Source organism: Glycine soja, chromosome 14 (assembly GCF_004193775.1).
Source record: "Glycine soja cultivar W05 chromosome 14, ASM419377v2, whole genome shotgun sequence".
In the NCBI taxonomy this organism is placed as follows: Eukaryota; Viridiplantae; Streptophyta; class Magnoliopsida; order Fabales; family Fabaceae; genus Glycine; species Glycine soja.
Genome location: NC_041015.1, coordinates 45,490,985 through 45,541,983, shown reverse-complemented (window position 1 = coordinate 45,541,983; position 50,999 = coordinate 45,490,985). Strand labels below are relative to the sequence as shown.

Genomic DNA, 50,999 nt, shown 5'->3' with positions numbered 1-50,999 from the left:
GATTCCTTGAAGAAAGCCATGACTGAGGCCTCTATTTTGGCCCTTCTAGATTTTGCCTTACCATTCATTTTGGAAACAGATGCTTCGGGTGTCACTATGGGGGCTATCCTTATGCAATCCAATCACCCCATAGCCCTTTTCAGCAAGAACTTCTGCCCCACGCTTAGTTTGCACTTCCACTTACATTCACGAACTACATGTTATCACAACTACTGTGAAGAAATGGTAGCAATATTTATTGGGCCACTTTTTCGTTATTCTCACAAACCATAAGAGCCTCAAGGACCTCATGACGTCAATAATATAGACCCCTGAGCAGTAAGTTTATCTTTCGAAACTTTTGGAATACGACTATTAGATCCAATATCGTGTCAGACGACATACTGTGGTTGTTGATGCCCTTTCCCTCCTGGACAGCCGATGTCTGATACTTTATGTACCTCAATTTGCCTTCCAAGACGAGCTTCGACGTAGCCTATCTTCTAGTGAGGCATTCCAAACTTTAGTTCACAACATTAACGAACACCCTGTGGAATTTTGTGATTATCGCATTCACCAAGGATTGGTTATTTTCAAGGGTCGTATCTGAATTGATCCTACCATACCCTTTCAAACCATTTTGTTACAGGAATTTCATCAAACACCTATCGGAGGCCATATGGGTGTTACCAAGACCCTTGCTCATTTGCAGGAGAACTTCTTTTGGAAGGGTATGCACGAGGATGTCAAAAACTTTATAGCCCAATGCATCAATTTCCAATCTACAAAGTATGAAACCAAACGACAAACTAGTCTACTCCAACCATCACCAGTTCCCACTACTATTTGGGAGACCTTTCCCTCGACTTCATCACAGATCTTCCTTCATCCAATGGAAATTCAGTTATTCTTGTTGTTGTTGACCATTTTTCTAAGGCAACTCATTTTGGCGGTCTTTCGAGCCACCTCACGACTTTCAAGGTTGCTCAGTTATTCCTTGCACTGGTCTGCAAACACCATAGGTTACCCCGTAGCCTGGTCTCTAACCACAACCTTATCTTTGTTAGCAAATTTTGGTGTGAACTCTTCAAGCTTAGCAGCACCCAACTTCGCATGAGCACCGCCTATCACCCCGAAATCGATAGACAGACGGAGTTCCTCAACAATATGTTGGAACAATACCTCCATGCCTTTGTGCATTCCAACCCGTCGAGATGGGGAAAATTCCTCACGTTACAGAATGGTCTTATAACACCGCTGTTCATTCTGCCACAGGAATGTCACCTTATCAAACGGTTTATGGTAAACCTTGTCCATCCATTCCCCATTATTTGCTTGGGTCCTCTACTATTGAGGCTATTGACCAATTGCTTTCAGAGTGACAAGCTATGTTGCAAGCTCTCCATAAGAAGCTTTTCAAAGCTCAAACTGCTGTGAAGGTGCAAGCTGACAAAAAACGCATGGAAGTGTCCTATAGTATTGGTGATTGGGTTTATATTCGTTTTTTCCCCTACCATCAAACGTCAGTTTCCAGGATGACATATACCAAACTCACGAAATGATTTTATGGCCCATATCAAATGATTGAATGTATTGGGGTTGTGGCTTACAAACTAGTTTTGCCCCCTCACTCCAAAATTCATCCAATTTTCCATTGTGCTTTACTCAAATTGCATAGAGTTACCCCGCCGGTTCAGCCTGAAGCTCTGCCACCCACATTCCATGATCATTATCCCTTGATTCACCCACTTATTGTTCTATAATCTAAACGAGACTAGGATTCTACTCCTTCCGTTCATTGGGTTTTGGTTCAGTGGTTAGTCCTTTCCCCTAAAGATGCAACTTGGGAACGCTGGGATGATCTCTCTCAAACATTTCACCTTGAGGACAAGGTGATTCTCCTAGGAGATGGCAATGTTAGTGATACTATGACTACAAACAACAACACAACGAGCCTAAGGGAGGAAGAGACCTATGTCAGCAGGCCTAAGAGAACCATCACCAACCCATGTGTTTTAGAGAATGGGAATAAAAGTTTGTTAGTAGATTCTATAGGAATACAAGTTTGTTTGTGGATTCCAAGTTTGTTAGTATAGACCATGTTATGTCATGGTCGTTAGCTTATCCTTTCCTAATATTCCTTCATTGTACTGACAGAGAACCAATATACACACATTGGATACTCTTGCTATATATAGTGAATGAATGAATAAAATGGAAAGCAGAATTTCAGTACCTTTACTCTAGGAGGTCCCTTGTCCTCGAATTCAAGGAAATCTTACAGTAACCCTATCAGAATCTTTCCTTCAAGCATTTGAAAGCTTTTAAGATTGACCTCCAAGTAAAGGAGCTCCCTGATTTAAGCTCAACTTGGAAAAAATTGTTGTTACTCAAGTATTTATTAGATAACATACAGACCCATAACCTCTCAGGGTCATTCATTAGTGCCCAAGCATGCTTGCCAAGCAAAGAAATATTTTGATGCCTTGCTTTCCTTATTCCCAAGCCACCCTTATGCTTTGGCTTTTTTACTGTCCCATAGTGCACCCAATGAGTAGCATTTGAGCCCTACACAAAACCTATAACCTTGGTATCAATTGCTCCCCACGTGCCCTTAGGGATTAACATGTTCTGCATGGTATAAGATGGAATAGAGCTAATGACAGTTTGTGCAAGGGTGACCTTACCAGCTCTACTAATTAACTTTCTTTTCCATCTCGCCAGCTTGGAATTAATACGATCCAAAATAAAATTAAAATCACTTTTCTCCACCCTGCTAGTCAAAATAGGAAAAGCAAGATACTTGCCAAGATTAAAAGTGTGGGGGAAATCCCAAAATAGAGTTTTATATAACTTTCTAAGATAATATATATTAAAACTTTTAATCTTTATACTAGAAAAGGACATTTTTAAATTAAGGTGTAAAAAAGCCCACGAGCTATCCCCGAAGCTTCTGATTAAACTCGTTTAACCAACAATTTAAAGGAGCTAAAAAGTTTATATCTTAAAATCTTGAGGGCTACGAATTGAGCAGATGGTCCACAAGCTCAAGCCCAAATAATCGCCTCAAGTAACAAGAAAAGAAAATATAGGTAAAACTTTTAACCTTTACTTATGGATATCTTAAAATTGTAGGTAAAATAAGCTTTTAGTGATAAAATACATCCGATCACTAAAAATAATCTATGGCTACAAGGTAATTTTCATGTAGTAATGTTAACATATATTAAATTATATTATTGATTTAACATTTTATTTTGAACTCTTTAACTTAATGTTTAACTTCTATGGATATTGGTTTCTATTTTTTAATAAATTTACCAAATTATTTCCACTCTTCTTTTATTTTGAGTTACATAAAATTTCTGTTATTTTCAAAATCTACATAAAAATTCTTCCATTTTTTAATAGAAAAAGATAGATTATGCATTAATAATGTAAATGTTATCCAATCACATATTACTATGTATAGTAAATTTATTAACTGTTACACTAACTTTTTAAAAATCATATTAGGGATGATTTTTTATTGATTCACAATGTTAAAGTTTTTATACTAATAATGCATGATCATTAAACTCTTTATAGTTTATAATACATTATATGTTAGTCTAATTTTTATGTTGCACCTTACAAAATTATTAGTCAATAATAAACTATTGTTTTTATATTTAATTAACAAAAGTACTCTTATGAATTGACTAATCATTTAGAACTCTATTTTTAAAACTTACAAAAATCCCTAACAAATATATTTTATTCAAATATCCTTTATTATAGTAAAATTTCAAAATTATTAAATACTTAGAATATAACAATATTAAAATCATGATAATTTTTGTGCATGCTTATCATTGCACTCAAGTTTTATACAACAATTATCTACTTTTCCTCATTTATTACTTAGTTTTGTCTCAATTAGTTATAATTTAATCCTTGCTTAACATCATAGTCATTTTGAATAAGTCTTTAGCATTTACTATTTTTGTGTGTTTTTGACAGAGTTCCCAGATCTCAGAGAAAAGGTTTGAAAGTTATCATTGAAGGAAGACTCGCTCAACGAGTTGTGCTCGCCCAGTGAAAAAGCTCATATGTGACAACTCACGAATGGATGGAAAGAGCAATGTCATTAGGAAAACTAACCTAACCTAGTGAGTACAGCTCCAGCAAACAGATCCCATTGACTTGAAGAATTTGGCATTGGAAATTGGGATTTTTGAATAAGTCCCCCAACGAGCCAAGTCTATTGAGTGGTGACTTATGGAATTCTCGAAGGAGTCACCCAACAAGCAATGCTTTATGTGAAGTGAGAAGACAAAGGCTATGGGTCCAATATAAAAGGAACATTCTCTTGGGATCACCAAAGCATCATTTTAAGGCATTATAAGGGCGAAAAACACCGCTTCATTGCCATTTCTTCCATTTTCTCCATTTTCATCTTCTCTCTCTTGCAAACCTTCATTTTGTAAGCCTCTCATGTCAACGAGAGGTTAATTTTCCCATTGTTGGGGGCTTAGGCACGTAACACTTTTTAATGTAATTATGTCTACTATATATTTGATGTTAATTTTAGCGTTATTACTTTTTTCCTTTATTAATGTCTTATTTATGGTTTGATCACTTGTATGCATGTTTATATAATGTGAACGAAATTGGAAAATGCTTTTGACACTAAGAATTGAAAGGGATTTCTAATGAACTCATGTTTAAGGATAAAATGGTATTTATTAGCTCTATTTTTAATCCTTTTATTGATCCAAATCACTTGACTTGACTTTCTAAGGAATTATGAGTTGAGTTAAGTTATTTGGGCCCTTTCATTAGAGGAATCTTGGTTAGGATACATTTGCAAATTAGAGTAACACTTATTTTAGCATTGAATGGTGAAAAAAATATTGATATTGCATCTAGAGTGATTTAGGAAGGCACCCAACTCTTACAAAGAATTCTTCACAAAACCCACATTAGCCAACAAATTGTTCGATAATTGGTCTAAGAGAGCTTTTGTTCTATTGTCACTTGTTTATTACTTTAGTTTAAATTCTTGAGCTATCTCTTATAACTTGAATTATACTTTGCCTAGAAAATTTGGTTTTGCACAAACTTTTTAGTACAAACTTAGTCCATATGTATGATACTCAAACTTTTCATTTAATAATACTTATACGATTTGGTATACTTGTCAATAAGTTAACAATTAACATCATAGGAACACTAAATAATAAATAATAAAATAAATTTTAGTTGTATATCTTCAAAGTAAAAAAATGCTAAACATCTCATCGCATGATCTATTACATACTAAAAAGATACATATAAACTAATTTATTAAAATCAACTTTCAATTAATTAAATGTTAAAACAATTAAATATAACATTTTTAAGAGATGGATCTAAGTATAAATGTCTCAACAATTATAATTATTAGGAAAAGATTTGTTAACATCATGTGTAAGTCTAAACACTTACCCCAAACATTATTTGTTGATAAAATTTAATTTAATGGCTAAAATAATTTGTCTTTACATACTTGATATTTGAAGTTTTGAACTATTTTTTTTTCTTTTTCTAGACTAATAAATGACAATCCTATGCATTTAAAATCTTTTATATGTCCTAGGTCAAAAGCTTTGAGGTAGGGCATAACACTTGTTCCAACACTTAGATCAAAGCATCAACATATAAAATTAGTGATTCATTAATGGGTTGATTGTTGCCATCAAACCTTAGGGTTGAATGATCTTAAACTTAACATAACCAATGAAAGGTAGATTTATAGAATCAGTAGTCTACCTTAGTTGGTCGAATAGAGTATTTAAATTATTTTAAATCTCTCAAATTTATCTTCTATTTCTATAAATAAAAAAGGTAGATTTATAGAAACAATATTTTTTTTTATCTAACATCATATGTATTTTTCAAAAGAGACAAACTTATTCAAACTAAAAAAATCATAATATGAGATTAACTCTCTTAATAAGATTCAAATCAAATTTTCAGATAGCTAATTATCCATTAGCCTTTTATAAGTTTGTATTTGGTACATAAAATAATTAAATGATTTTTTTAAAAAAAATAACTTCTCTGAGAAGACTTATCTACAAATTATTTTTATTTATTTATTTGGAGTATGATATTTTCAAGAATTATTGTAAATATATATTTACTTTATTTTCTATTTATCTCTACTTTGTTTTTTTTTGCTCTCTATTTTCCTTATAAAATCACTTATCGTGTTTCTTTTTCTTTACTTTTTTCTTTCCTATCACTCAAATTCCTCTAAATTCGAGTGGACTATTAGAATTTTCCATTTTTCAAAGATTCGGAAAAGTCCAAAAAAGATGGATCTACTCCTACAAGTCTAGGTAGATCTACTTTCAGTTTATCTCTACAGGGCTATGAGTCAAACCATTGATAGAAGGAAAGCCTCATGTTTGACCTTCTAACTTTTGTAACGCAGAGAGGTCCTTTTTCTAATGGGCTCCATTCTGTTAAATTCTCTTGCCATAGTATAATGGTTATTGATTTCAATGAAATGATAAATTTTTACGAGAAACATTGGAGTCAGATTAGGACCAGAACAGAAGATCCTCCTGGACTTAACCAACTGTAAACTCCTCGAACAATGCAAAATGACCGACTTTCACTATTTTTCTGCAGCTACAGGCCTACAAATTTGTAGACTCAACAAAAAAAGAAGAAAGTGTTAGGTCCGTCCAAATTTAATGACTCAATTTTTTTTTAATCTCAAATTGTTTTTAGCTACCGCCTACCGGCTATAGTATTTGAACTTAAATTGGATAATAAAGACCATTGGAAATAGTAAAATATTTCTTATCCCATATTTTTTTAATAATGATCGCCCCAAGTTTGAATTTAATTAGGAGCTCATGCATATCACATACTATTCCCAATTTTCCACCACCATTAGGGTTGACCTGGTGGTTTCTTATCACATTTTATTTTAATACAGGAACATTTTTAAGATTCTTAAAAAAAAGTACATTTCTAAGACTTAAATATAGTTCATTAGACTGAAATAATGACTAACGCCCTTGTATTTTAGATAAAATAATAATATACAAACTAATTTAAAATTTAATAACTTAATTTTAACTTATTTAATAATATTTAATATATTAATTAAAGTTTAATGAATAATTATTTTATTAATGATTACAATAAAATTGTATTAGAAATCAAAAAGAGATGTATTGATAACAACTTTTTTATATTAAAGAATACATTATTTTTATCTTATAAATATGCACTCTAAAGATACTCTATTGAAAACACTGATTACTGCCGTATTAACAAGACTTCATAAAGTGAGAGCAGCGAGAAATAAAGAATGGTTTAGTATATATAATTTTCTCTTAATTTGGTTAACAACTACAACTAAAAAAATAATGTGTTAGTAGTGATTAAATTTAATAACAAAAAATTATTTTTCTATTATTAATTAATTCTGAGGTTACTGGATTTTAATGATAATTTTTTGAAAATCATATTTAAGTTTTTTGTTACTAATTTTAAAATGAAAACTTATAAGGAGAATTGTATTGTAATTCAGCAAAGCAAGTACCCACTACCCTACAAAGACACCTTTTAAAAGTAAACTTTGGGCACCACCTATTAGGCGAAAATCATTGAAATCAATGAAGATATGATGTGGGTACGTGGTATTGAACTACAGATTGTGGGGTAATCACGCACCACTTCAGTACAGGGTTTGATTTTGGTGCAGTGCTATATCCACGTTCTACAGGGAGAGTGAAAACTGAAAAAAGCTTTTTTTTTTCTTTGAAGTTTCTAAAAGCTTTTATTCGAAAGAATGAGATGACAAAAATTAATTCCGAACCATATGATCATAGAAACGTTGATGTTATGTCAATGTCGTAAGTTAATTTTAAAATTAATTTAATTTATTAAATAAAAGTAATGTGAATATTTTATATCTAGTGACAACAAATAAGAATATGCTGAGAAAATGAAAACATATATAGGCGAGTAAGGCGACAGTATTAAGAATAGAAAAACGATTGGCATTGTCGTAAGTTTTAAGGTGGGGTCGTTTCAGAAGAAGATTGAGAGAGAGAAAAAAATAATATTACCCTTTTGATCCGTCGATTATGCATTAATAGGTGGGGCTTTAACTTAGAATTCACACAGAACAATACAATAAAGTAATAACGAAATCAATACATGATCTTAGATTTCAAGAGCTAATAATCTAATGGTGAACACGACAATCTAATGTATGATTAGGTATACCGGTATAAGTTTTAAATAATATTTTTTGTTGCTAATTTATAGTAATTTCGTGCTGATATTCTCTTTTTATTAATCTTCTGATCCCAACTATTATGGGTTGCTGAATTAGTGGATTATTAGTTCAGCTTGCAAACTAATTAATTATTTTCACTCTTAAACACTACACAGCGCAAACAGTGGGAAATAAAGCTACTGAAGATTTATTGAATAAATTCAAAACTCAGTGACGAGTTTTTTTTAATGGTAAAAAATAAGAAATATTTAACTTGAGTGCTAAATGTTTATAATAAGAAAGTAATTATTTAATAAATCCATGATGCAAAGATAAAAGTTTATTATTTAGTGACTTAAAAATCATCCAATAATCATTGATGAACATGTTAATAGCTTCTCATAAGTGGAATATATGTTTAACCAAAATTTTCATTTAATTCAATTTTGGTTGAGTATTGATTATATATATATATATATATATATATATATATATATATCATTAGATTATCCTCATCGTAAAATTGAATAAGGTCTAAGAGCTGTAGCTTAAGTGATATTAAATTCCATCAACTACGAATGGCTTGATCTAGCTAGAGATCTAATATCTAGGTTACTTTGTTTTTGTTTTTTCCTTTTCATCAAGGAATTTGTTTGACATTCTTTGTTTAGTTATTCAATAATCTAATTGAAATTCATGTAATTAAATGGATGAATTTAAATAAAAGATAATGACTTTCGGTTGAAATTTTAGACATGTAAGTGCATACAAAATCAAAGTGAAAACTTTGTTATTTGTAATAATCTTATCCAATATTATCAATTGTTTGAATTAATTGATACAAAATTATTTTAGTTTAATTAGTAATTTTAATTTTGAGTTTTGATATATAGTTACACTAAATATTTGGAATGAACATTTTATCATTGTTGTAGTAACTGTTGACTCTATATTTGATTGGTGTCTCTACTTATTGCTTGTAACCGCTTTAACTGTCATGACTGTTATAACGGCTGGGGTTATTGTTATATATAACTTGTTAGCAGCACCAGTAGTGACGAAGGAGTAACTCGAGAGGAACGCCCGCGAAGGACCATCACACGACCCCGATACTTAGAAAGCTACGTATAGAAGATCCTGCATGCATGACGTTAGCTTTCTGTTAGTTAGTTGTAACTGCATGAGCCTAGCAGTTAGAGTAGTTAGTTGTTCGTTAATATCCACTGTAGCATGTATAAAAGTTGATAGCTTGTACGAAATAACGCAAAGAAACCATTTTTCAGTAAAACTAGTTTCCCAGGAGGGACCTTGACCTCGAACCAAGGCTTTTCTTCTTCTTCCTTTCGTTAGTGTCATACCAGCGCATAACAACTGGTCCGACCTGCTACTATGGCAGAACACAGTACACGCTGCACCACCACAGACGACCTTGAAGAGGCCATCGCTGCTCTTTCCGAAAGACATTCTGATTTGGCCAACAAGTTCGAAGCCTGGTGTGAACATCTCTCGCACCTGACCTCTGCCACTCCAGCACCACACCAGCCTCCTTCACCTCCACGGCCACCGGTCAAGCTCGACGTGCCTCAGTTTGACAGCCATGATCCACTAGGGTGGATCTTCAAAATAACATAGTTTTTTTACTACCAGGGAACCCCAGAGGAAGATCGAATCACGGTAGCTTCCTTCTACCTCTACGGACCCGCTCTCAGTTGGTTTCAGTGTATGTTCAGGAATGGATTCATCACTTCTTGGCCAGCTCTCCTCCAAGCAATCGAAGCTCGATTCGCCCCTTCGTTTTACAATGATCCACGAGGAACATTGTTCAAGCTCGTTCAACGTGGGTCTGTGGCAGAATATCTCACCGAATTCGAAAGGTTAGCAAATCGAATCACTGGTCTTTCACCTTCAGTTCTATTAAGTGTTTTTATCTCCGGCCTCAACCCAGAAATACACCGGGAGGTGCAGGCTTTTCAGCCCATATCCTTACCACAAGCTACGACCCTAGCTCGTCTTCAAGAAGACAAGTTACTGGACCACAAGAAATACACTTCCAAAAGTTCATTTGGCCCTCCTCCACCACCAAACCCACCTGCCTCATATCCAAACACTCACCACACACCTTGCCCGAAGACCCCGTTTGTCCAAAGAACCCAGGAAGAAATGGCGTATAGACAAAAAAAGGGTCTATGCTATAATTGTGATGAGAAGTGGAGTTCGTCTCATAGATGCAAGGGTCGAGTTTTATTCCTTGTTGCAGACTCTGATGAATCCTCTTCCTCAAAGCTTACCTTAGCTGAATACCCACATTCTCCAATACCCGAACTCACCTTCATTCCAGACGAACCAAACCCCACCTCTGATCCTGCCTCTCTTCAACCCCACATCAACCTTCATGCATTGGCTGGTGTCCCTGCCTCCGATACTTTTCGCTTGTATGGATTGATCAATAGTGCTCGAGTCACCATACTGGTTGACAGTGGAAGCACTCACAACTTTGTTCAACCTCGTGTTGCAAAATTTCTCAGCTTACCCATGGAGGATACGACAACCCTTAGAGTGATGGTGGGCAATGGCTCAGTGCTGTAGTGCCAGCAACTATGTCCCAATACAAGGGTGCTTATTCACGGACATACCTTCACCGTAACGCTGCGTGTGCTGCCCTTGAGTGGGGCAGATATCGTGTTAGGTGTGGAGTGGCTCCACACCTTAGGACCAGTCATTACTGACTATTCATCCTTCACCATGCAATTCTCCTACATGGGCCAGCCAGTTAAACTTCATGCCGATGTGCAAGCCGACAATACCCCAGCGTCTGCTAACCAGGTTAAGCGCATGATCTCTATTAACTCCACCTCAGGCCTGTTTCATCTTTCTCTCTTGCCCATTACCCAACCCGAACCATCCACAGACCCCCCCTCACCCCATTCCCGCCATTAACAAATTGCTACTCAGATACCACTCCATATTCCACAACCCCTCATCCTTACCCACACTTTTAGAAGACGAAGATTGAAAATCAGGTATTGGAGTTGCTGGATTCCAGCCTTATCCGGCCAAGCCGTAGTCCTTTTTCTTCTCCGGTATTGTTGGTAAAGAAGAAAGATGAGACATGGCGTATGTGTGTTGACTATAGGGCACTCAATTCAATCACGGTAAGAGATCGTTTTCCAATTCCGATCATCGAAGAACTTCTTAATGAGCTAGGGAATGCCTCATGGTTCTCGAAGCTTGACTTGCGGCAAGGCTTCCATCAGATCTTAATGGCGGATGAAGACATCCCAAAGACAGCATTTCGGACACACCACGACCACTACGAGTACCGGGTCATGCCGTTCGGACTCTGCAATGCGCCGTCAACGTTCCAAGCATCCATGAATGAGATGCTCCGCCCCTTCCTGCGCAAATTCGCAGCAGTTATTTTTTACGATATCTTGATCTATAGTGCCACACTCCAGGATCACGTTCATCACTTGGATTCTATTTTTAGCTCTCTTTCGAAGGCCAGATACTACCTCAAGCGTTCGAAGTGCCTGATTGGGCAATGCCAGCTCGATTATTTGGGTCATGTCGTCTCCGATAGGGGTGTGCGACCTGATCCCTCCAAAATCCAAGCCATTGTCGACTGGGCCACACCACGATCCCCAAAGGATCTTCGAGCCTTTCTGGGTCTCACGGGTTTTTATAGGAAGTTTGTGAAAGGGTATGTCGCCATCGCAGTGCCTCTGACCAAGTTACTCTACAAAAATGCCTTTCACTGGGTATCAGAGTCTCAATCTGCCTTCGAGAACCTGAAAACAACCATGATTGCCGCGTCGGTGCTGGCTCTTCTCGATTTCACGATTCCTTTCGCCCTAGAAACAGATGCGTCCAGCACAGCTATAGGCGTCGTCCTTCATCAACAGGGACACCATATAGCATATTTTAGTAAACCCTTCTGCCCTCGTCTTCAACAGGCTTTTGCGTATGTTAGGGAGTTGCACGCCATTGTCGTCGCGGTTCGCAAATGGCGACAATATCTCCTTGGGCATAAATTCACGATATTCACTAATCATCGTAGTCTTCACGAGCTCATGTCTCAGATAATACAGACCCCGGAGCAACAATTCTATCTGGAAAAGCTGCTAGGGTATGATTACGATATCCAGTATAAGACTAGAGCTTCGAACACAGTCGCAGATTCCCTCTCGCATAGGGATGCCTTATCTCCAGGCCAATATTTTGTGCTTTCGGTTCCTCATTTTGATTTTATGACTCAGTTGAAGGGAACATTATTAGCTAGCTCAGAATTTCATAAGCAACGAGAAGCCATACTTTCCCACCCAGAAGCCTACCCTGATTTCTCTATCTCCGACGACCTTATCATCTTCAAGGGTGCAATCTGACTCGACTCGCAGGATCCATTCATTTCGGCTTTGTTGCATGAATACCATGCGGCTCCTCTGGGCGGCCACTTTGGAGTGAAGAAGACATTACATCGCCTCCGCACTAACTTCCAATGGATTAACATGCTTAAGGATATCAAAGCCTTGTTCGCAGGTGTAATGTGTGCCATCAAATGAAACACGTGACGCGCAAAAATGTTGGGTTGCTTCAACCCATTCCGATACCTACTGGAGTCTGGGAAGATCTTTCCTTGGATTTTGTCACTCATCTTCCAAGCTCCCATGGGTTCATTGTTGTTCTCGTTGTGGTTGATAGATTCTCCAAGGGGGTTCATCTTGGCACCCTACCCACTCAATTCATAGCGTTCAGGGTGGCCAATCTATTCATGGATACTGTGTGCAAGCTCCACGGGTTTTCCCGAAGCATCATCTCGGACCGGGATACAATCTTCCTCAGCTCGTTTTGGAAGGAGTTATTCAAGATGAGTGGTACAACTCTACGAATGAGCATTGCCTACCATCCACAAATGGATGGTCAGACAGAGGTCCTAAATCGCACGCTTGAGACGTATCTCCGGTCCTTCGTTCATCATCAGCCCGCAGAATGGTCATATAATACCTCGCAACATTCGAATACCGGGCTCACCCCTTATGAAGTAACCTATGGCAAACCTCCTCCTTCCGTTCCCAGCTATCTCTGTGGCTCCTCCCGCTATGAGGCAATTGATACCATACTTAACACAAGGGAAGAAACTTACGCAACCCTCAGACATAAACTCCTCAAGGCACAAGACACCACGAAACATTTCGCGGATAAGATGCGTCGCGATGTTCAATATGAAGTTGGCCAACTGGTATATGTTAAACTTCGTCCCCATCGACAACTTTCACTCCGTTCCCAACCATCCAACAAGCTTGCTAAGCGTTACTTCGGACCTTTTCGTGTATTGGAACGCGTTGGCAGCGTCGCATATCGCCTACAACTGCCTGAAGGGTCCAAGATTCACCCAATATTTCACTGTTCATTATTACGACCTCACCATGGTCCCAGTGATTTGCAAGCAACCCCCCTTCCACCAGAAGCGCTTCATAATAACCTTATATTGGAGCCCTTAGCCATCCTGGACTCACGCGTGGATAGTTCAACTCAACCGCCCACGAAGCTCATATTGGTGCAATAGGTCAATCTGGCTCCGGAAGATTCTACCTGGGAAAATTGGGACGATGTCCGTAGATCCCATCACCTTGAGGACAAGGTGATTTTCCTAGGGGAGGATATTGTTAGCAGCACCAGTAGTGACGAAGGAGTAACTCGAGAGGAACGCCCGCGAAGGACCATCACACGACCTTGATACTTAGAAAGCTACGTATAGAAGATCTTGCATGCATGATGTTAGCTTTCTGTTAGTTAGTTGTAACTGCATGAGCCTAGCAGTTAGAGTAGTTAGTTGTTCGTTAATATCCACTGTAGCATGTATAAAAGCTGATAGCTTGTACGAATAACGCAGAGAAACCATTTTTCAGTAAATCTAGTTTCCCAGGAGGGACCTTGACCTCGAACCAAGGCTTTTCTTCTTCTTCCTTTCGTTAGTGTCATACCAGCGTATAACATAACTCCTGGATGTTTGCCATGCATAGAGTGTGTATATAGAGCCAATATTGATTCGGAGAAGAATAAGAACAATATTCATTTTTCTCTGTGCCTTGTGTCTGCTTGTGATTATATCTTTTTCTAGTTTTGATCTTGCTTTGCAGCATAACAGTTCTTGAACCAACAATTGTTTATAATGATCTTAGACAATTGGAGCACACTCATCTAGGAGTAAAACAATTAAATTTCAAGTTTTACATCCACCAACAAAAGCAATATTTATTAATAATTTTTTTAAAGCAAAAAGGCAAAGTATATATGCAAAAAAGCCTCACATAAAAATCTATTGAATTTCACTTTAGACATTAGTTACTATTTATAGAGTTGACAAAATAGATTGGCTCTATGAGACGGTTCGATTCGTCCGTCGGGTGTCAAACTAAATTGAACTAAAAATGTCGATTTAAATAGAATGAGTCTTATTTAAGATGACCTAATAAACCCGTTAAAATCATGATAGATTCAGAAAACATAAATTTAAATTCAACTATACCTACTTTTATCCAATATTTTTTAATTTTTAATAAAAATTTGCATGAATTTAGACTTAAAAAAAGTAAAATGACCAGAATCAATTCTCGATGATGATTGAACTAAAAAAATAAAGTTCATATAAAATATGAACTAACCCAACACAATTTATTTTGCACGATTCGCTCTAACCACCATCCATTTTGTTAACTCTAAGTGTTGGGTTAGATTGTGGAACTTGTTTGAGTACAATTACATCAAGTAAAAGATATGTATGATTTCTAAAAAAAATAATCTTACCCAACTCAAATATAATTATAATTATCCTTTGTAAGAAAAAATATCTCCCAAATTACAAAATAACCAGCAATGACATCTTATCCCATATTTATCTCCGTGAACCCCGTTGACACTCCCCAAATTTCAATTCCTCGTTGAGACCACCACAACAGAAAACAATCATAGTCAGAAAACAGCAACACTTCGCGACCACTAACCCAAGAAAACGAAAATTATTGATTCCATCTCCTGCAACACGTAACACTTCACCCCTCCATCCCTCGCCGACGCGTCACTTTTTTTGTCCACCGACACTGTTAACGCCGCACCACTGTGGTCCCACCCCAACCCCATATCCACTTCTTCTGACCTTAATTTTAACTCTTCTATGCTCTATCTTCTTATCTTCATTCATCAATCAATTTGCCCATTTTTCAATATAATTTATACCTAGCCATGCTACGTTTGTTTAACTAATTTCTACACATTTTAACTAATGTTTCATACTTTTCATAAATTCATATAAAAATCTATACTATTTTCCAAATAAGGCATTTTGCACACTCCAATAGTTGTCATTTTGTGCCTGCTAGTTTCAATGTTCGTCGTCTTACGGTATTCTCACATGAATTTCACGCATTACGTGACAAAAATTCGATTTACATGTAACGTACTTTCTTATATTCTTGCAGAATTAGTAACTATTCGTTATAACAATTAACAATAGTCTTTTTTTCTTCTTCCTTTTGCTTTCGATAATGGATTTTATTCTTCCGTAAGGATTCGAGAAAAATCTTCATAATTTATTACTGTGTAATTAATTAATCACTGTCAATTAGGATAATTAATTATAGCTATCTGTCCCCTGCGTTGTTTTATTTTTGACGTCTAATGAACGTCACTATGTCCTATTTTGAAAAGATGATGGCTACAGATAGAGACTGTATTAGTGCATATGACACACTTCTGAGCATAACATTCACCCGAAAACAAATACAACGAAAGGGCTCAATTATTTTGCACTACAAATTTGTTAGTGCAAATTAGATTGGTGTAGAAATATAAATTACTCGATATATATATAAATTGTGCCCACAATCTTGCTGATGCATTGAATTGAATTATTGAATCAAGACGCAAATCCATCTAACTAATGAGGCCTAAACAAATCAGGCAACACAACACAAAGGACACAAACGATTGGAAAAAAGAAAGCTACGTTAGCCCTTCTGCAAATTGTGATCATCATCATGGTCATGGGTCACTTTCATCCTAAATGCTTCTCAACAAATTACCATACTGATTGTCTGAACATGTATCATGCAAAGGGAAGGGAAAGGTTAGGAGGAGGGGTGGGGTTTTAACTTCGAATTGCTCACCCAATTGGTTAATTTCTTTATCTTTTGTTTCTTCTTCCACGCATTCTTGTCTTCTTTTGGATTCGATCTACTGCAATAGACATGGAGCCCTTGTCCCAATTATACCTACAAATGTGTTAGATTTAGGTTATTTTTTAAAAAACAATATTTATTTTTATTAACTTTTGAAAGAATTATAAAGAAATTATTTTTTAGAATTTATATGGAGTATTAGTTATTAATTAAAATTGAACATATTAAAATTGAAATTTAATATACTAATTAATATATTTAAATTATTAGTATACTAGTTACTGCATTAAATTTAAATTTAACACAGTAATTAAATTTAAAATAGGTTAAATTATTTTTAAAATTATGTATTTTTTTATACTATTTTAAAATATCGTATTTTGTGCCTAATACTGACATCCATATATCAGTTGACAAATTATTTTAGAATTTTGTACTAAAAATAAAATAATAAAAAAATTGAATGAAAAAACTTCTAAGATATTTTTTGTGCATAACATACATGATAGCATTAATATTATTATAATTCAAATAAATATTTTTCTTAATTAAATATTCAACATATTTATTATTTTTAAATTTATTTTTACAATACTCAATTTTTTCAAATAATATTAATTATGAAAATATTTATTAGTATATAATAATATGAATCGAAAACTTTTATTTACAAAACCAGTAACATAAGGTTTTTCTTATCTTTGCATTCTAAATCTCTCCAAAGAACTTTACATATAATTATTTTCTTATACTTATTATACAAAATGTATTGGGTGGTATAGATGTTTAGTACTTAATCATGCCATTGAGGTCATGAGTTAAAACCTCACAATTAACAAGGAATCAAAATCCTATAATTTGAAAAATATGAAAACAATATATCGAGGAAGTAAAAATTGAGACTCACGTCAACACTCTTGTCAGCATTCTCACCATCATCTCACTTAACATAAATACATTCATAAAATATTGTGATCAAAATCGAGAAATTAAAAAATAAGAGTACAAAGTTGCCCAAACATTATGTTAGGGAGACAAAAATGCAATTAAAACAAACTTAATTTTCATTCGAATTTAGAAATACATACATATATATAAGGATTAGAATTATATTTTGATAAACTTATTTTAATTTTTATTTATCATATTTTATGAATTAGTTTAGACTTATATTTCATATATATATATATATATATATATATATATATATATATTATCAAATTAAATTTTTCATATTTTGAGGAATTATTATGTTATTTTTAAAAACAAAAATGAAAAAAAAAACTGATTGAGGCTCATTTAAATTTAATTATATTTAGAACCTAAAATTTTTATTTAGTTCTATTTTAAACTAAAGCAATCATATAATTTTATATATAACCTTTTATCCTGTGTTTGTGTTTGGTTTAGAAAATGAAAATAAAAGAATTTTTTTGAATTAAAATAAAAGTGTGGGTCCTGTTAAAAAAATACAAATTCTTTCTCAATATTATTTTCATTTTTCCTTTCAAACACACTTTTAGAACATAAAATCATAACTAAAGTTATTACTTTATTTCAAAATAGATGGATCTGATAAGAAAAAATTAATCAAGTAACAAATAAAAAATCTCAAATTACCACTTGTTTTTTAAAAAATAGAACCTTTTAAATTAGATCTACATATTTTTCTTAAAATTAATTAATTCAATCTAGTTCACATGACATACTTTTCTTTTAGAGCAGGCGATCTATCTGCGCGTCAATTTTCAAAACATTTGACTAATTAATGTTTAATGAGAAGAAGTGTCAAAGCTCTTTTTCCCTAACCCAATAGCTCAATGAATTTTCACCCAAAAATACAGAGCACCAAATGAAAACGTGTAATGTTCCTAACTCACTACAAAGTAATGTGCGTTTGTGCCAAAGTGCCACAAATATGTACGCGCAAATTATTTAACGAACAACGCCAACGTGACCTCATGCAATGTGAATGTGAATTTGGATCCGAACGTGCATCATTGTTTGATTTATTAAAAAAATATAGATTATTATATAATAGCTTAATACAAATAAAATAATGTGTCCGTCGGTGTCCCTCATTTCAGGCTCAAGTCAAATGATATATTACATTACCATTAACGAAGCAGCAAAGAAAAAATCCTATGACTTTTAGCAGTGTCTCAAGATCCCCTTTGTTTTCCACATCTCCTTCTATTAGAAAAGGAACAAAAATTAAACACAGTTCTTCAAATGTTTTTAATGGTATTCTTTAATCATGATTAAAGTTTCACCCCTAGTAATCTACATTATAAAAATCTACATTAAAAAACAACATAAATTATTAAACTAAAGCTTTAGTTTTAATTAGAAAAATATAAAAGTATTTAAATAGCTATACATCTAAATTTTGTAAAAAATAGTTCCCCACTTTAATTTCCCTTTTTCTTCTATGCACCATTAGCTTGACCCGCTGGCTTTTGCACCTTATAAAAGTGAAGACAGAACAACGTAAGAAAAGGATCATGTGGCATTTTGATCAATATACGTTCCATTCTTTAGGCACATTAGTTGGCAACTTTTTTCTTGTTGGAGATTTAATTGGGTGCCTTCTTGTGAACTTTTCTATCCTATTGATTTGTTCTGTACATGAATCATGATTCATATTCTCTGTGTGCAGAGAATTAAAATACACGGGTAAATAAAAATAAAGCGCGTTCTGGAACTCTGCCAGTGAAGTTAAGCGCGTTCATTTATTAATTTATATATAACAGCTTATTTACTCCTACGACACTTGTTAATTAATTACTATTACTACCATTTCTTTTTTAGTAGAAATAATGGCTAGTACTACTATTTATAGTACCACTCTCTTTACATGCACTTTTAACATCACATTCTCACCAATATAGGATTTCATTTAATGAATTTAATTTCCTTTTGACCGAAGAATTTCATTTAAGTATATTGTTGCTTGCATTAAAAAGCAAGTTTAGGAGTACTGTCATTTATAGTATTAGTATAACTTTTTTTTTTTTTTACAAAAAATAGTTAAAAATAAAATTACTTTAATTGAATGTTTGCTTTTTTATTTATAATTTTCTTAATCACAGATAAAAAAATAATAATTAAAAAGTAGTTGTTAAAGAAATTAAATAGTAATGTTTGGCTCACTGACCAAAAATAATATTGAAAAGGTTTTATATCTAAATGATGTTATTATTTTTATATCTTTTTGTCTATAAATATATATAAGAGGAAGGTTTTATATCTAAATGATGTTATTATTTTTATATCTTTTTGTCTATAAATATATATAAGAGGATAATACATGTGTATTGTATAAGACCCACAAAATCTATATGACATTTTGTGTAGGACTCACAAAATTTATGACATTCTACTTGACATGACACGTGTCAAACTTTCATGTCAGTCCTGTTCGATCCTGACCCTTATCCCCAACACATAGGTTATCTCTAATCTAACTAATATTTAAATATATTAAATTATCTATAGCGTCACATTATCTAATATAATTATCTTCTGCCTTTATCTATGATTAAAATGTTTTATCTTGACCAACACCCTCGCTTGAACAATTATAAATAAAGATTCTATCGAATCACTCTACACGACGACCTAATCACACACAGTAACAACAACAAGTTCATGTCCCTTTCTCATTTGAACTTATTGTAACATATGCTTGTTTTATTTTCTTTATATATATATTCTTACTTGAGTGTCAAATTCTTTTATATTGTAAGTCTTCCTCTTATTAAAGGTACCTTTACAAATTGACATAAGACCCCATTCAACCAGGTCAATCTAATTCCAAGTTTTGGCAAGAACAACACATATTAAATAATATAGTCACTAACTTCATCTATATTTTCTTTTTAACTTCTTAACATCAATTATCATTATTTTTTTTGTCATATGTGACAAGTTTAATAAAATATTCAAGGAATTAAGTAGAAAGAATGGTATAACTGAAAAGATAATAGTTAATATTATTTGGAAGTTTTAAATAAAAATAAATGCAAACGAAATTCCATTTGAGTAGTAAACAAATAAAAGAAAGAATGAAAGAGTCCTTTTTTGCTTATTGAATAAATATTTTTAAAAGGTTCAAATTTATATAAAAAAACTAATTAAATGAAGAGTAAAATTCACACAATTTCATGAATTATAATAATTTTCATTATATATATATATATATATTATTAACATTTTATCCTTTTAAAGGTCTTTAGAATTACTTTTCAAAAAATACTATTAATTTATTATCATATTATAAATACAACATATTCACGATTTTAATTATTGCTTAACTAATTTTCGATCACAAATTTAGCTAATTACGATCACCAAACCAGACGTGTGAATCAATTACAAATTTCAACATGAATCTTAAGTTTTACAACAACGTTAAATATACTCAAAAGAAAATGAGAATTTTTTCATTTATATTTATCCTATTGAGCTTTGAACATGATTACATATTTTGTCATTTAGCTACTTGTGAACTGTGATCCATAAAAGCAGTTACAGTTTTTTACATCTCTTTTTTAACTATGTTTTTTCTATTTACAAGATTGTACTCAAAATCTTACTTGAAAAATCCAAAATCAATTTCATTTTTGAAGCAAAATAATTATGGGTTTTCTTCAGCCGCATCACATTCTTTTTCCTCTTAAATTATTAATACTAATATTATTATATTGTCCCATGAGTAGTGTTTGTGTCACTATCCGATGAGTACAAAACCTGCTAACCTGCTTGCACACTCAGTTAGAATCACAGTGTCTCTGACTCTCTCTCTCTCTCTCTAATTTTCACTGCGAACACACACACGCTAATCATTCGACGAGGCGAGTGAGTGAGAGAGAAGAATCAGTCACTGATCCACACACACACACAAATCAGAACAAAACCAGGTACAGACGGCGTGCGCTCTTCTTGTGATTTGTGTTGCAAGCAACCAACCACCCTCACACACACACACCCCTCCATAAATCTCTTTTTTTCTTCATTCCAACAAAACAAACAAGGTGCTACTACTAATACTTTTCATCTTTTTCTTCTTAAAATTGTTATTTTTCTTTCTCTCTAGCTTGATCTCAAGTACTCTCACACAGCAAATTACTTTCCCTTCTAAAAAAAAAGAGCTTGTGCCATGGTTAGTAGTGCTTTTCACTGCTCTGTTTCAGTGTTTACCCACCAACCCATTTGGCAATTACCGCGCAACTTTTCTTTTTTCTTTTATAAATGTTGGTTCATTTCCATTTCAATGCTGGGTCCGTGATGGATCTGGTGCGGTGAATTAATTACTGCTCTTCCTTGTCGTTATTCCCCTGTTTTTTGTTCCCTAACGAGAAAAAGTTTGTGTTTTTTTCTTTTTGTTTTTTTAATTGAATATAAATAATGCTGAGTTGGTTTTGTAACTTCACTGCTCTAAATGCACGCCATCAAGTTTGACACGGTTTCTCCTTTTTTTTTTTTGTAGGTTTGCATTTGCTTAACTGGAGCCAGATTCTGTAGCTGGTTCCATCCCAATAAATCTAATGATTCTGGAGTAACTAACTCTCTTCTATTGGTTTCTGAGTTCTCTTGAAGATTTGGTCTTTAATCAAGTGGAATTGGATGTGTGATCTACTTAGCCGACTTCACCTAGTGGCATAAGGCATTTGTTGTTGTAGTATTTATTGGTCTCTGTATAGGTTTATACATTACTAGTGTTAACATAAGAACATTTATTCATAGTTGAACTTGTTTGTGCTACTGTTGTGGTTGGTCAGAGAATGTCTAGGCCTCTGCAAAGAGGTGTGTTAGGTGGGGTTAGGGTCCCTGAGAGGGGCTATGACTTGTGGGACTCCCAATCTAAAGATAAAATAGAAAAGGAAGATTTGGATAGGAGGGGTTCTGCAGATCACAGCCCTTTTGCTTTGAGGTTTCCTCTGAGGGTTCTTTTGGGAAATAATTCTGAGTCAAAATATGGCAATGTCAAAGCTGAGAATGGTTTTGCTTCTGATCCCTTCATGGTTGGCACCCCGCGAAGCCTGCTTAAGTTGATGTTGCTTTCTTTGAAGTTCAGCTTAGTGTTTATAGTTGTTCTGGCTCTTACTGGATCTTTTTGGTGGACTTTGTCGATTTCATCCTCATCAAGAGGTCACATTTACCATGGTTATAGAAGGCTTCAAGAGAAGCTTGTCTCAGACCTTTTGGATATTGGCGAGTTTTCTCGTGGTCCGTTGAGGTTGAAGGAGTCGGAATTCTGTTCTGAGGAGTTTGAAAACTTTGTTCCTTGCTACAATGTTTCTGAGAATGTGGAATTGGGAGTTTCCGATGGCAATGAAGTTGACCGGCAATGCGGCCGTGAGCTTAGGCAGAATTGTTTAGTTCTGCCACCAGTGAATTACAAAATTCCCTTAAGGTGGCCTACTGGAAAAGATGTTATCTGGGTTGCTAATGTGAAGATCTCAGCACAGGAGGTTCTTTCTTCTGGAAGCTTGACAAAGAGGTAAATGACATATGATCATTTCTCCTACTTGCTGTTGCACTTTTGGCTATTTTTGATACCTAAAGTTTTCATTTGTAATTTAATTACAGGATGATGATGCTGGATGAAGAACAAATTTCATTTCGTTCAGCTTCTCATATGTTTGATGGTATTGAAGACTACTCGCATCAAATCGCTGAAATGATTGGACTTAGAAATGAATCTTACCTCATTCAAGCTGGGGTAAATACGTTTGCTCTCTCTTGAAATGGACACATCAAGTGTTTGGTGCTTGATTTTTCATGATGGCCATTATTCATTGTACTTATATTTCAGTAGTTTGATACATGCTCACTGTCAAATTCAGCATACTTAATGCCATCTGTTTTACTCTAAAGAGCTTGTTATCTCCATTCTAGTACTAAAAATATATAAATATTAACTATCTTGGTGAAATGATAAATGAATATTCTAAAAAATATTCACTGTGGGCATAAAATGGTAACCTTGTATATGCCATAAGCCATAACTCTTGTATACATGTACCATCTAAAATTGTTTGTCATAAAGTGCCTTGGAGGGACTTGTTTTAGATTTTTTTTTGGGTTATGGATGCATTGGATCTGAACTCATGGAAGATTGACTGTGATATTCCTTGCCTGAAATCTTATTTGATTGAGAATGTTGTCATCTTAAAATTTGCAGGTTCGAACTATACTAGACATAGGTTGTGGCTATGGTAGCTTTGGAGCACATCTCTTCGACAGTCAGCTTTTGACTATGTGCATTGCAAACTATGAGCCTTCTGGCAGTCAAGTTCAGCTCACTCTGGAGAGGGGTCTTCCTGCTATGATTGCTTCTTTCACTTCAAAGCAGTTGCCATATCCATCTCTTTCCTTTGATATGTTACATTGTGCAAGATGTGGCATTGATTGGGACCAGAAAGGTATCTTTCAACTTTCAATCTATTCTACTTTGTGTTGGACCAAGATGCATTTATCATATTCTGTACTTATTTGACAAAAACATTTATTTTCTGGACTATATAGATGATACATCATACTTTATGTGTCAATGGAAGAAGTTAGTTGTCATCAAATAAGAATAGAATTCACTCCTTGGTTCTTCAATTGCATCTGTGTTGTAATTTTTCCCTATTGAACCTAGACATTCAACACTATTTTGTGACCAATGAAAAATAATGCCAGTTGACTGGCTTCTATTTAGTTCTGGCCCTTTCAACTACGCTAAATACCTAGCTCTTTCTCATTCCGATGAGAAAAGTGTGTTGCTAACCATATATATCACTTGAACTAAAATGCTTTTGTCTTGAATGTCTATAAGTCATTAGGTGCATTCCTTATTTGTTTCTGATGTAACAAAAACTAATTTTTCCGTGCAGAGTTAAGAAAAATATACGGTATATACTTTTGGAAAATACCCATATTTAGTTCTTTGTTACATGGGTTCCTGAAAGTTACACCTATTAAAATAAGTAGACACCTTTTAACGTTTTTTACTTGCCATATTGGTGAAGTATCAAACAAACTGAGGTTGACTTTTGAAACTCTTCCTTCTGAGTTCTGATGTGTAAAGGCATTGAATCTAAATCTAATCCTTCAACTTGCCTTTATTCTGTTTTATTTATCCTCCCCTCCTCTTTGATTTGTGTAGAATTTTTATCAATATTTTAGCACCATGTGATTTATTAACATTCATATTGCATGGTATGGTATAGATGGCCTTCTCCTGATTGAAGCCGATAGACTCTTAAAACCGGGTGGATACTTTGTTTGGACATCACCACTCACAAATGCTCGTAACAAAGAGAATCAGAAAAGGTGGAAGTTTATACAGGATTTTACATTAACACTTTGCTGGGAGCTTCTGTCACAGCAAGATGAAACTGTCGTATGGAAGAAAACTAGTAAAAAAAGTTGCTATGCATCAAGGTAATGCTTTCATGCATGTACTTCTGGAAAATTATTTCACTTATGTGTGTTTTAGGAAACAGATTTCTAGTAAATATATTCTATACAATGTGTATATATTTGTTTACCATTTTGAAATTAATGTCGCCTGATTCTTAGCATGGCCTATATTTACTTCCAGAAAGTCTGGTTCTGGCCCTTCTTTGTGTGGTAGAGGTATTGATGTGGAGACTCCCTATTATCGAGAATTGCTAAACTGCATAGGTGGAACACAGAGCAGCCGTTGGGTTCCAATTGAAAAAAGGGAAAGATGGCCTTCCCGGGCTAACTTGAACAACAACGAGTTGGCAATCTACGGTAATTGTTATGTTCTTCAACGCTAATTTATATAGCTCTTTGTGGAAGTGATTGCATTGTAATTACTGAATCAAATCTCCTATTCATTTGGTTAACTTAGTTTGCCTGTATTTAAATGTACTAGTCTTGCAGCCTGATGAACTTACCGAGGACTCTGACAGCTGGAAAATAGCAGTCCAGAATTATTGGTCACTCATGTCACCTTTAATATTTTCTGATCATCCGAAGAGGCCCGGTGATGAGGACCCTTCACCGCCTTACAACATGTTCAGAAATGTGCTAGACATGAATGCTCATTTTGGTGGCTTTAATTCTGCATTGTTGCAAGCTAGAAAGTCTGTGTGGGTGATGAATGTGGTCCCAATAAGTGGACTCAATTATCTTCCCTTGATCCAGGACAGAGGATTTGTTGGCGTTTTGCATGATTGGTATGCTAATCTCTTTTCTCTTGTTCTTATTTCAAGTGTCATGCTTCTCTACTTCAATAAATTTGTTTTACTTAGCTTAATATGGATTCTCAGACACATGCTAAATTCTTTTTTTCTTCCATTCTTTTATCTCAATCCCTTCTAAACACTTAGAGTTATTGGTATTTCTTTTCTTTTTCCAAAATCTAAAGATTAATTTCATTATCCAGGTCTAACTATTTTTCAGTTGAGGACTGAGGTTTATACCTGTTGTAACATTTACACTTTGTGAACCTTCTCAATTTACACTTTACAACATAATTTACATATTTATTGAACTCGTTGACCATACGGAAGGTTACAGATGTTTTGATAAATAACTCCAAAAATTATGGAGTTATACTTATATGAAATCATCTTATGTTTGCTCAAGAATGAGTAACTGCTTACCAGAGTTGACTAAAAAAATCAAACTTGGTGATTTACCATTTACTTTTCCAATTACACCTGGCTCATAGTCGTTGATAAGATTTTGTGAAGAATAGTTTGTTGATAGGTCCTACATAGAATATAGTTTCCTTAAAAATTATGATTTTTGGTGGCTTCTAGGTGCGAGACTTTTCCAACGTACCCTAGAACCTATGACTTGGTGCATGCAGCAGGACTTCTGTCCCTTGAAACTGAGAAGCACAGATGCTCCATACTTGACCTGTTCATTGAGATAGACAGGATACTTCGCCCAGAGGTATGTGAATTTAGTTAATATTGAACCAAAACTGCTATAGTATTTTCTCATGAAACAGTTCATTAATATTATGTGCAGTTTGTTATGTACAATGTGTACCAATTAGGCAGCCCTTCTATTGTTGAAAGTTGCTGAGTGTGATGTGATCTCTATGTTCATGCTAGATTTTTTTAGAACAATTAAAAATGTTTCATGATTTCATCCTCTATACATGTTCAAGGACTTCTGATATGCTGACATTGGTCATGTGTGCAGGGTTGGGTAATAATTCGCGATACAGTTCCCTTAATAGAATCAGCTAGACCTCTAACGGCACAGCTGAAGTGGGATGCAAGAGTGATAGAAATTGAAAGTGACAGTGATCAGAGACTCCTGATCTGCCAGAAACCTTTCTTCAAGAGACAGGCAAGCTAAAAAGAATTGAAGTTTTGAATAAATTAGACCATAATATACATATATTCATTTTCCATAATGTTCATTTATTACCATAAAGCTCCAAAAGTGGGGGTTGAAAATTTTGAACATAAAAAGAACACAATATATAGAGGAAACAGAGTATCCTTGTCAATGATACCACCACATCATCTATGTAGCCGTAAGGTCTACATAGGGCCATGTAATTACCAAACAAGCCACAGAGCAGATCAGAAACAAGTATACTGGTAGATTAATTTACTTTTCCATGTGATACACACAGATAAAATATTAAGATTGGGAGCATGGTGATACAATAAGTTATTGTTGTAAAATGCTCAGTGGTTGATTCCCCCTTGTAGAATTATTTTTCTGCTATCTTTCTATAGGTTCTTGGATGTTTCTGGTATAAGCTTGGCAAAACTGTACTTTTTAGTTTGTCAATGTTTATAATGTGAAATCAAAATCATATTGTTCATCAATCCATTGAAGATTGTGACTATGACTTCTGGTTGGATAGTGGCAATGGGACATTTTGCTTCCTGATGTAAATCAAGGTAGTAGAACTATCAAGATTTTAATGATAGTAACTCATGTTCTTGGATTTTTAAATTGAAACTAATGATTAAGCCTAAATTTTCAGATAAGGGTTTCAGTAAATCTGATAATAATATAAACGTTAATTATCAGGATAAAGTTGCAAATATTGGATAACTCAACTGACTAACCTACTTCCAAATTGCAATTAAGCCCACTTGGCTTGATCTCAATTCTCATGTTCAAGCCTATACCTTTACATGCTTGCTTGAAAGCACTCAAAATTAATCAATGTGGGATTAAATACTTTTAAAATACTCTAATAAAATCATGCATATTAATTTTGCGAAGATGAGGGTGGGTCGTTAACCAATTTTTCTTCCATACTTTGAGAAGTAATATATCTTTTTACCTTTTTTATCCTAAAACCAAAGTTTAAAATTACATGAGAAGTATTATGTGTAAGATAAATAAATCTACCAAGAACGAATTTATGAGTTTAGAACACTGACATAACATTTACTTGTTGAAGACATGATCAAGAAAACGAGAATAATATGTGTGTAGCGTGACCTTTAGAAACCCAAAAGCTGTCTTTATTTGTCTTATCACATTCTCTAATTCTAGAGTTTTCAATCATGCAAACCCTAGAGAGAAACTAATAATGTGACAACAAAGGAGACCTAGTCTTGCTATTTATCAATCCTAGGCACCTCCCATTATGGGCCCAGTGGTTAGACCCACTTATTTTTTCACACTAATCATAATTAGGTGTCTAAAGCCCGTAAACAATTAATCACATTATTAATGGACTTAAGTATCATCAAAGTTTTACAAAATAAAACATTAAAATCATTAGTAGTCTAGAATAATATATGGGAAAATTTTAACATTTTCCCACCTCGCAAAATTAATTGCACATTTTTTTTTTAATTTTAAAAATGAATCTCGGGCTAATAACATATTTTGGCGACAAAACAAATGATCCCAAGATACAATACCTAATTAAGACTCCATCCAACAAAAAGCCATGTAACACTGATTCATGACAGTAAATACATCTCTCATTGACGCAATAGCTTTCCATGGTTACAAATATTACTGACTTCGTCGACTAGGCATCAATGTGGAGTGTAGTAAGAAATGACGCGACAATGTGATTAAAAAAGTCATATTGTCATTTTCTTCTTTAATCCTCAATTTCTCTCAAGTACTTGAAAGTCAGAGAAATTTCATGATTTATCAAGAAATCATCAAGCATCAGCTCCGATCCTAGTGTCGATCGCTGACACAATGATCCTAACTACACTAAGCTTTAATATCATTATGTCTGAGCACCAATTCTAGTGTCGATCACTAGCACAATGATCCTGACAACATTGAACTTTAATAATCTCACATTTGATACACACACACACAAAAGGAATCATAATAAAATTCATATCATCATTTATCAAAGCTAGTGTAAGATGTCATCAATACATCATTTTCCAAAATTCAAAATAAGGATCCAACAACATGAAAAAAGAAATAACATGAATCTAAAGCTCCCACGAACCAAAAATAACAAAAGAACTCACAATGCCCAAGTTTTCAACTTGTCGTTTTAAAACAACAAGCCTAAGTCCCTTGGTCAACAAATCAACCAACATTTAATTTGTGTCCACATGATCAACCACTATAGAACCATCTTTCACAAGATCTATAACAGTCTAGCAATTCAACTCCAAGTTCTTAGATCCTTTAGAAATCTTATTATTCTTTGTATAAAACATAACAATGTTGATATCACATAAAATCTTCAGTGGCCTAGCGATAGAGTCCACAATGTGAAGTCCTGTCACAAGATTCCTCAACCAAACAACATGAGTACCTACAACAAAACAAGCAATGGACTTTGCTTGCATAGTAAAAGAGGGAACAAGAGTTTGTTTCTTACTCTTCCAAGATATCGCACCCCGTCCATCATAAATATGTATCCATAAGTCGATCTCCTATTGTCAGGGCACCCACCAAGATTTGAATTTGTGTACCCTACAACTTCCAAGTTGTCAACTCTCCTATACACAAACATATACTCCTTAGTCTTCTGCAAGTACCTCATAACCTTCTTGGGAACTATCTAGTGATCATTCCCAGGATTCGATTGGTATATACCAAGAACGCTAAGCAATATCGGGTCTTGTGCATACCTAAGCATAGATGAGGCTACCTAGAGCACTCTGAAAAGGTTTTTCGTTCATCTCTGCTCGCTCAATCTCATTCTCAGGACATTAGTCCTTGTTGAATTTGTCACCTTTGACAACCGAAACATCTCTAGGTTTACAATTTTGTATATTGAATCTCCCTAAGACTCTACCAATGTAAGTCTTTTGAGATAACTCGAGTGTACGGTGCGACCTATCTTTGTGAATCTTAATCCCTAACACAAAAAAGGCCTCATCAAGATCCTTCATGTCAAAAGATCTCGTTAGCATATGTTTTATCGCATGTAGCATGCCAAGGTCATTAGAAGCCAACAATATATCATCCATATATAGCACAAGGAAGATAAATTTGCTCCCATTGACTTTGAGGTATATGCACTATCATCAACCTTATTTTCCTCAAATCCCATGGAGGTCACCACTTCATCAAATTTCAGGTACGGGCGTCTAAAAGCTTGTTTCAAGCCATAAATCGACCTCTTTAGTTTACATACCAAATCCTCATTACCACTAATACAAAAACCTTCAGGCTGTTGCATGTATATTGTCTCATGCCAATAACCATTTAGAAATTATGTCTTCACATCTATTTGGTGCAACTCCAAATCAAAGTGAGATACGAGGGCCATAATGATTCTAAAGGAATCATTTGTTGATACAAGCAATAAAATCTCTTTAAATTCAACACCCTCATTCTATATAAAATCCTTTGCCATTGGTCTAGCCTTGAATATCTCAATGTTACCATTTAAGTCCTTTTTTGTCTTGAAGACCCATTTATAGCCGATTGTCTTAAAATTCTTAGGTAATTCAACTGGCTCCCATACGCCATTAATTGACATAGATTGCATCTCTCCATTCATTGCATGCATCCATATTTCTGGCTGAGGGAAAGAAACAACTTCTTGACTGCTCTTTGGATCAACAATATCTCCAACGTCATATGCATCCTCACTAAGATAGACTTGAAAGTCATCATCAATAGCAGATCTCCTCTCTCTAGTTGACCTCCTTGAAGGAACATATGGAATCTGCTCAGCTAGTTTATGCATTCTCATCGAAATTAGAAGGATTAAGCATATCATTGGCTTGAGAGTCAATTATATCTCCAGTTGCAACTATGGTCCTAACTAGATGTAAATGATTGTTTTCAAGGTTTCTCCCCACATAAATTCTTGCAAGTTACATCTACTTATCATGCTTCTCATCATATCTTTAAGTGTTCTATTACACCTTTTGGCTACACCATTTTGTTTAGAAGTCATAGGCATGGTGTATTGTGGAACTATCCCATAATCCTGCAAGTATAAGGCGAATGGCCCTATATGTTGCCTCGCGGAACCATATTTACCATAACCACGATTAAACCTTACAATCTTGATGACTTTTCTTAACTCCTTTTCAACTTCGGTTTTAAAAATTTTGAACTTTTCAAGTGCTTCAAATCTTTCTTTAATCAAGTAAAGATAATCATATCAGGAAAATCATCAAAGAATGTAATGAAAAAATTTGTCACCACAAATTGTAGAATTTAAAGGTCCACTAATTTATGTATGAATGATCTTTAAAAAGATCTGAACGTCTAGTTATGCCTTTTTTATAGTAAACTTTTCCTTTATACAATCCACACAAGTACCCAAGTCATCAAAAGCCAAGGAAGGTAGAATATATGTCTTTGTCAATCTCTCAACCTTTTCCCTAGAAATATGACCTAAGTGCTTGTGCCACATAAATGATTTTTCTTTAACTTTAGACCTTTTAGAAACAGAATTCTCAATAACTAAGAAATATTATCTGGATCCAAAGACAATTTATATAAACCATCAACTAAAAATCCATAACCAATAATTTGGGAGTTTAACATCAGATTTACTTTCCTATCACCAAAAGTAAAACTAAAACCAAGTTTGACTAAACAATAAACATAAATCAAATTTCTCCTAAAAAAAGGTACATAAAAGGTATCCTTCAAAACCAATTCAAATCCAAAAGGTAAAACTAGGTTGATGTTTCTCACTTTCTCAATACAAACTTCAACATCATTTCCTACCCTTAACTTACTTTTCCTCAAACTAGGCTCCCTTAAATTTATGAACCCCTCTCGATTTTTGCTTGCTCTCTAGCCAAGCCTTGAACTTTCCACAATCAGATTTCTTATTCCCTTTTTCCCTACACCAGAAACACCAAATACCTTTCTTAAAGATAGTTAGTTGTTGATAGAGTGACAAGTATATCAATTCGTCCCAAGTAGTAAAGTTAGAATGGAAGTCCGAGTATTGTATCTACAAGGACTTTGTTTGTATTTAGGTAAATAAATATTTGATTAGTAAAAGAAGTTAAAGAAATTTATTTGAAAAGGTTATGAGAAAAACAATAATTTAAATTGGAAGAAAATTAAATCAAACAAGAGGATAAATTGAACATGAATTAATTAAGGACAAAAAATATAAAAAAATCCAACATTATTGTAGAAGGAAATTTAGAAGATGAGAATGTTGGGAACTTAGTCTACCAGAGCTACTCTTTGATGTGATGTTAATGATTTTTTTCTGTTTATAATTATTTCAATTTACACCTGCATCTACTAGTATACTCTAACTTTGATCCCCCACATGAAAGAGCCTAATTTATGTATTTTCTCTCCCAAAATCCCTATGCAGAACTAAAATAGTAAATTATATTAAGAATAGAGATGTATAACAGACTAAACAAATATCAACCATCCCTAGTGATGACCTTATTTAGATATCCTTTCTGAGTTCTATTAGAAAATAATATTTTCTAATGATACTCCTAAAACTTACCATGTAAATGGATGATCAAGCCACAAACAATAATATTAAGCATAGGAAAATATAATGCAAATGTAATATTCATAAATAAATAGGAAGAGAAATTATATCAAGAGTAGTTGACGGCCAAGTTTCCAACAAAGGAAGTTTAACCTCTGATTGTCATGAAGGTTTTACAATTGCAAGAGGGGAGAAAAGATAAGAAAGGGAATGGGGAAAGAAATGACTCCGAATGTTTGTTTTTTTTTTTCTAGCCTTTGTCTTCTATAAGGAATTGTAATCTCTTGGGATTTCTATGTGTCTTTTCTTTCTTCTCTCTTCTTCTTTTATAGGTGCATATTAATTGACTTTTGAATTAGTATGCTTTCCTTAATTAGTTCTTTTTTCCTTAATTAATCTCCTTTTCTTAATTAGTTTTTTTCCCTTAATTATTTTATTTTTCTTAATTAGTCTTACTTTCCTTAATTATTTTGCTTTTCGTAATTAGCCCTGATTTCCTTAATTAGCTATGTTTTCCTTAATTATTCCAACCTTCTTGAATTATCCTGCTTTTTGGGCTTTATTTTACTTACTAAGCATCATAAATTCATCACTTTTAATATTCTTTGAACAAAAACTTAAATGATGTTAATTTAATAATTATTTGCTCAAAAAGAAAAAATTAGGAGAGAAAAATTACAAATTCTTATATAATTTAACCCCAAAAATATACTTATAATTGACAATTATTATTAGCCTAGAACTTCCTACATTGTGGTGTTGACCTTTACCTGGTTTCTTGAACCCTAGTATCTATGAGAAACATTAAATGCACTCTTTGTATTTTTCTAGTGCCCCTTGCCAAAAGTGGGTTTGCCATGGACTAATGACATGGCTATGTTATTCTTTTCTTTATTGAGTTTCGCTTCCTTGACAACATACCTGGTAATAAGGTCATTCACAGTTCATTTCTCACCAACGGTAAGGTGGACAATTTTAATTTGTGTGAAATTAGTGGATAGACTATTAAAGGCATGTTTAACTATGAATTTTTCATTAAGGTCAATTTGGTGAGATTTAAGCTTGGTTTGGATGTGAACCATCTTTATAATGAATGCCCTTACACCCCTAACATTATATCTTATGTTTTCTAACTGCCTCATTAGACATCTAGACTCGAGAATATTAGATACTTGGTACCTCTTTCTTAGAACATCGAGGAACTCCTTAGCTGTCGCTTTCTTTAGCAGATCACTCAGAAGATGTTCAAAGACATTATTCTTGATAGCAATCAAATTCAACCTTTTAGACCTCTCTCACTTAGCCAAAAGTTCCTTCTATTCATACGTGCTCTTTGAATTGATTACAAACTCATCCTCACATAAAGCTAAATGAAGATCATAAATTCCCAAAGAGAACTCCAGATCTTGCTTCCAATTATGGTAATTTGATGCATTCAAGATCTCAATGAAAGCAAAATAGTTGTTCACAAAAAAGTTCACTATTAAGTCAAAATAAGAATGCATTAGGACATATTACAAGACAAGATATAGTTGACAAAAAAAAAAGAAACAAGCTATCAATGAGGCCAATATAATAGCACATTCCCATTTGGGCAAAATGCACAAACCAAAGTTACAACCTAGGCCAATATCTCATATGGGTTAATCCATGAACATACACAAAATTCAAAAAATTGTCCCCTTTGAGCAGACTAATCCCTCAACTCGGTGCATTCCCTAGTAACTTCATCCATTCTTAACTTTTTAACCCAAACATACATCCCCCACCCCCCCCCCCCCCCCCCCCCACCCCCCTTGGGCAAACAATCACATGAAAAGACTAAAAGCATTCCTCAAACTACAAAAAAATTTCATGAATTGATATAAGTCATCCCACTTTGGCGGTAATGACTTATAATAACCTATGAAAATTTTCATATAGGAATCAATTTTCTCTTGTCCAAAACCATGACCGGTCAATAGGAAAATGCATCAAAAGAGCATCATTATTGACCACAAATTAATTAAAGAGCATTCTCCACATGTTTTGAACTCAAACAGTAATAACCATAAATTAAGGCATTCTAGCATTTAAAATTTAACTAAACAAATATCAACAATATTCATAATAACAAAAATTAATAGGATGTAGAAGATATATATTTCAATTATTAACACTAGTTCATACTTATAAAAGAAAATAAAAAATTAGCACATTCAAGTAACATGAATAGGTTTGGTTTAGTGAGTATATCATAGATTTGAACTCGCAAGACGTTAACCACAAATTCATTATAAGTAATTCCCAATAAATCATGTTGAAACCCCACATACATCATGAAACAAATTGTGTACAAGAGGTTCAACATAAAAAAAACTCAATGTGCATTCAGTAACCAATATAATAAATAGTATTTATTAATGTACAACAACTAGCTTAAATTGAAAAAGAAAAAATAACTTAATACCATCATTATTGAAAACACACAAAATAACAAATCCTTTTTTTATCCATACAAGATAACAAAATGCGTACATAATTGTTTATATTGCTATAAGTAAATGCTTACATAATATAATATCATATTTATTGGTACAAAAGATCGTAGGGATAGCAATTCAGTTAAAAAAATCGAATTTCCCAATTGCAATTAACAACGAACGCGCAATGATAATCAAAATCAAATGAATGTAATAAATAACGATAAAGTTTTAAATCATATAAAAATTGGCTTTGATGCTAAATATAAGATTAATAAATCTATCAAAAACAAATTTATATGAATTTAAAATACTAACATAATATTTACTTGTCGGACATATGATCAAGAAGATGAGAATGACCTATGTATAGTACAATCCTAAGAAACCCAAAAGTTAAGTCTTTCTTTATCTGATCACACTAGCCAATTCTGAAGTTTTTAATGGGAGCAAACCTTAGAGAGCAATTGATAACATGACGGTAAAGAGAACCATCCTTGATTAGACCTACACTATTTTTTCACACTAATAAAAATTAAGTGTTCAAAACTTGTAAATAATTAATCATATTATTAATGGGCTTAAGTATGATCAAATGAATCATAATATTAATTTGTTTTTAGGAAAATAAAATATTATAATTAATTATAACCTATAAGAATATATTAGAAAATTCTAACAGTGTTGAAAGCTGTTATGGACTATGATCATGGCCTTTAGTTGACGTAATTTTAAATTATAATAGTCAAATAATTTCTGGAAAAAAATAAAGATATTGTGCTGAGTGTGTAAAATAAATTACTGAATCTAAATGGTAAGGAAATGTCCAAACATATATTAGTTTCATCACAAAAGAAAAGTTCACATTTAAAAACTTTGAACGAGTGCATCGATGACAACTCTTATAACACTAGATATTTTACAAAAGCATCCATGACAACTCTATTTTACAATTTAAAATATTTGACAATTAATTCAAAATTTTGTAAACTACAATTGCAGAATAGAATAATTCTAATATAGATAGAGCAAACAGAAGTTTACAAAAAAAAGGGCATATTTCCCATTTATTTTACCATAATTTGAGAAATTTTGTATACAATAATTAAGTGAAGAGGAAATTCTCACCAAAATTTTCAGTGTCAAATTTTTGTTGTATTTGCTTTTAATTCTATTGTAGTTTTAAACTTATAAAGAATCTATTTATTTTATTATAATAAATAATTTCATTTAATTTGATGCCAGATATTCTTCTTTCGAAACAATTCAAACATCTTATTCTTATAATAATGAGATGGACTGCACACCACATATGAATTAAGATGTTATTTAACAAGAAAATGAAATGACATAGCTTCTTTACTGATTGAAATTTACATATATCTGACAATATAATTATTTTTATATAAAAAATTAACACTATATGTAATATATAATTTCTTTATTAATACCATGTGTATATATATATATATATATATATATATATATATATATATATATTATTTCTTATTTAATTTATATATATATATATATATATATATATATATATATATATATATTATTTCTTATTTAATTTTTATCTTCTTCATTTACATGCGTTTGAAAAATACAACCAAAAACTCTTGCTTGTCAATTTTGTTGTTCACAAGACCTTTTGCCTAACAGTAATATGTAAAGACGTTCAATATTAAAAATTTCTCTTTACTTCATTGGATGTAACAAAAGGTGTGTGTGACTATTAAAACAACATCATAGTAATTAGTTTTATATGTTGTTTTTGTATTATTGAACAGAACCGACCTTAGCTCAGTTGGTAGAGCGGAGGACTGTAGTTGGTTAATTACCTAATAGACATCCTTAGGTCGCTGGTTCGAATCCGGCAGGTCGGATTTTTCTTATCATATTTTTTTATTACTTTAGTATTTATGCTGTTTAATAATCTAACTTCACCGTTAATTTTCCCCTCTTAAAAGCTCAAGAAATTATTAGAACAAACTTTATGCACTGTTATGTTGAAAGAAAGCTTACTGAATGTTGAAATTCTTCAATTATTCCATTTACTAACAGCCATGAAAATTGCGAATCTACTTTAATAGTGCAATTGAAATATGGTCCTTTAAAGAGTGCACACACCGTGGTTATGCTGGAATCATTTATAAGCTAAAAGCAAAATATGTTAATTGGTTGATATTTAAACAAAAAAGTATAACATGGACTGATTAATCAATCAGAAAAAAGATTGTACACCCTTTGACATAGATTGTGAATGTTTGTGTTAGTCGTTCGGATACTTCATAGCATCTGAACTGAACTTCATAAAACAAAATTTAAATTGATTAGATGTCTCGTTTATTATTAAAAAAAAGATGCCTCGATTATTCAGATGATTTAATATTGATAACTGATACCAATTATTCAATTTGCATAATGTTCATAGAATTATTGAAACCCAGATGATCATTTATCAAGTTGGAGAGAAAGAAGACCCCATTACTTCAACACTTTTATCAATTAACAATGTCATGAATCAAACGTTCCAAAAGTTCAAACTGTAGGATGCAAGCAAATAATGACTTTCATTTTAAATTCTAACACACCCATTCATGATAGAGTCCCTTGGCCTTGAAGAGACTACATAATTATGAGGGCTTCGGTAATATATCAGGAAACAATTATCTTAAACGTTTAAGCTATTTAAATGAAATTTTACATCTCTCACAAACAAATCAAGAGACAGCAACATCTAGAACACAGTTTCCTCTGCTATAACATTGAGAAGAACCAAATGAAAAGTGTTCCATTGAGTTGTTCCTTTTACATGCAACTAACAAGTTCACTTTCACCTCCTTGTCCGGTTCATGCTTTTCTGGGAAACACTGGCATTTCTACTATTCCCTCTGGAAAGATTTGATCCTCCATGGCCAACTCTTCTTACTGATCTTCTTTCACAGCTCCGTGTGCTGTTCCCGAGTGCAGCTCTGGCAACACTATCGCTTAATATTTCGCGTGTCCTATTGGCCTTAAGGGGTTGCTTGTTCAGGTACACCACCTTTGGAAGGAGACCACAGACTGCTTTGCTAAGCTGGTCATCATTGATATTGCTTTGAATCGGATTTCCAAGGAGATTAAGGGCCTTAAGTGAGTTGTAGTTAGCCACTAGCTGGCCTAATGCTTTTGTTGTTGTGATCTTGTTGAAGCTCAACTCTAGAACTGTTAGCTTCAATAGCCTGTGTAGCCCTTCAACATCACTTAATTTGTTCCCCACAAGATATAGCTCTTTGATAAGTGTGCAACTTGACAAACCTGACCAAACCACACAATGAATGAATAATTCCAATGTAGAGAAGGCTAAAAATGAAGGTTAACCAAATTTGAGATGCAAACCTCATTTTGAGCAAAAATTAAATCAAAACTGACCTTGTCCAATTCTCGAGATACGGTTGTAGCTTAGGTCAAGTACCCGCAACTTGGTCAATTCTCTGAGGCCCTCAAGGGCACTGATCTTGTTTTTTGATAAGTTAAGTGTTTGAATACCCTTTGGTAGAACTCCTGGTGAGATGTGAACTGCATGATCAATGAAAAAATGAGCCAATCAACACAGCTAGTGATTGATTAATTGATGGTGCATCAAGTGTAGAAGGGAGGGGGGAGAGGTCGCAGGTTTGAATTCCCCAACTGGCATTTTTAACAAAACTAACAAACTAACATTTGCTGAGAAAAAAAGTGCTACATTCTAGTTCCAAAGTCGTACCTATGAAATTATTTGACAAGTTGACAGAGCGGAGATTGGATAAGTGTGAAATAGCAGGGATGGCTTTTACACCAATACCAGATATGTGAGCAATAGTTGAAGCTGGATTTAGAGACTGGACTACACTAATCGCAGTTAAAGCCTCTTTTGAAAGATTGGCATCTGGATAAGTCAACTGAGATGTGGTTCTCATCATTGACCCACCAGCATTAGGAGAAGGTGGGAAGACAATGCTTCTTCTGGCATTGTCATCATCAAAATCATCCTCAGGAAGCATTTGCTGAATTTCGAGACCCTTCACCCATGCATCCACTCTGGAAAAAGAAGATGATTCTGTTGAGAAAGCAATCCATTGGTCGCTTTGAAACCTGCTCCCCCTTTGATTATCAATATTTTTACCAATTCTTCTTTTGTTAAAGGATTCCATAGTAATTGAATCAGAAGATTTCACAGGCCTCAATGCCTTGCCTTGTTTCAGTTCAAGGGTGTCTGAAGAGTATCCACTATTTAAAGCAGCACTAGTAGGAACTAGTGTTGAATTGCTAGGGAGAGTTCTGCGTGTGTTCCTGTGGCTCCATAGGATCATCTTCCACCACAGTTTTTTACTTCTAGAAGGGAGTACCTGACTTGAAGAGTGCCTTTTCAACAATACTCTATCAGCACTGTAGTGACTCATCACAGACCTAGGGCTTTCAAGATTAACCATTGCTGATAACTCCTGAAAATTCTCAAAAGACTTCGACTTTGAAGCCGGCAAGTGACGAGTTATCTTCCCATGCTCATCAAATTTTTCAAGGTTGGAGAAGTGTCTCTTGAACTTTGGAGAAGCCCAGGAATCAGCCTTGCCAATTCCAGGATCAGTGATGTGTCCGCTTTCAGTTGTATCGACACTCTTTTGGCTGTATCTATCATTTTTGTCTTCCAATTCATTGTTGACTTGGTTTTCATATAAAATGGGGTACTCTACCTTTTTATCTGTTGTATCATATGCGTTGCTTGCAACAGCTTCATGATCTTGGAGATCAAAATCAGAGAGTTCTCTCTTGATCAATGGTGAATCTTCATCTTTATAAGTTTCATGTGCTTCAGCCTTCACAGGACTCTCAAGGGTCATAATCCTCGTCGCATTGAACCTTGAATTTTTCTGAATACCAATGGCATCAAAAGTGGTTGACTCTGATGTTATTTTTTTTGTAGATTGTAGTTTGGCAAGTAGAGTGTTAAAGTCCTCTTTTGAAGACCTTTCATTCCCCTGAAGAAACAAACAACCAGGTTAATCATAATTCACAAGGTTTATAGGAATCCCACAAGACAAAATAAGAGACACACACAATACCCAATTGAATTTTACCTTGTGTTTGTCCTTCCTCACAGGCAAAAGAGAGAAGCACCTAACCATGGCCATCCCAGAAGATAAAGCTTGTTCCAAAACCTTTCAATTCAATCCCCTTTGCCGCTTTTCAATCCGTTTCACTTTCTAAGCAATCCTAAACAGCTTTGAACATAGATCCAACAATTTTTTTCCTTTCACAACAAATTGCATTGAAAAAAAGTAGGAGGATGACAATACAAACATACTAGTAGTTGAGTAGCTATCACATTGAATCAAATGTTAGCCATAATCTATGGGAAGGCGCAGAACAAGAGATAAGACCCTTTCTGAACAAATCTGACAACCGGAAATAAAAAGACCTAAGCCTCTTCCGGTTTGAGAAGATATCTTTAAAGAGTTGGCCAGAGTTGTATATGCTCCTCTTCAAATCTCCACCAGTATTTTCCTCTCCAAATAAACCTATACCCAGATGAATAACAATAATAAGAAAAGCAATTAAATGTACCAAACATTATTCTACGAAAATTCAAGAACCAATACCCGACAAATAAATTCCAAATTAAAATATCAAAATCAGAGATCACTTCATAAAAATTCTAAACCCCTCTTAGACACACAACACAACACACCCTCATGAGTAATGTACTACTAGGAATTCAATTCAATGGTCTCTTCTCTAGAAACAAAGTGACAAAATGAACAGAAGACATGAATGATTGTAACACAAGTCAAAAGGAAGACACACATACTAATCCCTCCTTGTGATTCTAAAGCAGACTCAAACAGAAACTACCCCACGCAAATTGCGGCGAGAAATTCGAGCATTGATGCAGAGAGGACGAACCTTGAAAAGCAGAACCGCGACGCTAATAAAAACTCTTTCAGACAGTATCTGTGCCTTTGTGCTGGAATCTTCAAAAGCTTTGGGATGCGAAATGGCTATTATAAAGAGTGTTGGTATGGTGTGTGAGAAAGAAAGAAGTGAAATCGGGGAAGTTAAGGTTGTGTGGTGTTCGCACGTGATGTCGTGTATGAGATGCAAACCAAAGGAACAGAAAACACTAGAGAAAGAAAGAGGTACGTAGTTGATACTTGTTGTTAAGAAAGTGAAAGAGAAAGAGAAAGAGAGAAGATATAATAAGCGGCACCAACACAACTACACGGTGTGTTTCTATCTTTCTTTCTTTCTAGTTTCAACCAGTGAAGTCACGTAACGACGTGTGCTGTTTCAATAATTTAGCCACCGGTATATATATATATGCCACACACACATAGATTAATTGATATGGGACCATCTTAACTTCACTCAGATTTTAGATTCGAATTTTGGATACATAATAAAATAGTCAAAAAAGAATTTTATTATCTTATTTAAATCAAATATGACTTATCTTCAATTAAAAATTCGGAATACTTGTGTTCTAATAAAAATTAACTCAGCATTTATATTCTCCTAAATTCTCAAGCACCTTTTTTCCTGTGTTATGCTATAATACCAAAATTGGGTTCACCGAGGAAAATACTCCTTTTTTTTCCTCCAAAATTATCTTATCAGTTAAAAAAACTCAGCGTAACCTCTCTTTTTTTTTTTTCTCATTACTATTTTATTTTCTATCAGTATTTTTTTTTACAATCTTGTTTAAGATCTTATCAGATTTAAATATAAACACCTTTATCAAAGTTGATTCAAACCTTTATTAGCGATATAATGGGATACTAGCTAGCTTCCTCCGCTGGATTCAACACCCATTAATTTCTTATTAATAAGTATTGTTCTTTTTTAATTAATTTTTCTAATGAGTATGTGGTTTGGTAAGATACGTACTGGGAAAAATTATAAACTCTTTTTAGTTTATAAATTAGTTGGACCAAAATGTGAATATTAATGTTTTCTATAATTTTTAAGACAATAAACATTTTAAAATAAATCAAAATTCTAAATAGATAAATATTTTTATTACATGAAGAGGGATGAAGTTACTTTATGAGTAAATGTAATTAAAATTACTTTTATTTTTAACTCTTTGTATATACTAATGTTTTTAAATTTAATTATTAAATTAGAAGTTTTTATTAAATAAGTGAAGTTTACAAATTTTTATAAATTTGGCACTTCATTGCACTAATTCATTTTGTTTAAGTATAATAAGAGTTTATTATTCATACATTATTAATAAGGTAAAATATTTTTATATTATTGTTCAAGTATAATTTAATGTTAATATGACTTTTAATAATTTTAATAAAAGTTAACAAATTGAAGATGTGAGGATGGGATAATGGTAAAAAAAATTTACACTCTCAGTATATAAAACCTTTTGCACTCTGTTAGTGTGTAGTTTTTTTTTTTCTTTCTCTTGTAATAATATGTGCCTCATGTTCTTAAGACCCTCTAACCTCTGACTCGTTCATTGATCAATTCGCGACCTCTATACCTCCAGAGAGAGAAGTAAATATTAATTTTAATATTAATAACCACTAACCACCCTAAAAAAAATAGCGACCAACCAACCTCCCAAAACATATTAATTAATGAAAGGAACTATAAGCAGCCGAGCGGTACTTTGGTTTTTGTTAAAAAATAAAGAGAGAACATATTTGCTTGATTTTTCCTTTGTGAATAATCATATGAGCAACATCTTTACCAGTTTTTTTCATTATTATTAAGTAAAAGTATGCAGATTTTAGTAAAAAATAAAAGTTACTTACTAAATTAATTAAAGGTGAGATTCCTGTAGGATATATGTGAATTTTAGTCAACAATAAAAGTATTTATTAATTATTTTTAAAGGCTTTGGTTAAAGATTTAAAACTATTTTTTTTAGAACTATTTGTTACTCCTTATTAGAAATTTGGAATTTGGAGTATATATCAAGTATGTCTATTTTTGTAATATTTTTAGTAATTTAGAATTTTTAATGAGGTATCTTTAATAACTATAGAGTAATAATTAACAAATTTGGTCATTAAAAAATAGCTAAAAATGTTAAACTGATAAAAAAAATATGTTAAATTTTGACTGGGAATCAAACAAGGTACATTCAAAACGGTGATCAACTGTTCACCTCATTAGAAACGGAAACCTAATTAATAACTCAGCAGAAGCTTTCAGATTTGGACAGTGAAAGAGAAACTGCATGTGGCAGCGGCAGCGTCAGACCCCTGGTGGTTGGCAAATTATAAACAATCTCCTCTTAAAATAATTATTATTTTAATAATTTTAATTTATTGTACGTTGTTGTCTTTGTTTAAAAAATTTAATTATTTTTAAATAAAACAAAAAATATCAATAACATTGAACAACAATATAAGCAAATAAATTTATATTTTCCATAAAATTCAAATAATTATTGAGTTTTTTTTAATTGATACATTACATTTTAAAAGAGTAATTTGCATCCAATTACAGATTGAAAAATTATATTTATAGATGAACCTTTAAAAACAAATTTATAAATAAAAGTGAGAAAATATAAGATAAATAAGTAACATAACAAAAAGAAGTAAAAGTGATTCATATATTTGTAAAAAAACAAAGTGATTTATATATGTAGTACAATTCTAAAAAAAGTTAACACAGTAGATTATCAACTGGCCCCATTTGTCAGTCAATTGAGACTGTTTGTAGGTGTAAATCAAACTATTAAATAAAAGTTGGATGATTTATATCTCAAATATGACAATGTTATTTGAGTTAGAAAACATCATTTCAGATGAATTCAAGTTAGGTTTACTAAAATAAAATAGGAATTATCACTTTTCTATTTGAAAAGATGGATTAACTAATCTTGTAAAAAAAAAGATGGATTAACTAAGTAAATAATTTGTGTGTTAATAGTGTAAATAGTTTTCATACTACTATTAAATTAAAAATTTCTATATATAACAACTTTACTATCTTTTCTAAAAATTATTTTAAAAAAATGTTAGTAATTATTTCTGATTAATTGAGCATATATATTTTTTAAAACTCATAGATACAAATTAAATTCATAGTTAAATGAAAGTTTCATTACTGTTGGTTCTTTACTTGTGTTTTAAGTTCAATTTGATCTTACTGTTTAAATGTTTAATTAGGTTATGAATTTTTTAAAAAATGATTAAATTAAGTCTTTTATTTTAAAAAGATTCAATTAGTTTTCTTATTTTTTTTAAAAAAGAAATGGGTTCAATTTGGTCTCCTTTAAAATTAATTTTTTCCTATTTTTAAATATTTTTTGGAGCAAATGGCAAAAAAAAAAAATGGAACCAAATTGAACCTATTTTAAAAAAAATAAAAACCGCATTGAATATTTTTTTTAAAAATGACCTAATTAATTGAATCATTTTTATAAAAAAAAATGCTTAACCTAATTTAACCTTTAAATAAAAAGACCAGATTGAACTTAAAAAACAAATTAGAAGATAAAAAAGTAATTAAATCTTAAATAAATGAATTCAAAGAACTGAAAAAAAGCCTTACTTTATCAGTAAAGTGGAATAAAAAGAAATAATATGTTATGAATGAAAAAGAATGAGATGAAAAAAAAAGAAAAAAAAATTGAACTAAAATAGTTAGTTAAGTAAGAAAAAAAATCCATTAAGCCAATTCCTATTTTACCCTTACTCAAAAATATTTCAAGTTTTTTTCTTCGAAAACTTTTTTTTTTTAAAAGGACATCATCAATTATATCCAAAGTAACAAGATTAATTATGTTGGAGGCATAATCAATTATGTTATACATCATAATCGAGAATGCTTATAACATAACTGATTATGCTCAATGCATGATCAATTTTGCTTGTATTCCTATAACCCAAAGAAATGAAGAAGAAAAAAACGCCATAACTAAGCATGCAAACCTTAAATACTTCCACATCCAACTTCTGCATTCAAGTTCTAAAGGAAAAATAATTAACAAGGTTCATACAAAAAAATAGATTCGCTTATGTGAAAAAGAAAAAGGAATTGTTCAGGAAAGTAGGCAGATCCTGATCACTGTTCATTTCACCAGTTTCCCAACCACATTTGCAACGAAAATAATTTTGGTGGCTCCCACCTAAATTTCAAAACTTTCATGTCTCTATCAGTCCCACTGAATTACCATTTTCACTTTTATTCCACTACTTTCAGTTGTAATGAACAAAATTCGTTTCAACAGGTACATTTTCACAGCTTTACATTTTTCTTTCTTTTATGGATAAATATGATGCAATCCTACCCCCCAAGGGTATTGGAAAGAAGACTCCAAGAGGCTTGGGCTAGAGCTACTAAAGAAGGCCCTAGGGTTCTCATGAACCTTAGGGTAGATTTTTGAGCCCATGGGTCAAGGTTGGATCCATTCTTCTTTGTAAATGTTAGAATTGGTTTTTCCTTCTTTTAGGCCTTGTATTTTGGCCATTCTAGTAGTATAGGGTTTTAGCCTTGTATTTCAGGGCATTTTGAGTAGTCTTTGTAATAGGGACTTTTTTTTTATATTTTCATGTATTTTGGCATGGGGGTGAGCTTAGCTATTATAGGGGTGTGTGTAGCTAAGCTCTAGCTTCTTTAGGAATCTTCTCAAGGAAGCTTCTCAAGGAGGTGAACTTATTTATTAGAGGGGTGTATGTAGCTAAGCTCTAGCTTCTCAAGGAAGTTTTCTCAAAGAAGCTTCTCAAGGAAGTTTTCTCAAGAAAGCTTCTCAATGAAGTTACCTAGTCTGTAAATAGAAGCATGTGTAACACTTGTTGTAACTTTGATGAATGAGAGTCTTGTGAGACACCACTCAAAGTTCAACTTCTCTCCCTTTTTCTTCCTTCAATTTCGTGCTCCCCCCTCTCTCTTTCTCTCCCTCTTTCTTTTCCTCCATTGAAGCACCCTCTCCAAGCTTCTTATTCAAGGCTCATCTTGGTGGTGAAGCTCCTTCTTCCATGGCCTATTCCCTAGTGGATGGCGCCTCCTCTCACCTCTTCTCCTTTGTCTTCCGCTTCATCTCCATGGTGGAAAATCACCATTAAAGGACCTCATTGAAGCTCAAAGATTCAACCTCCATAGAAGCCCCACAAGCAAGCTTTCATCAAGTGGTATCAGAGCACAAGAGCTTCAAGTAGGTGCTTCTTAAACCTCCATTAATTTTTTGCTTTACCTTCTCTTCCATTGTTGTTTCTTCATTTTTTTCTCCATGTATCTCCTCACATGTCTTGTGCTAAATGTTTTTAACATGATTCTTTAGAGTTTCCACCTATTAAACTTGTTATAGAAGCCAGATTTGATTTTCTATGGTTCAAATTTCTTGTTCTTGTTCTTGAACCATGAATTGTGTTGAGTTTAGGTTCCTTTGAGTTTTGTCTTGTTATTTTTTGTGGCTGAAACCTAAATCATAAAACTTGTTCACCTATTGTAGAAGAAAAACTCAAAAATCTAGAGTGACTTGTTCACCTATTGTAGTTTTGTCATAGAAGTCATGTCTAGTCATGAAACTTGTCACATAAGATTTCTTATGTTGTGCTGAATTTTATTTTCTTGTTTCTTTGTCTAACTCATTTGTTCATGAGTGTATGAAATTATTTTATCCTATTATTTGATTTGAGTCAAATCTTTCATGTTAATTAGTCCTTAACATGTTCATGCAAAATTCTTAGAGAGTCTTTGATTGTGAACCTTTTCTTGAACTTTTAGGTTTCCTTATTATTGTGTCTATTGTGAATTTGAGTTTTGGTGATTGAATTGCTGGCTGAAATGTTGATCCTAAGTGAATATTGAACTCCTAAAACTGTGGTAAACAATACTAGTGAGTTCAACATACATAGGAAGGTTGAAAGTAAGCCCAAGGCAATCAATATACCATGCTTAAAAAACAAAATCGCTGGTGCTGGCAGCTTGGACATACAAACTTGTAAAAATTACTGAGAATTAGTTACTTCGAATTTTGAGCTGAAATATTTACTGAATTTTCTAGACATCTGGAAGAAAGTTAGGAAAAAAGAAACAAGTTATTTGGATAAAAGGAAAAAATACTAAAAATCACACATGTTGGCAGGAAAATCAGTATCCAGGAAAAAAAATGAAAGGGAAGTGTGGTTGTTGTTTTGGCTCAAAATTTATTCTATAATTGGTGCCTATGTTATACCAATCTTAGTTCCAAAATTTCAATTGAAAATTAGTGTGAAGACAAGTGCCAAAGCTAGAGGTTTTTTGAGTCTTTTTTTTCAGTTTTTTTTACTCTACTCTAGAGCCATTCTAAGTTTCTCTGAGTCCTAGCTTGCTTCTATGTCCTTTTCATTGCTTTAATTGTTGAGTAATCCTTGAAAAATTGTCTTGTTAAAATTCCATTGGTTTAGCTTTCATTTCATTTTATTTGGTCTTTGGTTATTGCTTGTCTCTTTGTTTCCTTGTTTGTGGGTTGCCATATAGGGAATTGGAAGGAGGATTGGTGCCATCCCTTGAAGAATTTGAGTTAAGAAGAAAGGGGCCAACCACCTTAAGAGCTATTGGACTAAGAAGCACTCCAAATTGAGTGAATCACCAAAGAGAGAACAACCACCAAAATTAAGGACCGTTTTGTAATTTGCAATTTACTTACTTTCATTGCTTTCAAGTTTTGTAACAAAAAGGCCTTTCATTGGAAGTGTGTTGGGAGCCTCCAATAGGTTACCAAACTTCCATTAGTGTGTAATAATTTTAGGCAATTTTTCCTTAGGATAGTGAGTGTTTTGTTGGGAACCTTGAATGTGGTCATCCAAACACTCTTAGGATTCACCTAGTTTACTTTTCTTGCTTACTTTCATAGCTTATTTCCTTTACCTTCCATTGTCAAACCATCTAGATAGCTTGCATTTTACCAATTAGTTTTTTCCCTTATCTTTCACACCTCTTTTAGTGTTTATTTTGGCTAGTTTCAACCATAGTTTCTTTTACCTTTTGTTTTCAAACCTCCAACAAGAAAGAACCACAACTTAGGAACCAACATGAGTCATCATTCATCTAGTGTTAATGGCGAGGGTACTAGTCATAAAGACCCTTTATCTAGAATCTTAGATGAGTTGAGTTCCCTCAAGTTATGGAAAGAAAAACAAGAGAGAAAAGAAAAAAGGAAAAAAAAGAGTGGAAGAAATAAGTCAAGATGAAAGAAAGAAAATAAGAGAGGAAGAAAGAAGAAAAATAATGAAAGAAATGAAAAGAGAAAAACATGCCTCCTATAGTAGTCATAACTCTTGCAAAAGCTTAAGTGAAGAACTTCGTGACTATTATGAAGGAAGGCATAGGTCACATCTTAGACCTCACTCCCATAGAAGAGAAAAGGAAAGAAAGCCTCAAGAGGCTAACATTAACCTCCTATACTTCCATGGGAAGGACAATGTAGAGGCTAACTTAGTTTGGGAAATAAGGGTAGAGCAACAACTTAAAAAGAAGTCTACATCAAAATTTTATGGCTCTCACTCTTATCCAAAGAAAGACCAAGGTCAAGGCATCTTAGGGGTGACACCTTCTAAGCCCAAAGGTGATAAGGGGAAGACAATAGAAAACCAAGCCCCTCAGGCTAGTATGCAAGAGAAGACTAGCTCTATAAAGTGCTTTAAATGTCTTGGAAGAGGACACATTACTTCTCAATGCCCCACCACAAAAACCATGATTATGAGGAGCCAAGATATTTATAGTAGCCAAGATGAGACTACTACGTCACCTTCCTCTAGTGAAAGTGAAGAAGCAAAAGGGGAAGAATCTAGTGAAGAAATCTACCCCCAAGAAGAAGAACAACCTTTAATGGTTAAGGAGGAGTGTAAGGAGGTAAGTGTCTCCTCCAAGAGGTTAGTTAACAAGGAAATTCATTTTGAAATAAAGACAAATATTAAAGAAACTTCCCCTCTTAGACAACCTCCACATCTTCTCCGTTGTAAAAAGACACTTGTTAGCACTGCCACACCTCTTGGGCTTGAGGTTATTCCTCAAGTAAAGGAGTTGTTGGATGAGGGTTTGGTTCGTAAGAGCTTAAATCCTTGTGCTTTGTTGGTGCCCAAAATAGGTATTATTAGGCACCAAATCCCTACAATAAGTGATATGATGAATTTGTTGAGTGTTGCAACCCTCTTTTGTAAAATCAGTCATGCACCCAACGTCTTCATGATTCATGTACATAGGGACTCATTAGGTAGGTTTGTTCTTATTTTTGGTTTTAATACAAACTTAGGTGCTCATATGGGACACCTTAGGTTTGTCGTATTTTTTTTGTAGGAATAATCAACATAAAAATACAGAAAAAGGTACGCTTTATTGCATTACATTCCTTAATTTTTTAAATAGTGATCAAGGGGTTCCCACGGACCCTAAGAGAATAAAGGTCATTCCTGATTGGCCCACTCCACCAAGTATAAGGGAAATATGGGGTTGCCATGACTTAACAAACTTTTTCAAAAGGTTTGTCCCATATTTTTCTATACTTGTAGCACCACTCATTGAGTTGGTGAGGAACCATGTTCCCTCATGGGAAGATGTCCATGAAAGGAGTTTTCAGACCTTACCCTACTCTAACATACCCAAAACCACTAATACATATGCTTTTATTCTTTTTACAGGTGTCGAGGGAAGGAGCCCAGAGTATGAAGAACCTCGAGATTTGAGGTCAAATCCTTTCCAAGGTGGAGGGGATGATGCAATCCTACCCCCCAAGGGTATTGGATAGAAGACTCCAAGAGGCTTGGACTAGAGCTACTAAAGAAGGCCCTAGGGTTCTCATGAACCTTAGGGTAGATTTTTGAGCCCATGGGTCAAGGTTGGATCCATTCTTCTTTGTAAATGTTAGAATTGGTTTTTCCTTCTTTTGGGCCTTGTATTTTGGCCATTCTAGTAGTATAGGGTTTTAGCCTTGTATTTCAGGGCATTTTGAGTAGTCTTTGTAATAGGGACTTTTTTTTTTTATATTTTCATGTATTTTGGCATGGGGGTGAGCTTAGCTATTATAGGGGGTGTGTGTAGCTAAGCTCTAGCTTCTTTAGGAATCTTCTCAAGGAGGTGAGCTTAGTTATTAGAGGGGTGTGTGTAGCTAAGCTCTAGCTTCTCAAGGAAGTTTTCTCAAAGAAGCTTCTCAAGGAAGTTTTCTCAAGAAAGCTTCTTAAGGAAGCTACCTAGTCTGTAAATAGAAGCATGTGTAACACTTGTTGTAACTTTGATGAATGAGAGTCTTGTGAGACACCACTCAAAGTTCAACTTCTCTCCCTTTTTCTTCCTTCAATTTCCTGCTCCCTCCTCTCTCTTTCTCTCCCTCTTTCTTTTCCTCCATTGAAGCACCCTCTCCAAGCTTCTTATCCAAGGCTCATCTTGGTGGTGAAGCTCCTTTTTCCATGGCTTATTCCCTAGTGGATGGTGCCTGCTCTCACCTCTTCTCCTTTGTCTTCCGCTGCATCTCCATGGTGGAAAATCACCATTAAAGGACCTCATTGAAGCTCAAAGATCCAACCTCCATAGAAGCCCCACAAGCAAGCTTCCATCAAAATGTCATTTTAGTTTCTAAATATGTAAGTTAATGATAATTGAGTCCTTAGAAGAATGGAAATTTTGATTTAGTTTCCGAATGTGTAAAGAATACAAAATTACGTCATGTCATACATCTTGTATTAACTGTGATATTTAAGAATCAATTTGACATTAAAGTATGTTTTTTAAGAATTAATTTAAAATTAAGTTGTAAAGTTCATTGACTAGTTTGTCATCAAGATATATACTTGAGATAATTGTCACATCTTTTACATATTCAAAGACTAAATCATAATTTTCATTCTTCTAAGGTCTAAGGGTGTTTATGATTTGATGTTTGACCATCAAAATTAAGGTTCATCCTCATAGAAATTTGTATCCTCATGTTTAACAAATCATTTTGAAAGTTGAGTTAAACATAACTTCTATTCAAATTGAGATTAATTCCAAAGCTACTCCTCTCTTACTTTTTCATTAAGTGTAGAAAATTCCAAACATAAATCAAGTTACATTAAACCTACTTTTAACTATGCTTAACTTAACAAAGTTGAGTTCGACAAAACTCCATTTTTTTAATTGTATTTCAAACATACTAAATTATCACCTGTTTACATATCCAAGTATCAAAATGGTCATTTACCCTTCTTTTATTTTATATTGACACATTTTCTTTCTTTTATTTTTTTTCTTCTTACATGAATATTTATTAAATTAAAAATACAACTTTGTAC

General features: G+C 33.5%; 2 protein-coding genes and 1 non-coding gene across 5 annotated transcripts; 2 read left to right on the top strand and 1 right to left on the bottom strand.

The window, feature by feature from the left end:
- Positions 1-21,173: 21,173 nt before the first annotated feature.
- LOC114384644 (probable pectin methyltransferase QUA2) lies at positions 21,174-27,259 on the top strand. Of its 2 annotated transcripts, none has more exons than XM_028344354.1 (9): positions 21,174-21,341; positions 21,911-22,924; positions 23,014-23,146; positions 23,609-23,849; positions 24,642-24,855; positions 25,016-25,191; positions 25,316-25,619; positions 26,208-26,343; positions 26,599-27,259. In XM_028344354.1, exons 2-9 carry the CDS (start codon positions 22,206-22,208, stop codon positions 26,755-26,757), a joined length of 2,082 nt encoding a protein of 693 aa, XP_028200155.1. In that variant the 5' UTR covers positions 21,174-21,341; positions 21,911-22,205; the 3' UTR covers positions 26,758-27,259. The 2 variants fall into 2 exon arrangements, with proteins under 2 accessions (XP_028200155.1, XP_028200154.1); XM_028344353.1 differs by having other exon boundaries at positions 21,174-21,455.
- Positions 27,260-36,550: 9,291 nt separating this feature from the next.
- On the top strand, positions 36,551-36,644 carry TRNAY-GUA. The gene is made up of 2 exons: positions 36,551-36,587; positions 36,609-36,644. It is a non-coding gene; the product is annotated as a tRNA-Tyr (tRNA).
- A 663-nt stretch (positions 36,645-37,307) lies between these two features.
- LOC114385064 lies at positions 37,308-41,044 on the bottom strand. Of its 2 annotated transcripts, none has more exons than XM_028345016.1 (5): positions 40,589-41,044; positions 39,858-40,298; positions 38,507-39,758; positions 38,173-38,319; positions 37,308-38,058 (listed from the first exon to the last, which is right to left on the bottom strand). In XM_028345016.1, exons 2-5 carry the CDS (start codon positions 39,909-39,911, stop codon positions 37,595-37,597), a joined length of 1,917 nt encoding a protein of 638 aa, XP_028200817.1. In that variant the 5' UTR covers positions 39,912-40,298; positions 40,589-41,044; the 3' UTR covers positions 37,308-37,594. The 2 variants fall into 2 exon arrangements, with proteins under 2 accessions (XP_028200817.1, XP_028200816.1); XM_028345015.1 differs by having other exon boundaries at positions 40,684-41,044.
- Between the last annotated feature and the right edge of the window lie 9,955 nt (positions 41,045-50,999).

Excerpts from the sequence above, each read along its gene's own strand:
- LOC114385064 (XM_028345016.1), bottom strand. The coding sequence starts at position 39,911 with ATGGCCATGGTTAGGTGCTTCTCTCTTTTGCCTGTGAGGAAGGACAAA. Across the intron at positions 39,759-39,857 it reads TGAGGAAGGACAAACACAAG|GGGAATGAAAGGTCTTCAAA; the intron begins GTAAAATTCAAT and ends TTGTTTCTTCAG. Across the intron at positions 38,059-38,172 it reads TATCTCGAGAATTGGACAAG|GTTTGTCAAGTTGCACACTT; the intron begins GTCAGTTTTGAT and ends TGGTTTGGTCAG.
- LOC114384644 (XM_028344354.1), top strand. The coding sequence starts at position 22,206 with ATGTCTAGGCCTCTGCAAAGAGGTGTGTTAGGTGGGGTTAGGGTCCCT. Across the intron at positions 23,147-23,608 it reads CTTACCTCATTCAAGCTGGG|GTTCGAACTATACTAGACAT; the intron begins GTAAATACGTTT and ends TAAAATTTGCAG. Across the intron at positions 26,344-26,598 it reads ACAGGATACTTCGCCCAGAG|GGTTGGGTAATAATTCGCGA; the intron begins GTATGTGAATTT and ends TCATGTGTGCAG.